Below are 72,089 nucleotides of genomic sequence, written 5' to 3'. Positions count from 1 at the left end.
GAACGTGAGGTAGCTGCAAGTGACCATCAGCACTCGACTGCGGCCAAAGCACCTCCATCTTGCCTACCTCATTCAAATCCATTCGTACCCCTACAGTGTCTCTCTTTCCTAAAATGTGGTCCCATAGTAAGTTGCCCTTGTTCTTGAAAATATGCATGGGATCCAACAATTGGTTGATCTGTAAGTGGGTCCAATATGGCAACTCGGAGAAATATGAGAACCGTCGCATTCCGTTTGGATGTGACTCCGTGTGGACCATTTTCAACTCGTACCAGCTTTGGGCATTCATACGTGCTGGAAGTCATCCAAAAAAACCTTCCCTGAGTTCATGACCCTCTGGCAAGAAAGCGGTGTGTCCTTGATATACCATCTTCTTCATGGTTCGTGACCTTTGGGAGTCTAACTGTGGCCCACACAATGGACATGTATAATAACTTGAGGTAACTAGACCTGTCCCAACACCTCTTTCCAGTGAATACAAACTTGAACAAGCTATGGTAGATATTACCAACAAGAACGAAAGCCTACTTACCTGAGCACTCTCCAAATCCCGGAAAGTCATGTATAGTCCACATGAGAATGGCTCAAATATTGGCAGACCGTTGACCATCACACTTGCTCATATCTTCCATGGTGACCCCCTTCTCCCACAAAATCTTAAGCTCATCAACTAATGGACGAAGATACATGTCCATATTTTTGACTTTGTAGCGGCCAGGAACAAGCAAGCTAAGGATGAGATATCATTTCTTCATAGAAAGCCATGAAGGGATGTTGTAGTTGACAAGGACTATAGGCCACACACTGTAAGAAGTTGAGTGCAGAGACTGAATGGGTTTACGCCATCCATAACAAGACCGAGCTGAAGATTCCTTGGCTCTCGAAAAAATCCTCGAAAGGTAGAGTCAATGTGGCTCCATGCACGTTGTCATGCCGCTACGCGCACATCATGTAAAAAAAATCTAGAGTGTGGCTTCCTTTTAGATTTAGAGAGCCAATGCCATTTTAGACATTAGTGTTAGTATCCATGGTTCAAAAATATTAGATTTTAGTCAATTTTTGATATTCTAAATATTATTTCTTGTAAAAAAATCCATAAAACTATAGACAACTTCTAGATTAGGATGACATGTAAAAGAAATCATGTAGCTTTCAGCTAATTTGAGACGATTTTATGTAAAAAGAGAGATTAGCGAAATCGCGCGACGCGCGATCACTGTTTTCAAGTAGTGAACAGCACTCCGAAAGTGGGAGATGAAGGAGTGATCTGGCATGATTTTGGACAAGTGTCCTGGTATTTAACCCCCCTTTCGGAGCCATTATAAGTATCAGATTGGCGATCTGAGCAGCATAGAGGAATATACTATTTTGTACATGTTTTTGTCTATTAGAGTTATATTTTCTCATAATGCTGAAAGAAACTGACAGGCTTCATCTCTGTTAGTATTCTTCTATATTTTCTAATTCTTTTTGGGAGTATTTTTCTGCATCTTCAATCTCTTTGAACCCCTTCTCTTCCATCTACTCCTCTTCTTGAATCTACCTACACCCTGATGTCTCTTATCTTCAAGAACTTGGCTTGAAACCTTCAACCCTTCTCTTATCTCTACCATCTCCGAAGTCTAAGCTCTTGAACCCCCATACATTCTTCTCTTGCCAAACCCCTATGGTGACCTTCAACCCTACGTGCTGCGACATTGGTGAACCCGACGTGAAGGTCGGTGTAAGAGAACTCCAAGATGGGGGATTCTTCAGGAGATACTCTACAACAATTGGTGTGCATACTACAGTAGACTCAGCAACAACAAATCCAAATGTTCCAACAACAACAACAAATGCAAGATGAAGAGAAGATTGATTCCACTGCTATCAAGGCCCTAGAGGAAGTTGGGTGTGAATTGAAACAATTTAATGGTCAAAATGTCTCTGTTTTTATTCACTTATATGTTGAAAACATGCTCTTCATTGGTGTACCACAGAAGCTTGCTGATCACCTAGAAGGTGCTACCTCCGAATCAGGAGTCAAGACTTCATGGATAGATGTTACTGATGTAGTTAACATGATTGCTCGAAGAGAGCGGATGTGACTAAGATTGGGCTCTACTTCAACTTCAACAACTCCATTTGATGGAGCTTGTTCCACCTTCAAAATCCCCTATTCCTTTGACTAATCAACCAACTCTTTCTTCTCCTGTTCCTTCTAAAAATGATGTAATGGATGAACTCATTAAAAGCATGCATGACCTTCATTTGAATCTTACAAAAATTAGTTCCAAAGTAGAGATGTTGGATGTCAAAGTTGAAGAGTGAGGACGAGCATCAACTCAAAGACCCATGAGAGAAGGCTTCAAGAAGTGCTGTATTTGGTGTGACAGCCAACAACATGACAAGAGAGAGTGTTTTTCCTTCCCTAAGGCTGAAGCACAGAAGCTCTTCTTTTGAAAATCAGAAAAATTCATGCGGCTGAAACTGGTCTTCCACTGGATCCAAATTTTGGCAATGGTGGAATGAAGAAAAGATTGTAAGATTTAGCTGTAAAGAATGCCTATGCAACAATTGATACAACTACCTATGGGCTGAAAATTGAGACAACTAAATCAAGTTTGAAAGCATGTAAAGCTAATGTGCAATCTAAAGTATGGATGCAGGCACTAGATCAAATGGAACGTGGTAAAGCAACCAAAGAAGATTTGGCTAATGCCAGTCAGTATATGGTTGGAAAGAATTGGTAGACCCTTTTTTTGCCTTTGCACATTTGGCTGACGTCAATCATAAAGAAGTCTTGATTGAAGAAAAGAGAAGATGAGAAGATGAACCATGGCCTTCCACTTCTGGCCCTCCAAAACGGGTAACTAGAAGAATACTTGAACAACCAAAGCTTGCTGAAAATATAACCCCAGATCAAGAGATGGAAGATGCGCCACAAACAAAGAAGACCGAAGAAAAGAAGAAAGGCAAGCAGCCAGGCTACAAATTGCAGTATGACATAGAATCTGCAACCGATCTCAAACCAGTCCTAGAAGAACGAATTCTAGGAAGCAAAATTGATTTCACCTAAGGTGAAATTCTTGGAATTGCCAAACGTGAATCCCATGATGTAATTATTAATGTAATCAAAAGGAAAAGACAATATGTTGGTGATGAAGAAACAATGCATGTTTTTTTGCAAGTTCTTTGAGTTTTTGTGCAGGATGAAGAGAAGCTGACTTCACAAGAAATTCAACTTGAAGCAGTTAAAGAATTAATTGCAGCAATTGAAGCTGAAGATAAAGAAAAAATGAATGCAAAAATTAAAGAAGTGAAAGCTGAAAATGTAATGGCCGGTTGGTCCAAACTAGTTGGGCAGCCCACCTCTCAAAAAGAAGGCCGTCTACAACACATGCATGAGGAAGAAGAGGCTCAGTTCATTCCAAGCAGTCACTACGCCCGTACGCATTGGGCAAGAGCAACAACAGAGACAGTCATCAAAATTGGAGAAAAAGAAACACCACGTATTGCACCCTTAGACCATGGCTCGGAGATAAACGTCATGGCAAGGAGTCTCTATGAAAGTGGCGGATGGCCCATAAATGTTGATCCAGGTTGGCGAATGAGAGCTACAAACAACTCTTTTGGAGAGTTATATGCTGCATGTCCTAATGTGCAGGTAACTATTGGAGACATAAAAGACAATTTTCACTTTTTTGTTCAAGACTCTTGTAGTTACCCTATCATTCTTGGGCAACCTTACATTTCTGAAGCCCGCTTGAAAACAAAAGCTCTTGATGATGGTTCTTCCTATGCTCGAATCCGAAGCAAGGATAATGAACGAGCTGTCAAATTTCTTACTGTGTGTGTTAACCATCATCGAAACAGAGATCGACTGTGTGATTATCCTGTGCCTCCTAATGCCCAAGAATTCAAGGGTTTTCGGGTTGCATTACTATAAAGGGAGGCTATGGTAGTGCGTCATGTAAAAAGATTGAACCTCCTCATGCAACAGAAACTGTGTCTCTAGCAAATTTATATGTATGTACGGCCAATAGTGTTATAAGTCTCTTTCGGCCATGACTAAGGCTGAAAGAAAATATTTATGTCATGTAAAAAGGGAGCTAAAAACTTATGACGTGATTGGCTGAAAATGAAGATATTTCGGGTATTTTTTTTTGATCGATTACTACTGACACATTGGCTGAAATATATGCAGCTGCTCATGCAAAAAATCAGGCAGAAAATCAGTCCATAAAAGTATGTACATTGGATTTTTATCAAACAATTCAAGCATTTGTTGAACAAAGAGACAATGGTTTACTCAACAAGGCTGAAGCACAAGTGGAGACAAAATACAAGACAATGGATAAGAAATTCAAACCTGTGGCAGTCCCACTGCCTCCTGAAAGTGAAGGGCTTGTTGATAGGGCAACAAATCAGCCAAATCTTCGTGATCCTTCCAACATTGGTCACAAGTTCACATTTGAAAGTATAAAAGAGCTCAAAATAGGTGAAAATTCTTTCCTTTCGCCGGTTGAAAAACACTCTTTTATACAAATGCTAATGAAGCATGGAAAAGCTTTTGCATTTCAACCAAGTGAAATAGACTATGTGGATCCAAATATTGTGGCTCTTATGGTCATTTTTACGGTCCCACATGTGCCTTGGAACCTCAAGCCCATTCCCATTCCAAGGGCGCATCTGCCCAAATTATTGGAACTTCTAAATGAGAAGATTGGAATGAAGATTTTAGAACCTTCTTCAGCACCTTACTCAAACCGATGGTTTACTATGCTTAAGAAAAATGGATCTTTATGATTCATTCAAGATCTACATCCTGTCAACCATGTCACAATCCGAAATGTTGGTTCGGGTCCAATTGTTAATGAGTTTGCTGAAGCTTTTGTAGGTAGAGCAATTTATTCTATGGGCGACCTATATTCAGGATATGACCAATTTCAACTTTCATTAGAAAGCCGAGACATTACCACAATGAAGACACCTCTTGAATTGGTCCGTATGTGCACTCTACCACAAGGTGCAACAAACTCTGTAGCCCATATGATGAATGCCATGCACAAAGTCTTAAGGGACTTTATTCCACAACTTACTCTTCCATTTCTTGATGATGTACCTATCAAGGGATGTAAAATCAATGAAAAGAATGAGGAGCTTGAGAAAGATGGTTGCAGGACGTTTGTAGTTAACCATATTCATGATTGTGACAGGATTTTGACAAGGCTAGAAGAGGTACATCTTACCCTTTCTGGAGCTAAGTCGATTTTTGGAGTAGAAGAAGTCCAAGTGGTCAGTCATCTATGTGGCCCCTATGGACGCAAACCTTCTCCAATCAGGATAGATGCCATCAGCAGAATGCAAGAAAAATGCACAAATGTTTCAGAGGTGAGAAGATTTCTTGGCGCATGTGTATTCTATCTCATATGGATACCACATACTTTATACCACTTTATATTAGCCAATATTTGAGCACAATGAAGAAGAAGGAGACTTGGACTGATGAGGAGTTCAAACATATCAAGAGGAAAGCTTATGGCTTTTTTCTTAAAGAAGGACATCTATGGAAGCACGCAAAGAAGAAGAAAGGAGCGCCTGCCCAAGTTTTAGGTAACAAAAGATTGCAACTACAGGTAATGAAGGAATTTCATGAAAGCCTGTGGGCTGGCCATAGAGGCATATGGGGAACCTTTAGTAAAGTCAAAGAAAAATATTGGTGGCAAAACATGTATCTAGACATAGCACATTTTGTTGAAACTTGTTATGTGTGTCAAATGTATTCTATGGTCAAGCATCAAGATGGGTTACAACCAACTTATCCTTTGTCTATACATTATAGATGGGTTATTGATCTTATAACCATGCCTACAGGAATATGGAATATGTGGTATTTAGTGCTTGCAAGAGAGGATCTAACCAATCAAGTTGAAGGAAAAGCCTTAACAACCAAATGCACTCAAGCTGTTTGTCGTTTTTTGCTTGAAGAAGTGTTTTGTAGATATGGTTATGTGGATAAAGTAACTGCAGATAGAGGAGAGTTGGATGCTGATGAGGCACGTAACTTCTTTGCTCAATTGGGTATTAAGTTGGCTTTAACATCATCCTACAACCTTGAAGGCAATGGAAAGAGTGAGAGAGGTCATCATTGTTGGACAAGGATGAAGCTAACAGGTTGCGATTACAAGGAAAGAAGCATGTAGACTTATGGATGGATGGAAATATTTATTCTCCGGACCCTTTTATAGGTAAGCATCCAACACCATATTGGGGAATATGGGAATTTCCAACAAGTTTGGGACACATGGTCAAATCTTTGGATTTGTCATAACTTGAACACTATAACTCCAAATCAAGCGCTCTATAGCTCAATAGATTCCATTTTGCAAGCCCTTTCCAATGATAGGTCACATCATATGGTTTTGAGAAACTTATGGGCATGTTATCCGGGAGCCACCTTTTTAGTATTCAAAAAATGGGAATTGGGAGATTCCCAAACTCACTAATATTGTGTTATCCTCCTTTTTACAACATTCGCAACTTCATAAGGTATGTTGGAGATGGTTGTGATGGGATGCTTGGCTATTGCATGAGATTATATTCTACATCTTTTACATTTACAGAACAAATGCACGAAATAAAGGAAGCATTAACATTGGCACAAAAAACTATTTCTGAGCTAACGGACAAGGTTGATAATCTAGAAAACTCTAATCAGTCATTGCAAGAAAAATTACTACACTTGAAAGAAACTCCAATAGGGTTTAGAAAGAGAAAAAGACAACTTCAAAATATTATGGACTTGTGTAGTTGGGTGAAGAAAAGGAGACTAGATCTTGCAAAGAGATGTGTATCTAATATTTCAGGTATTAATATTCAAGAGAACGATGAGAGGATTAAGCTTATTAAAGAAACCATGACAAAGAAGGACATTATAAGGATTCTTAAATCACTTGAAAATGTAGACTTGAGAAGCCAAACTCTATAAGAGTTAGTGAAAGATTTAAAAGGAACAGTTAAACCAGATGCAATAGTGGATACATGTGACAATATGGGTATCAATCGTAGAGGTTATCGTGCTCTCTCTAAATTGTGGTTTACAAATCTTAAATGTCATAGAATAAGTGCATTTGGTTTGTATCAACCTCTTGCAGTTTCAATTGCTAGGATAGCTATGAATCGTAGGATTCGAGATGTTTTTGGGGAGTATATTCATATAGAAGGATCCATGCCCTATGAAAAACATAAAACAAAGGTCTTTTTTGAATACAACACATTTAATAATATTTGGATTGATCTTAAAAGAGTCCAGATTGCAATGGTCCATATGTATAAATTTATTGTCCAAGAATGTTGTGGTATTTTGAAGTTTGCACTAAAATTGGATGAAGCACAGATTCAAAAGGGACAAAAGATGGAAAGAGTTAGCATCTGTATCATGAACATGGCATTGGATTACAGTACGGCAAGGAGCCAAAACAACAATTTAAGATACAATCCGAGATGGAGCTTTGGTGGATTGGTGCGGCCCAAGTACCAACACTGAAAGTCATGAAATCTTAAAATGGTTATTCTCTCATACAGGTATTCATGATATTATAAAGTCTCAAAGTGAAGGTGAAATGTTGATAGTCGATGGTGTTGGTAGTTTTAATGTGGAATGGCATATGAGTGCTGACTTAAAAACTATCAAATGTATGCTTGGAGTAAGTAATGGGGCCAATGCAAAATATCCTTGTATTTATTGCATGGAGAGTTTGGGATCCAAAGAATGGAGTACTTTGCAGCCAGCAACAAGAAGAGCTCCGACTCGAAACTCTATAGATTTGAGTAAGTTAAAAAACGTGGATGGCTTATGGGATCCTATTCTCTCAATCTCTCTAAGGAACATTCATATTTGTACATTACATGCATAGATTGGAATAATTATTAAGTTGCTTAGATTGCATCTTGACTATGTATATTCAATAAAACCAGTATCTTTGTCAGATGAGTGTATTGATAAATGTGAGGCTTTACTGCCAAAAATGGGTTTTCATGGAGGTCAAGTTCACCTGAGAAAGGATCCAAAAGCCTAAGGGAAAACAAGAGAGGTCTTAGCAGATGTCTCTATGGGGGGTGCAAAAGCTAGATGATTTCTAAGAAATCCTACCAATAAACTAATGAACGTGTTGTGGGAGTGTTGGAGAGAGTTGTGTGCAATCACAACAAATGTGGCTAGCACACCACGAATTGCATTCCTATGAATGGAGGTTTGGAGACACCTTGATATATTTTTAAAAATGCTCAGGGAACAAAAGATAACATCTAACTATTCGGAAGAGTACAAACATTCAATTGCAAATCTTGTTCAAGCAATCAAGGAAGCTTGGGGAGAAAAGGATATTACTTTCTACTTGGTAAGATGGACACAAATCTGAACCTATCTATTTTGAAAACAAGGTTTAATGATTTAAACTAATTTTTTCTTGTTGGGTTGTCAAAGTATATTCTTCTTATTCATGGGCCTTATTTTGTGGAAGAGCAAGGGCCCCTAGCAACTTACAGTAGCTAAGGTATGGAGAAATCTCACTACCAAGCACGCATGTGTTTCTGTTGGAGCACTAGACATGGAGGAGGAGCAACAAAAACCAATGCCCTTCAAGAGTTATTCAATTGGTTTTCTCGAAGACAACTTCAAAGAATACAATAAATATGGTGGAATCTAAAATACTGATACTATTTTCAGAATGTTATATACATGGCTAGCTTTTAAGAGCCTTTACATCCTCTTTCTCCTTGGGAATTTGTCCTCTATAATGTAAAAACTTTCTTCTCTTGTATCCATCTATGGATTTGATATCTATTTTGTTTGCTGCTAAAAAAGATGCTAAGAGAGAGTTACTAGCTGCTGCTGACAAAGAGTTTGGCCAATTTCAAGAGAAGCTTAGAATCTCGAATTTTGGAAGGGAGGAGTTAGAATATGTAAAGGAGCTTAAGGATATCAAGGAGACATCAATTAGCTTATAGAATCCAAGCAAACTTGAGAGTGATGAAAATCAAATGGTAATGCATTATTTTATTTCTGTGGAATCACATACATTTTTTCATTTTTTTCATGATGACTATTGCTTTTACAGTTGGAGATTGTAGATGAGGAAAATTTCTTGGGAAGAGCCAAAGGATCGAGTGTTGGTGGTAGTTCCCTAAAAGATGTTGCACTTGGGCATTACATATCGAGGATTGATCCCAATATTCTGTTGGTTTTGCATAGCACTTTCTCAGAGGAGGCCTCATGACCAATTGTCTGTGTTAAAGCACTTACAAGGCTTCTTGGATACTCAGGTTTGCAATACAATGTGCACAAATATATGTTTTTGGAAAAGACAACAGCCATCCGAATATTTGGTTATGGTCCCAGCTTCTCTACCTCCAGGGGTGGATACTTCTTTGCATACTCATCTTTCTTTATGCTTTTCATCAGATTTTAGAGGGTATTTCACAAGGGAAAATACAATGAATGTAGTAGACTTAAGCATAAGCCTGCATTTTTTTGGGTGTAAAGAGCATAACTCACCTGCATAAAATCTATCAAGAGAATGATAACCACATTTCTTGGTAAACAAGGACTTCTCAATGCCTGACCTTCCAACAGGGGTGTGAACATACTCCTTGGAATCCAACTGAACAACAGAATATGCCAACTCTTTAAACTCTGGAAAATCTTCATTGCAAAATTCCTTTGAGAAATTAAGAACTTGATCAAGGTCCCACTCTGGATTGAAAATCTACCTAGCTGTTGGTAATGTCAATATTGTTTTCTATGAGAGAATCCAAGAGCTTCTCAGAGGCTATAACATCTATAATTTGAGAAAGCCATGGGACCCTCGCAGGAGACTTTGAAGCCTTTCCCTTCTTTGAAGCCTTTCTTGAACCTTCACCTATCACTGACATAGAGATGCTATTGAAACAATTGAAGCAACTGATTCTTTTGTCATTGTGGGCTCAAGGACTCTTTTTCCCTTTATAGATGTGGAGGCAGATATGTGTGACATTTCTGTTCCTGATATCTTGAATCAATAGCTTTGAAGGCTACTTGCCTATACAACATGAATATAAACGTATAGAGCTCTTGAAGTGCAACCCTCACTCCATGTTGGAAGATCAATTTTTACGACGTGAATAAAAGCATTTACGAACCTCAAAATTCCACCATCACACCATTCTAGTTCAAAAGTCGGTTGGAATTCTGCACGCACAACGCAAAAGAAAGACGCATGTGTGAGAAAACCTTACGCAAGGTCTGGCTAATACGATGCGAGTAGAGAAAAATGAAAACCTTGTTATTCACCCTATCACGTTGTTTTGGTGGAGGATGAATACGATGTGATAAAGGGAAAATCAAAACGACATGAGTAGAGAAAAATGAAAACCTTGTTATTCACCTTATCGCGTTGTTTTGGAAATTGCGAAAGAATTTTTCTTTCTGAAAGTGCGGTGGAGGATGAGATGCGAATATGGTGTGGTAAAGGGAAAATCAAAACAACGCGAGTAGAGAAAGATGAAAACCTTGTTATTCACCTTATCGTGTTGTTTTGGAAATTGCGAAAGAACTTTGCCTTCCTGAACTCATGCTATTTTTTTGGACGTTGCCTTGGGGATGGACTTTGGGAATTTGCTCATGCATGCATGGAAGATGACTTTGATAGGGGCGGAGGACGAGGAAGTTCTACGGTGGATTGCGTACAAAATGACGTGCGGGTTGGAAACGATATTGGACGTCAATTATGGATGGAGTACAGAATGTTGGGGCAACAGAGTGGGTGACGTCGAGGGAATGGGATTATGGACGGACGGGCATCTATGATTAAGCCTTAAGGGGATGGAGATGGAGATGGGCATCTATGATTAGGAAGGGAAAGGAGCCGAGGGGAAAGGAAGACGTTGTGTCGAGCAGGGCAGAGAGGAAGGCATTTGGCGCAGGAGGAAATCGGGAGGAAAAAGGTGTGAAATTTTTTGAGTGTGCTTAAATAGGCATGAGGGGGGAGGAAGGAATGTTCCAAAAACCCTAATATTATGGCAAATGAGAACCTGACACATGGACATCGGCAATCCAACGTCGAGGGAATGGAATTATGGGCGGACGGGCATATGTGATTAGGCCTTAAGGGGATGGAGATGGAGATGGGCATCTATGATTAGGAAGGGAAAGGAGCCGAGGGGAAAGGAAAGGAGCCGAGGGGAAGGAAAGACATTGTGTCGAGCAGGGCGGAGAGGAAGACATTTGGCACAGAAGGAAATCGGGAGGAAAAAGGTGCAAATTTTTTTGAGTGGGCTTAAATAGGCGTGAGGGGGGAGGAAGGAACGTTCCAAAAAACCTAATATTATGGCAAATGAGAACGTGACACGTGGACATCGGCAACCCAAGTATATAAGAACTTCTCATTTGGCGGGAGCGCGAATTCAAAACTTACATCATCACTGCCATTCGTTCGATAAAACCTTATGTCACAACTGTCGTACGACCGATGGTACTGACGTATCGATCGACAAAGGTGCCATATGTTCGCACTACTCATTCACTCCCGTTTCGTTGGAAGCCCCAATACAAAGTGATTAGAAGAAAGAAGGAAATCAAATTCGCCAAATTGTGTTGTATTGGGCAATTTTTTGCGAAGGAAGGAAGACAGGTCCAAGGCCTTATACGAAGCGACAACATCAATGTAGGGTGTCAAATCTACTTAATCACGTTATATTGGAAATCCAAAGCAAGGAGAAGGGGTTCAAGGGAAAGCATCCTTGCGGCTTCCATACGAAGCGATAAGGTCAAAGGATAGACCTCAAATTAGTGCTATCGCATTGTATTGGGCCAAACATTATTTGGCCTTTCATATCGCACGAGAGCAGTAAGTCGCCTTTGTATTCAACTTCTTGATCACACCTGTTGGTTTCAATGGCCAAGACAAAACAAACTGCAAGGAAGATATTTGTGAATAAATCTTCTGAAGAAGGTGCTGAAATAACTGTTGAGGAGACAGTTGAAGAAATTTTTGTCCCTGTTACACGAGTTGGTAGTTCAAGTGAATTTCCCTCAGAGAACAAGTCATTTGGTGAGTTTGAGCCCTCAGCTTCTCCTCATTCTCAGCCTGCCAAGGAAGCCCCTATGAGGAAAAAGAGAAAGTCAAGATGGTTTTACATGTAGAGGTGCTTTGCAGAGATCAGGAAAGCTCAAAAGTCAACTAGGCACCTCATTCCTAAGGCTGCATTTTTTAGATTGGTCAAGGAGATATTTGATAGGTTGTCCCTTGTTGCTTCTGTGGATGGCCTCAACAAGAGATGGCAACTGTCTACCCTCTTATGCTTGCAAAAGGCAGCATAGGATTTTTTGATAGATTTTATGACTGATGTTTATATTGCAGCTGCTCATGCACATCGAATTACATTAATGAATAAAGGCTTTAGTATGGTTAGTAGACTTAGATATAGGTTTGACAAAGTTTTGAAGCCTCTTCCATTGACTGATGAAAAGGCATTTGAAATCCTCAATGTTCCACCCAGGAGAAAGCAGAAAGAGCCACCAGCACCCAAGATTGAAGAGGTTACCCATTTGTATCCTACAAGGGTTGCAAGTGAGCAGGAATTCATCATGGAGGAGAAAAGGAAAGAGGTAACAGAAAATGAGGATCTGATCTGCCAGAGAAAGATTTTGACTCTTGGCCCAGTGAACTACGAGAGGATGGGGAAAGTGTACGGACAAATGGTTGTAAATGTTTTTGTTAGTCCTGAGAAAGAAGACTACCTTAGCATTTCTCCAGAGGATAAGATCCTATTTGAGAAAAAGGATACTCAACTTACAGATACAATAGTTTATTGTTGTTTGAGGTAAGGTCTTTCGCTTCTCTTTATTTATAATGAATTTTTCCCAAGGATCCTTATATTGTACTCATTTTCTTATTCATTCTTTACTTTGTATACATGGTATATGTTGTTTCTCTTAGCATTAATATTGCTAAGAGTATATTTCTTATTGATCCACTTCTCTTAGTGGATTTGTTTTCAAAATCTGATTCAAATATTGCAAGGTTTTTTAAGGACTTCGATAGTGTCACAAACCATCATATTTTTTTTCCATATATTGAAAGGTACTTTCTTCAACATTCTATCTCTTGATGATTTGTCTTTAGGGTTATTATTGCTCATTGGTATTTTGGTTTGCAGAGGTCATTGGAGCCTAATCTATATCAACATTCTTGCAAGAGAGGTCATTTTTATGAATTCTCTTTCAGGAATCCATGGCCAATCAAAGATGTATTGTCAATAAACACTCTTTCTTTTATCTTTGTAAGTCTCCTGTGCTTTATCCTTTTTATAGTGAAAGTCTCTTGCTACTTCAAATAACTTGTGTGCTTTGTTATAGTGTAGAGACTACCCTGAGGCATACATGTGGTGGATACGGGAGAGGTGTATTGAACTAGTTTTAGATAGGGCAATTACACTGGTGGACCCAGATTCCCCTCTCCGAGCAGTTAAAAATTCCAAAGGACAGGGAACAACGAAGGGCAAAGGCAAGAAAAGGGAAACCACTAAGAAAAATAAGTCTCCAAGGTCCAAACAAAAGGGGCAGAAAATGAAGGGCATGCCTAAGATTTCCCCATTGAAATTCAGTCCATCTCCTCTAAAGCCTAGTAAGGAGAAAAGAGTGCATGAGGTAATTAAGTTCTTCGAGAAACGAAAGAAAACACCTAAGAGGAAACTAGTGATGACGGATGAAAGTATGAAAGATGAAGCAACTTTTCCAAAGAAGGAGAGCAGTCTTAAGGATGGAGAAGCTATAGATCAAGGATAAGCTAAAGATCAAAGAGAAGCTAAAGAATAGCCTTATAATTATCAATTTGTCTATTTGTACTGAAGTAACATTCCCCTTGTATATACATCTGTAGTGCAATATTCTGACCCAAAATATAACGATATGTCATATTGATCTTACCCATGAAAGACAATTTTTTGTTTAAAGAATCATAGATAATTATAAAGCTTGTACCTAGTCTTTCCTATTAAATTGTACTGCAATTTTATAACTCATGATATAATGAAATCATTTTGGTCCACAAACGACGATTTGTTATTCATACAATCATTGCAAAGCTTAAACTAAGATTTTTTAATAGTACTTCTCAATGTGTATAATTCCATGTTTCTGGCAGCAATATTTATGAGCAAAAGAAAGATTCAAAATTATTTGTACATGCATATTTATGGTTCGAAACTCACAACATTAGGAGGCAAACAACTCATACATGATACAGAGCTCTTAGCTCTTTTTCCAGTTACAACACCATTTACTTTGAACTTATATCTAGGAGAAACATTGTCTAGAAACTCCAAGGTGTCTCTTACACCCTTAAGACTCTACTTTGAAGTAATGTTCACCTCTTTTACTTCTTGTGAGGTAACTTGTAGTGTAAATTTCAATGTCTTACAATCAATATCTAAATCTAAAGGAACCCAGGCACCCAATCTACGTTTGTATCTTCTATAATCAAAACCTATGATAAGAGATTGTCAAGATATACTATAGGATAAACCCAATGATTGAGGGCACACATTGCACCTTATAAAGTCACCTTTGTGGTCAGATTTCTTGACTTTCCAACATAGACCTAAAATTTTGTCCAAATCTTCCTCTGAAAATTTTTTGTTTAGCCATGAAACCTTCGTCCATTGTAAATATGCTATTTTAAAGCAAGCTACAAAAACATGCAAGGGTAAAAACCACGATAAGCGTACTCTTTTGGAGATCATTTCAAGAGTCATAGCCTTTTGAATATCTTGAGCAATTTTGAGTTTAAAACTCTCCATTATTGCTTCATCAGGCACCTCCCAATCCAAAGATGAGAGGCTTGGTAACTATAGATCTTCAAGGTATCCATACGCAGCTGCTCTTGAAGGAACCACATATTGTGTATAATATACAAAAATTCCACTTTCATGAAAAAAACTCGTGGTCTGATTAGCATAAATAATATCTGCAAATTCTTTATGAATAGCATGGAATGTTCCACTGAGGCTCTCCACAGGTTGCCACAAAACTTATTGATGGAAAGATATCTACAACCAATAATCCATTATTTAGCATATCCTTCAAACAAAACCATATACTCATGTATATTTTACAATTCAAACTTACAGTGTACTTGTTGGGAATTCAAACTTACCATATACTCACATCCCTTCCAATGATATTTGATATCCCTTTTTTCTTTCCCCACTCTGTGAGAACCCCTACAAGATGGTAGCATTGTAACCCAATCATTTATAGTAAATGTTTTGGGCTTCCATTCTGCATTTGCACTCTTGCTATACATGGTACAAGAGTTTATAGAATGAGAAGGACATCTTGTGGATGCCATGTAAAAGACAACGAGTATGCAGACAATGTGCAAAGAAAGAAACCTAAAGAGAGGGGTCAAGGAGATAGATTAAAAACACTATGAGTGCCAAGAACTTTGAAAATTCTCTCAAGAAGGACGTCTTGTGGATGCCATGTAAAAGACAACGAGTATGCAGACAATGTGTAGAGAAAGAAATCTAAAGAGAGAGGCCAATGAGATAGATTAAAAATACTACGAGTGCCAAGAACTTTGAAAATTCTCCCGATTCTCAAAATGGTCTTGATTAACTTAACTTTGTCATGTATTTGTGAGAGGTTTTGTTAGCTTTTATTAGTTAATAATGGCTGTTGGGACTACCAAAACTTGTCAGGGTTTGAAGATTTTGGCTAAATAGGAGGGGAGAACCACAAAATGAACTCTACTATCCCTCAAAAGAAGATTTTTATCCATGTGGCAAAATCTCTTTGGCCCTTTCCTTAATCCACGGATTAACAAAAGTGCAATTTTTAACGTTTTTCAGCCCAAATGGGATCACGATCGCAGGATGCCTTACTCCAAAAATATATGAGGTGATTTACAGGTTGTCAACTTTAGTGTAATGGATCTCACAGAAGGAGATTAAGATGTTCTCGATTGAATTCTCAAGGCGGGGAGCAGAGACAGTCTGTCTCTTTAAGAAATACCTACCTACCAGCATGCTCATGATACAAATCCACCTTCTTGTGCATCTTGTAGATGAAGTGGAGATTGCTGGACCTGTCCATATGCGATAGATGTTCTTCTTGGAGCGCTTCACGAAAACCCTGAAAGGCTTTGTGCGACAATGAGCTCAGCCAGAAGGTAGCATGATTGAAGGTTGGTTGATGTTTGAGGCGTTAGTGCATATTTCACAATGATTATCAAAGGTGGATTCAAACAACAATATGCTATGGTTGCTAAAGGACGATTATAGACTGACCGGAGATGTGGTGGTTGGAAATACGGTAGAAAAAAGAATGGATGCTGCAATGGAGGAGAAAGTGAATCGCTTTTGTATGTTGCACCATGTCTCCATCATTGATCGACCGATTGTATGGATGCGGCAGCCTTGTAAGTCACTCATCTTTCTTGTCCGTAATTACTAATTTTAATTAAAATGCATTATTGTATGGTGGACTGATGTGTAGTTGTTTCTTTTTTTACAGAGTCCGTTCGATGCTCCTTTGTGGCGGGACGAGGTTTCAGATGGCAAGGATCTATAGCTCGCCCTTGGATCCGTGGAGCTCACATACTCTTCTTTTTTGGTCACGTGATTTATGTAGGCATTTTCTATGTAGTAGTAGTATCTTGCGATGATTGTACCATCGCTTTCATTACACGATCTTGTATTTATTTCATGTATCCGTGTTATGATTCAAGTACACTTTGCCTTCATTTACACGAGCATTGTACACAAAACTGAAACTCTTTTGTATGGCCCAAATAAAGCACATAGTGCTATTTGTGGCAGGGCAGCTTGCTACCCTGCCACAAAATTTTTTCCCCTGTTACCATCGATATTAGCTTTGCAAATTTACTACACGCATCGCTATTAGCATCACAATATGTGTCACAAAGTGTCTCTATCATCGTCGCTATTTGAATCGGTATCAGCTAACGATGCAAATAGCGATGATGATAGCGACTGTTCTATGGTGTTGCTAATACCGACGTTTTTTGCGACGATGGGGGCAAATTTCTTTATGAACATTTTAGTTACTTTGAACATCAGCATAAGATCTCTATCTTGTAGTTAGTTTTTCTAGTTTAGGAACTTTAGTTCTCACTTGGTTGATGCTATTGATAGAAGAGGGGTTCCTTTATCCAAAATAGGTTTTTTATGTTTATGATGGCTCAACTTGTGTATTATTTCCATGCAATTAAAATTTAATTGGTTAGTTTAAAAGTTAGTTAGTTAATTAATAAGTTAGTAAGCTTACTAACTAAAGACTAACTAAAGTAAAAATTAACTAACATTAATAACTAAATATTTTTATTTAATTAAAAATATATTTAAAAGAGAAATCGAGAGTCGTAACCTGGCATTTTTCTTAAATTGATAAGGACCGTAGCCACCCTTCATGGAAGTTACAACGTGAACGAGAGTTATGAGCCATATTAATTACTAGTATTAATGTGTATAGTATGGATGGCCCAAAAATATTAGATTTTTGGGCAAAAACTAGCATATTTTAGATATTATCCTAACAAGATATGGAGATTTCTAGAATTGGATGTCATCTTTTAAAAAAAGACAAGTGATGTTTTAGTTAGTTTTGGAGATTTCATTAAAAAATAAAAAAGAAAGAGAGAGAGAGAGATTGACGAAATCGCACGCGCCGTGATCACAGTTTGCAAGCAATAGATAGCACTTTGAACAGGGAGAAAAAGAAGCAGTGATTTGAAAGATTTCTAAGCAAGTGACAAGTGTCTTGGAGTTTTATCCCCCTTTTGGAGCCAATGGAACCATGAGATTTATGATTTGAGCATCAAATCACTAATTTTTCTAAGATCCCCTCCACCAAGAGCTCTTTTTCTTAGCCATAGGTCCTCTTCTCTAATTCACTATAAATATGAGGCATGGAAAGGCACAATGAAGGACAAGGAGACCCCAAGGGGTTGAGAGAGAGAGAGAGAGAGAGAGAGAGAGAGAGAGAGAGAGAGAGAGAGGAGTTACCCCGAGAGGCTGCAAGGGAGAGAGTTAGCTCAATTCCCCCTATCTCAGTCTTCAACTAAGCCACCTTCTCTTACGCTCTTCCACCTCAAAATCCATTCCTTCTTCTTATCTCTCGAATCTACTTGCAGACAATGGCCCCCAAGTGAAGAATGTCGCATGCGGATGTCAATCCTAAAACCAATAATGAAGCTTCGAGGGAAGGCATCACTATCAATCCAACTGTGGTACCAGTTGTAAGTAATATATTTCCAAATTGATAGATGCTTACTTTGATTCTCGTATGAGATATCTTAGACCCCATACTATGATGCACGAGTATAGGTCATTGAAAATGATAAATTTCATATCACATATTTGAAAGATGGAGCTTGCAAAGTGCATGTATCAAGGGAAGTTAATTGCACCTAGTTGTATATGGCTTATTCATTGATAGAGCAATTACAAGGAAGAATTGGTCAAGGGTTATGAATGGCATAATCTAAAAAGAATGACATAAAAAATTATGTATACAAGTGTTAAGTAAATTTTACATAGAATCGCTCTTTGATCCCAAGGGGGAGAGTGAATATGCAATGGAATTGTTATCGTGTCTATTCTTGTATTGTTTGGGAAAAATATAATCAGTTTTTGTTGCTTGATCGAACAATTCCCTAAATGCTTGTACATTCAACTAATTGTTAGATTATGGATTGGATGATTACTCCAAGTGCTTGTGATTGATGGTAAAATTTATGGTGGGGGTTTGTGATGACAAATTACCATGGGGAATAAATGAATGTTTTCTTGGAAGATGCTATTAGGTTGATTGCCTTGATTATGATTGTTTCTTAATTGGATTTATTAAGGAAGGATATTTTGCATGGGTGGACCATCTCCAAGGTCACGCCGCGTTTCGACCCGAGGGGACACTGCTCGATTCATGGGCCAAAGGTCGAGTGGTGAAAATATGAAAGTTGTGTCTTACTCCTAGGTCACTTGGGGTCAGTGGAGCTTTGGACATTGCTTGCCTAGACTGGAACGAAGTTATACACTGCCGTGAGCCCAACGTCTAGGCTGTTGGAAGATCCTATTCTAGATAAAGGATATAAATTATGGTGCCATGTGATTTGGATCGGGGACTTCTGTTGGACAGAAGGGATACATAATTTCTTCTATATGGGCAGGAGACAAAGATTAACGTGAAGATAAGTTAAGGAATTTGTTTGAACTTGTTTGTAAAAGGTTATTTCTTGTAAAATATTAGGGCAAAAAAACATTAAAAATGGTACTTTTGTTAATCCGTGGATTAAGGAAAGGGCCAAAGATATTTTGCCACGTGGACAAAAATATGGTATTCTTGTCTCCGCTGCTTTTGAGATAGTAGAGTACATTTTGTGGTTCTCCCCTCCTATTTAGCCAAAATCTTCAAACCTTGACAAGTTTTGGTAGTCTCAACGGCCCCTATTAACTAATAAAAGCTGACAAAACCTCTAACAAAGACATGACAAAGTTAAGTTAATCAAGACCATTTTGAGAATTGGGAGAATTTTCAAAGTTCTTGGCGCTCGTAGTATTTTTAATTTGTCTCCTTGACCTCTCTCTTAGGTTTCTTTCTCTACACATTGTCTGCATACTCATTGTCTTTTACATGGCATCCACAAGACGTCCTTCTCAAGAGAATTTTCAAAGTTCTTAGCGCTTTTAGTATTTTTAGTCTGTCTCCTTGACCTCTCTCTTTAGGTTTCTTTCTCTGCACATTGTCTGCTTACTCGTTGTCTTTTACATGGCATCCACAAGATGTCCTTCTCGGGAGAATTTTCAAAGTTCTTAGCGCTCGTAGTATTTTTAATTTGTCTCATTGACCTCTCTCTTTAGGTTTCTTTCTCTGCACATTGTCTGCATACTCGTTGTCTTTTACATGGCGTCCACAAGATGTCCTTCTCATTCTATAAAATCTTGCACCATGTATAGCAAGAGCGCAAATGGAGAATGGGAGCCCAAAATATTTACTATAAATTATTGGGTTACAATGCTACCATCTTGCAGGGGTTCTCATAGAGTGAAAAAAACAAAACAAGGGGATATCAAATATCATTGGAAGGGACGTATCATTGCCTTCAAAACCACGCCTCAAGGCTGGTTTGCTTTGGTGCAACATGTTTAAATGGATAGAGATATGCACTTGGCTCCACAGGAATTTTTTTTCCAACAAGTACACTGTAAGTACTATAAGTTTGAGTTGTAAAATATACGTGAGTATATGGTTTTGTTTGAAGGATATGATAAATAATGGATTATTGGTTGTAGATATCTTTCTATCAACAAGTTTCGAGTGGCAACCTGTGGAGAGCCTCAGTGAAAAATTCCATGCCATTCATAAAGAATTCGCAGACATTATTTATGCTAATCAGACCACGAGTTTTTTTTCATGAAAGTGGAATTTTTGTGTATTATGCACAATATGTGGTTCCTTCAAGAGCAGCTGTGTATGGATACCTTGAAGATCTGCAGTTACCAAGCCTCTCATATTTGGATTGGGAGATGACTGATGAAGCAACAATGGAGAGTTTTAAACTCAAAATTGCTCAAGATATTCAAATGGCTATGACTCCTGGAAGGATCTCCAGAAGAGTACGCTTATCATGGTTTTTACCCTTGCATGTTTTTGTAGCTTGCTTTAAAATAGTATGTTTACAACGGACGAAGGTTTCATGGCTAAACATAAATTTTTCAGAGGAAGATTTGGAAAAATTTTAGGTCTATGTTGGAAAGTCAAGGAATCTGACCACAAAGGTGACTTTATAAGGTGCAATGTGTGCCCTCAATCAATTGGTTTATCCTATAATATATCTCGACAATCTCTTATGATAGGTTTTGATTATAGAAGATACAAACTAAGATTGGGTGCTTGGGTTCCTCTAGATTTAGATATTGATTGTAAGACATTGAAATTTACACTGCAAGTTATCGCACAAGAAGTAAAAGAGGTGAACATTACTTCAAAGTGGAGTCTTAAGGATGTAAGAGACACCTTAGAGTTTCTAGACAATGTTACTCGTGGATATAAGTTCAAGGTAAATGGTGTTGTAATTGGAAAAAGAGTTGAGAGCTCTGTATCATGTATGAGTTGTTTGCCTCCTAGTGTTGTGAGTTTCGAACCATAAATATGCATGTATAAATAATTTTGAATATTTCTTTTGCTCATAAATATTGCTACCAGAAACATGGAATCATACACATTGAGAAGTACTATTAAAAAAAATCTTAGTATAAGCTTTGCAATGATTCTATGAATAACAAATCTTCATTTGTGGACCAAAATGATTTCATTATATCATGAGTTACAAAATTGCATTACAATTTAATAGAAAAGACTTGGTACAAGCTTTATAATTCTCTATGATTCTATGAACAAAACATTTTCTTTCATGGGTAGATCAATATGACATATCATTATATTTTGGGTCAAAATATTGCACTACAAATGTATATACAAGGGGAATGTTACTTCAGTACAAATAGAAAAATTGATAATTATAAGGCTATTCTTTAGCTTCTCCATCATTAAGACTTTTCTCCTTCATCTGTCAATCACTAGTTTCCTCTTAGGTGTTTTCTTTCGTTGCTCGAAGAACTTAATTACCTCAGGCACTCTTTTCTCCTTAGGCTTTAGAGGAGATGGACTAAATTTCAATGGGGAAATGTTAGACATGCCCTTCATTTTGTGCCCCTTTTGTTTGCACCTTGGAGACTTCTTTTTCTTGGTGGTTGCCATTTTCTTGCCTTTGCCCTTTGTTATTGCTTGTCCTTTGGAATTTTTAGCTGCTGGGAGAGGGGAATCTGGATCCACTGGTGTAATTACCCTATCTAAAACTAGTTCAATACACCTCTCCTGTATCCACCACATGTATGCCTCAGGGTAGTCTCTACACTGTAACAAAGCACACAAGTTATTTGAAGTAGCAAGAGACTTTACCTATAAAAAGGATAAAGCACAGGAGACTTACATTCACCCCCTCTACATTCAATAGCTTTGAATCTATTATCGTCGAAGCATTTGAAACCACTCTCCAGCCACAACTATGTACGTCATTTTGCAGTGGGACCTCTTGAAGTAGAAACTTGAAAGGTCTTTGAGGATCAGCAATGCTTTCAAAGCTAGTGTCCAAGTGGGTAGTAACAAGTCTAGCAACATTGCACATATTAACTTATTAGCGAATATCATAAATTTTATCCAATAAAGATAAAATAAAGAGTATTTATTGACAATACATCTTTGATTGGCCATGGATTCCTGAAAGAGAATTCATAAAAATGACCTCTCTTACAAAAATGTCGATATAGAATAGTCTCCAGTGACCTCTGCAAACCAAAACACAAGCAAGAAATAATAACCCTAAAGACAAATCATCAAGAGATAGAATGTTGAAGAAAGTATATTTCAATAAATGGAAAAAAAAATGATGGTTTGTGACACTATTGAAGTCCTTTAAAAACCTTGCAATATTTGAATCAGATTTTGAAAACAAATCCATTGAGGGAAGTGGATCAATAATAAATATACTCTTAGCAATATTAATGCTAAGAGAAGCAACATATGCCCTGTATACAAAGTAAAGACTGAATAAGAAAATGAGTACAATATAAGGACCCTTGGAAAATTTCTTTATAAATAAAGAGAAGCGAAAGACTTTACCTCTAACAACAATAAACTACTGAATCTGTAAGTTGAGTATCCTTTTTCTCAAATAGAATCTTATCCTCTGGAGAAATGCTGAGCTAGTCTTCTTTCTCAGGACTAATAGAAACATTCACTACCATTTGGTCTTCTCACTTGAAACCCTTGTAGGATACAAATGGGTAACCTCTTCAATCTTGGGTGCTGGTGGCTCTTTCTGCTTTCTCCTGGGTGGAACATTGAGGATTTCAAATGCCTTTTGAGATCAGTTGTTGATGGAAGAGGCTTCAAAACTTTGTCAAACCTATATCTAAGTCTGCTAACCATACTAAAGTCTTTATTCATTAATGTAATTCGATGTGCATGGACAACTACAATATAAGCATCATTCATAAAATCTATCAAAAAATCATTTGCTGCCTCTTGCAAGCATAGGAGGGTAGACAACTGCCATCTCTTGTTGAGACCATCCACAGAAGCAACAAGGGACAACCTATCTAATATCTCCTTGACCAGTCTAAAAAATGCAGCCTTAGGAATGAGGTGCTTAGTTCACTTTTGAGCTTTTCTGATCTCTGTAAAACACCTCTGCATGTAAAACCATCTTGACTTTCTCTTTTTCCTCATAGGGGTTTCCTTGGCAGGCTGAGATTGAGGAGAAGATGAAGGCTCAAACTCACCAAATGACTTGTTCTTTGAGGGAAATTCACCTGAACTACCAGTTGGTGTAACATGGACAACAATTTCTTCAACTGTCTCCTCAACAGTTAGCTCAACACCTTCTTTAGAAGATTTCTTCACCAATACCTTCCTTGCTGTTTGTTTTGTCCTTTCCATTGAAACCAACACGGCGCAATCAGGAAGCTGAATACAAAGGTGACTTGCTCCTCTCACGCGATATGAAATGCGAAATAATGCTTGGCCCAATACAATGAGATAGCGTTGATCTGAGGTCTATCCTTTGACCTTATCACTTCGTATCGAAGCTGCAAGGATGCTATCCCTTGAACCCATTCTCCGTGCTTCTGATTTCCAATATAATGCAATTACGAACACCCTACATTGACGTTATCGCTTCGTATAAGGCCTTGGACCTGTCTTCCTTCCTTCGCAAAAAATTGCCCAATACAATGAGATTTTGTGAATTTGATTTCCTTCTTTCTTCTAATCGCTTCATATTGGGGGCTTCCAACAAACCAGGAGTGAATGAGCAGCACGGACGTAGGGCACCTTTGTCGATGGAATACGTCAGTACTGTCGATCATACGACAGTCGTGACGCAAGGTTTTGTCAGAGGGACGGTAGTGGTGACGTAAGTTTTGAATTCACGCTCCCGCCAAATGAGAAGTTCTTATATACTTGGGTTACTGATGTCCATGTGTCACGTTCTCATTCGCCCCGATATTAAGGTTTTTCTGAAAAGTTCCTTCTTCCCTCTCACGCCTATTTAAGCCCACTCGAAAAATTTTGCACCTTTTTCCTCCCGATTTCCTCCTGCGTCAAATTTCTTCCTCTCTCCTCAGCTCCTTTTCCTTCCTAATCACAGACGCTCCTCTCCATCTCTGTCCCCTTAAGGCTTAATCACAGACACCTGTATGTCCATAATCCCATTCCCCCGACGTCACTGACTCCGTCGTCCCCACATTCTGTACTCCGTCCATAATCCACGTCCAATATCATTCCCAACCTGGACATCATTTCGTACGCAATCCATCGTAGACCTTCCTCATCCCTCACCCCTGTCAAAGTAACCTTCCATGCTTGCATGCTTGAGTAGATTCCCAAAGTCCATCCCCAAGGCAGCATACAGAAACATAGTGCGAGTTCAGAAAGACAAAGTTCTTCCGCAATTTCCAAAATAGCGCGATAAGGTGAATAACAAGGTTTTTATCTTTCTTTTCTCGCATCATTTTGATTTTCCATTTATCACATCGCATTTATCACACCCTTCATTTCTCTCCACTCACGTCGTATTGGAAAGACTTTGCGCAAGGTTTTTATTTCTCTCGCAAGGTTTTCTCACACATGTGTCTTTGTTTTGCGTTGTGTGTGTAGTATCCCAACCGACTTCTAAATCGGAACGGTGCGATGGTGGAGTTTTGAGGCTCATAAATGCTTCTATTCACGTCGTAAAAGTTGATCTTCCAACACGGAGCGAGGGTTGCACTTCAAGAGCTCTATACATATATTTTCTTTGTATAGGCAAGTAGTCTTCAAAGCTATTGATTCAAGATGTCAAGAATAGAAATGTCACACATATCTGCCTCCACATCTATAAAGGGGAAAATAGTCCTTGAGCCCACAATGACAAAGGAGTTAGTTGCTTCAGATGTTTCAATAGCATCTCATATGTCAATGACATGTGAAGGTTCAAGGAAGGCTTCAAAGAAGGGAAAGGCTTCAAAGTCTCCTGTGAGGGTCGAGGGCTTTCTCAAATTATAGATGTTACAGCCTCTGAGAAGCTCTTGGATTTTCTCATAAGAAAAAATATTGACCTTACATTCTATCCAACAGCTAGGGAGATTTTCAATCCAGAGTGTGATCTTGATCAAGTTCTTAATTTCTCAAAGGACTTTTGCAATGAGTATTTTGTAGAGTTTGAAGAGTTGGCATATCCTGTTGTTCAGTTGGATTCCAAGGAGTATGTTCACACCCCTGTTGGAAGGTCAGTAGGCACTGAGAAGTCTTTGTTTACCAAGAAATGTGGTTATCATTCTATTGATAGATTTTATCTAGATGAGTTATGCTCTTTACACCCAAAAAAATGTAGGCTTATGCTTAAATCTATTGCATTCATTGTATTTGCCCTTGTGAAATACCCTCTAAAATCTGATGAAAAGCATAAAGAAACCTCAAAATTATCTAGTTGTTGCCTTCTTAAAGAGATAGTAGATGAAGTTGATGTTGAGGAGTAACTAGACACCTAGATGGAAGCGCTAGTTGCAAATGACCTGGATGTTGCTGAATTCAAAGTAGAGACTGTAATTGAAGAAACCATTATAGAGGTTGATGAACCATCTGACAGTCCTTCAAGCCTTATTGTTCCATCTTTGCCTACTTTCCCAATTAAAGACAAGGAATACATATTATTTTCTGATCTCCAAATTCTTTTCAATTTGAGAGAAGATTATTGCTTGGCAGTTATTGCAGAGGTGTCTGTAGATGCAAAAGGCATAGTGGATGTTGAAAATGAGTCCAAGGAGGACATACTTAAACTAGATACTCAAATGTCTGATGATATGTTTATGGATGCATCAAATGCTTTATCCTTATGTTTAAGCAAGGTTAAAGATGCTGAGAGAGAGTTACTAGTTGCTGACAAAGAGTTTGACCAATTTTAAGAGAGGCTTGGAATCTCCAATTTTGGAAGGGAGGAGTCAGAATATGTAAAGGGGCTCAAGGATATCAAGGAGACATCAATGAACTTATGGAGTTCAAGTAAACTTGAGAGTGTTAGATGAAAATCAAATGGTAATGCTTTTAGAATCACATACATATTTTTATTTTTTTCATTCTGACTATTGCTTTTACAGTTGGAGATTGTAGATGAGGATAATTTCTTGGGAAGAGCCAAAGGATCGAGAGTTGGTGGTAGTTCCCTAATGGATGTTGCACTTGTGCATTATATATCGAGGATTGATTTCAATATTCTGTTGGTTTTGCATAGCACTTTCTCAGAGGAGGCCTCATGGCCAATTGTCTATGTCAAAGCACTTACAAGGCTTCTTGGATACTTAGGTTTGTAATACAATGCGCATAAAGTTATGTTTTTGGAAAAAACAGTAGCCATCCGAATATTTGGTTATGGTCCCAACTTCTTTGCTTCCAGGGCTAGATACTTCCTTGCATACTCATCTTATGTTTTAGCAGCAAACAAAACAAATATCAAATCCATAGCTGGATACAAGAGAAGAAAGTTTTTACATTATAGAGGACAAATGCCCAAGGAGGAAGAGGATGTAAATGCTCTTAGAAGCTAGCCATGTATATAACATTTTGAAAATAGTATAGGTATTTTAGATTTCACTGTATTTATTGTGTTCTTTGAAATTGTCTTCGAAAAAACCAATTGAATAACTCTTGAAGGGCATTGGTTTTTGTTGCTCCTCCTCCATGTCTAGTGCTCCGAAAGAAACACATGCGTGCTTGGTAGTGAGATTTCGCCATATCTTGGCTACTATAAGTTGCTAGAGGGCCTTGCTCTTCCACAAAAAAAGGCCTATTAATAAGAAGAATATGCTGTGACAACCCAACAAGCAATAATTAGTTTAAATTATTAAACCTTGGTTTCAAAACAGAAAGGTTCAAATTTATGTCCATCTTACCAAGTAGAAAGTAATATCCTTTTCTCCCCAAGCTTCCTTGATTGCTTGAACAAGATTCACAATTGAATGTTTGTACTCTTCCAACTAGTTAGATGTTATCTTTTGTTCCTTGAGCATTTTTAAAAATATTTCAAGGTGTCTCCAAACCTCCATTCGTAGAAATGCAATTCGTGGTGTGCTAGCCACATTTGTTGTGATTGCACACAACTCTCTTCAACACTCCCACAATGCCTTCACTTGTTTACCAGTATGATTTCTTAGAAATCGTCTAGCTTTTTCACCCCCCATAGAGACATCTGTTAAGACCTCTCTTGTTTTCCCTGAGGCTTTTGGATCCTTTCTCAGGTGAACTTGACCTCCATGAAAACCCATTTTTGATAGTAAAGCCTCACATTTATCAATACAGTCATCTGACAAAGATACTGGTTTTATTGAATATACATAGTCAAGATGCAATCTAAGCAACTTATCAATTATTCTAGTCTTTGCATGTAATGTACAAATATGAATGTCCCTTAGAGAGATTGAGAGAATAGGATCCCATAAGCCATCCACGTTTTTGAACTTACTCAAATCTATAGAGTTCCAAGTCGGGGCTCTTCTTGCTGACCGCAAAGTACTTCATTCTTTGGATCCCAAACTCTCCATGCAATAAATATAAGGATATTTTGCATTGGCCCCATTACTTACTCCAAGCATACATTTGATAGTTTTTAAGCTAGAACTCATATGTCATTCAATATTAAAACTACCAACACCATCGACTATCAACATTTCACTTTCACTTTGAGACTTTATAATATCATGAATACCTGTATGAGACAATCACCATGTCAAGATTTCATGGTTTTTAGGTTGTACTTGGGCCACACCAATCCACCAAATCTCCATCTCGGATTGTATCTTAAATTGTTGTTCTGGTTCCCTGTGGTACTGTAATCCAATGCCCTGTTCATGATACAGATGCTGACTCTTTCCATCTTTTGTTCCTTTTGAATCTGTGCTTCATCCAATTTTAGTGCAAACTTCAAAATGCCACAACATTCTTGGACAGTAAATTTATACATATGGACCATTGCAATCTGGACTCTTTTAAGATCAATCCAAATATTATTAAACGTGTTGTATTCAAAAAAGGCCTTTGTTTTATGTTTTTCATAGGGCATGGATCCTTCTATATGAATATACTCCCCAAAAACATATGGAATCCTACAATTCATAGCTGTCATAGCAATTGAAAGTGTAAGAGGCGGAGACAAACCAAATGCACTTATTCTATGACATTTAAGATTTGTAAACCACAATTTAGAGAGAGCACGATAACCTCTACGATTGATACCCATAATGTCACATGTCTCCACTATTTCATCTGGTTTAACTATTCCTTTTAAATCTTTCACTAACTCTTTCAGAGTTTGGCTTCTCAAGTCTACATTTTCAGGTGATTTAAGAATCCTTATAATGTCCTTCTTTGTCATGGTTTCTTTAATAAGCTTAATCATCTCATCATTCTCTCAAATATTAATATCTAAAATATTAGAGACATCATCTCTTTGCAAGATTTAGTCTCCTTTTCTTCACCCGACTACACAAGTCCATTATATTTTTAAGTGGTCTTTTTCTCTATCTAAACCCTATTGGAGTTTTTTTCAAGTGCAGTAATTTTTCTTACAATGATTGATTAGAGTTTTCTAGATTATCAACCTTGTCCGTTAGCTCAAAAATAGTTTTTTGTGCCAATGTTAATGCTTTCTTCATTTCGTGCATTTGTTCTGTAAATATAAAAGATGCAGAATATAACCTCATGCAATAGCAAAGCATCGCTACAAGGGTACACACATATATCGACGCTAAATAGCGACGTTTTTTTTTCGGCGTCGCTATTTACGTCGCTAATCCTAGAAATATTTTAAGTCAAAAAATGTGTCGGTATTAGCGTCGCTAAAAATGTTGCTATTAATAGCAACGCTAATAGCAACGACTTACTCTGGTAACATTTCGCAGAAACCCAAATGTTTCTTTCAAACACGTGCGTGAACTGCAGAAGCAAGGCGAAGGCGGAGAGAAAGAGAAATGGAGGTGAGCAAGAGAGGGAGGTAAGCAAGGAAGCAAGCCGCGAGCCGCACGCAAGGAGAGGAGCGTCGCCTACACAAAGAGGTCGTGGAAGAAGAAGAGAGCACGGCGGTATGCCCTGTTTTGGTTTCTTTACAATCTTTGTTTTGCTTTGCAATGTAGGTTAGAAATTTTTGGTTTCTCTTCGATCTTTGTGTTGCTTTGTGTTGCTTTGCAATGTTGGTTAGGAAGTGTTGAAAGAGAGAGAAATGGAAGTGAGTGTTTTCAAATTTTTTCTTGTGTTGGTTTTTATTCTTTGCAATGTAGGTTAGAAAGTGTTGGTTTTTCTTCAATCTTTGTGTTACTTTAATTTGCAATGTAGATTAGAAAGTGTTGAAAGAGAGAAATGGAAGAGAGTGTTTTTATATTTTTTCTTGTGTTAGTTCTCTTCAATCTTTGCAATGTATATAGGGTAGAAAGTGTTGAAAGAAAGAGAAATGGAAAGGAGTGTGAAGGGGGATGCTTGTTTTGCTTGATTATAACTTTAGAGAGAGAGCGAGAGAGATAGAGATGTAGAGAAAGAGAAATGAGATGCTTGTTTTGTTTGGATTGTATCTTTTGCAAGATCTTTCTAAACTACATATTCATCCACAACGATATTTCTAGATGTAGAAATACTTCTTTTTCTAGGATCATAAAAGTAAAATTCTTTGGTGATGTTACTATTACTCATGAGAATACATTTGAGAGATTTAGAGTCTAATTTCTTTCTATGAGCATAAGTAATGCTTCCAAAAACTTTCAAACAACTCACTACTAGCATTTGACCAATAAAGGCTTCAAAAGGAGTTGTGCCTTTCAAGGCATAGTGGAAGATCTATTAACTGTTATAAAAATGTATGTGTGTGAGCATAGTTTAGAGCCGACCTCAAAGATAGATAAGTTTAGAGCCGAACTCAAAGAGATAGGTACGAATTTTTTTTAAAAAAGACTTGAAATATATATAGTGGAGTGGTCTCAATATACAATATAGAATCGTTATTAAATTATCATTCCATTACATCGCAGTCAAGATGTCTAGCACTCACGAGCAACATGGTGGGGATCGTGAGGCTTGGCTCAATCAACGTGTCTCTTGTCCATGCACGCAATGCAAATTGGCCATTCGTCGGAAACGTCGTTTGTCCATAGAGCATGTGCAACGGTATGGAGAGTTTTGAGTTGAGATAATCGACCAAGCAGTCTTGAATTACGAGATTACGGTAAGTTCTCTCTCATTACTATATGACATGTAATTGATTTAAGTATAACAGTTTGGGATTATCTTAGAAGTTAGCTCCTTAACGTCCTTTACAGGGTCAGGGCCATGTCGATGCATTGCAGTCCACAGATCTCTTGCATCCAGTAAGACGGGTTCATCCGTGCTCTATACAAATGTCGTCTAAGATAACTAACTGTCTCATAGAAGGTGATAACTCTCAACCCCCTTCTATGGGTGAGAATGCTGGAGACATGGACTATCCTCCTGCTTTTTTGGAGCCCGAGTTAGAGTACATGATCGAATCATTGCTTCCGATGGACTCGGAATCCCAAGATCCTTTAATTGCGGAGGCTGCCATTCCATTGTATGATGGGAGTCGGGTATCCCGTTTGAAGACACTTATTGCATTGTTGAGCATACAAACAAAGTATGGATGGAGCGATGCGAGTGTGACAGAGCTATTAAGGTATATTATGATGTGTATGATTCTTTATTGAAAACCATTAAAATGTGCAATGTAGTACTCTAATAAAGTGCTTCATTGCAATTTGTAGAATGTTGAAATCTTACATTTTGCCTATCCAAAACACGATGCCTGAGTCTCGTGATGATGCAAGACACGTGCTGTGAAAGCTAGGCATGGATTATAATTGCATTCATGCTTGCCCCAAAGATTGTGTTCAATTCGGGGGAGAGTTTGAATTGTTGGCCACATGTCCCAAGTGCGGTGCGGACAGGTATCGAAATGACTTGCAAGGACAGACTGTTCTGCAGAAGGTTTTGAGGCACTTTCTGCTGATACCGTGTATTCGTCACATTTTTCAGACCAAGAGTTTTGCAAAGTTGACTACATGGCATGCGGAAAATCGATCCACTGAAGGTGTACATCGTACACCAGTTGACTCAGAAGCATGGCATCACATTGACGAGACTTTCCCTGACTTTGCAAAGAAGGCGAGGAATCTACGATTCGGTCTTGCCATGGATGGGGTAAATCCTTTTGGTTTATGTTCCACCTCCTATAGTGTATGGCTCGTGGTCCTTGTTAACTACAATATACCGCCATGGCTTTCCACCAAGAAAGGACACCTTTTGCTCAGCTTGCTTGTTCCTGGACGATACAAAGTCAAGAATATGGATGCCTACCTCTCTCCACTGATTGATGAGCTAAAGGAGTTGTGGGAGGGAATTGTAGTGGAGAACATGAGAAAACATATTGGTAGGCGATCCACAACTATAAGGGCAATTCTTATGTGGACCATGCATGACTTTCCAGGTTATGGAGAATGCTCTGGTAAAGCGTATTTTCTTATTTTGCTAGTTTTCTTTGAGCAATGTTGGTGTTATGGCACGCCTCATTGTACATGTGTGTTCTGCAAGGCTAGTCACATCAGGTTACCATGCATGTCCTCTGCGTGGACCAAGGTTGGATTCTCGTATGTCAAAATCTATGAAGAAGATGGTATTTGAGGGATATTGGGCTTTTTTGCCAGAGGGTCATGTCATGAGAGAAGGATTTCTTGGTCGTCCTCCTGCGAGAATGAACGCACTGAGCTGGTTTGATCGCAGGATGGTGGACCAAGACTCGCTTCCCAGTGGAATGCGACGCTTCTCAATTTTCTATGAGCTGACTTATTGGAAAAAAACTGAAAATTAACCACCTTTTAGATCCCATGCACATTTTTAAGAATGTGGGTAGCTTGCTATGGGACCACCTCACTGGGCAGCGAGACACACTAGGAGCGAGGATGGATTTGAAAGCAGTGGGAAAGATGGAACCATATTGGCCTGTAAGTGGCGTCGACGGTCGAGTGCAATTGCCGCACGCTCCTTGGGTTTTGTCTGGCAATGAAGTGCGACGAGTAAAGGAAAACATCAAGTCCTTTCGCACGCCGACTGGCCTAATGCATTCTCTCAAGACGGCATTCACAAAGGATGACCAACTGGCATGACTCAAATCCCATGATTGGCATAAGATGTGTTAGGTACGTATGGTATGAGGCTGCGTATGGCATGATTCTGCATATTAGATTTCAGAATCTCTGTTTGTTTATACACAATATTAATTACATGGTTTTCACAGTTCGTATTGCCGATCGCAATTGCGGGGTCTCTGACATCGGAGGTACGGACAGTCATTTACAAATTGTCCGAGTTGGTTCAGTTTGTCTCCCAAAAAGAGATTCACACATCATCGATTGAATTCGCAAAATGCATGGTAGTAGAGACTGCTTGTCTTTTGGAGAAGTATCTTCCCACTAGCATGCTCACGATACAAACCCATCTTCTAGTGCATATTGTAGATGAATTGCAGGTTGCAGGTCCAGTCCATAGTCGATGGATGTTTTTCCTTGAATGGTTCATGAAGACCTGAAAAGGATTTGTGCGACAACGGGCTCGTCCTGAGGGTAGCATGGCTGAAGGTTGGTTAGTGTCGGAGGCCTTGGTGTACATTTTTTAGTGGTTGTCCACTGTGGACCGGGACAAAGGCTTTATATGGTCACTTAAGGAGGATGATCATCTGAATGGAGATGTCCTAGTGGGAAACAAAATAGAGAAGAAGATGGATGCATCCATGGAGTCCAAGGTGAACCGATTTTGTATGCTGCATAGCACTATGATGGAGAAGTGGCTGCAACAGTATGAGGATGCTCAAGCTGAGTGAGAGTCTGCAAGATCTGACTTTCAACGGAGTACGCGGCAACGGCCCATTCGATATCTGAAGGGCTTAGAGGAGATGCCTCTACTCATGTCCACTAGATGGCTACATGAGGCCCTAACCAAAGCATCTCAAGATGGAGAAACAGTTACTGAAGAAGAGTGGGGCTTCTCACGTGGATGCAATCCCAAGGTATGGAATCCCAAGAAATTACAATCTATACTGCAAATCGCAACTAATATACTTGTTCTTCTCCCAGTATAAGGTCCATAGTGCAGCGTGGTCACGTGGATGACATTTCAGAGTAGAGCACATCGACAAGTTACGCTCGACAATGGACTGTGGAGTGATGGCAATGTTTAAGCAGGAAAGCCGACGACGTGCCACAGATCCAAATCGTGTAGTTGCAGAGATGGAGTATTTCGGATGTTTACAGAGTATCCTTGCAGTGGATTATCGAAGTTTCTCGGTGACCATATTTGATGTGCAATGGTTCAAGGTTACTCTCGAAGGAGCAGGTGCAACTGTTCGGCGAGGGCCAAGTGGCTTTGTTGAGATTGACTCAACGAAGAAGTGGACCGATTTGAGTGATACATTTGTTTTGCCAAATCACTGTGAGCAGGTAAGAGTCCCTAATACTTGACGCACTTTAGCAATCTCAAAGTGGACTTTTATACTAATCGTAATATGGATCAGGTTATCTTTTTCCCTAATCCGCAACAACCTCAATGGTGGTATGTCATTCCCATGACATCTAGGAGTATCCCCGTGTTTGCCAGAACCCCCATACCGATCGTAGAAGAGACACCTTTAATAGCGGCAATGACAGAAGGCATACAAGAAACTAGGATGAACTGCCTGGAGGACCAAGACATCTCACCTATAGAGATAGAGGAGATAGAGGATGGGTTTTTTGAAAATGAAGCAGAGTCCTCATTTTGTGGAGAAATTTGTATAGATCTCCCGGTGTATACTGAGCTATGTCAAGATGAGATTGTGGAACCCTAAACAAAAGTGACTCGATCAAAACGTTCCTCCGACTACAGCAATGCCACTTTTTGCAAATCGGTTAGGACAGTTTGTATGTTTTTGGAGTATGGTGCTTTGTATTATCTTTTTTTTTTAATTTTAAAATGAAGTCTTGCAAATTAAGTCTTAATTTTATTATGTCTTGCAATTCATTATCTAATATTATTATTTTTCCTTGTATGTGCAAGTTTAGGATTTGGGCCACGGACGGCAGGATGAGTCGCGATTTTACAGATGACGACATTGACGCGACGCTAGCGCGTTTCTCACTGGAGCAGCTAGCACGGGTCAGAGATAGAGCCGATGCACAGCTTTCCCGTTCCACCTCAGCACGATCGGCAGACTCTGGACAGTCCGATGCTTCGGTCTCCAGTAGAAGCAGTCGCAGGTCTCCCTTTGCTTCAGAGTCACGTAGTCGAGGAGGAGGTAGCTCCTGTTGTGGGGATACAGATGCAGTCTCTCCCACTCGCACTGCTACCAGGGTGTTGACACCGTCTTTCACTGGTGGTGGCGGGCAGACGTCTACTGCTCCCACTCCTTCACGCACCCCACCGATCACTCATAGGGCCGACAAGAAGTACACAAAACCTACTCCTCCAGGTATGTATTTTCGCATCCTTTTTCACAATGGCACTTATCAATTCAAGTTGTGTTTGACACATTTATATTAATGTCATGAAAGTACCCGTTTGCAAAATCTTGCAGGTTACTCGTATCTCATAGATAAGGCCACTAGCCATTTATACATGAATGATGAGGAAAAAACTGTCATCTCTAGGATGCATGAGTTGTGCCAACAAGTATTTCGACACAACGTTACAGACAAGTGGAAGCAGATCCAAGATGCCAGCAAGGAGTACATAATCGATACATTGTATCGAGAGTTCCCTCAGCCCTCTAGCAATTATAGATTTTCAAGAGGGTGGATGATGATGCATGTGCGTGACTATTAGTCACATAGGCGGTCTAATGCACGCGAAGCAGTCAAGCAGGGCAAATCGAAGCCGCAGTGGCTGGATACAGAGGACTGGAGTAATCTCCAGGATGAGGCGACATCCACTCCAGACAAGTGGAAGCAGCAGAAGGACGCAGCAAAGGCGTACTTGGACGCAGGATCGGTGCATCACCTTGGTAGCAGCGGCTACACAACATTCCTGGCAGATTTCGTAAGTATTAATAGAGTAGAGTACTCTAATTTAATAACATCCATGTTGATGTATGTATTTCGAACATGAATCTCAAGTACGTTGTTTTTCAATGTTTGTGTGCCACAGCAAGGTTTTACGAATCGCGACTCGACTGCACTAGAGGTGACGTACGGGGAGAAGCATGGCTTGAGTGCCCTGATCGAGAAGCTCTATGCTCGCGGAGGACCGGTAAGTAGTAATATATATCATTTCTAATTTGAGAAATCTGTCATTATATGTCAATTTGTATCTGGTACTCACAATTATATATGTATTTGTTGTTGCAGGCTCCCTTCGATATGCCACTATAGCGAGAGGAGTTGTTTGATGCGGATGAGTCGTAGAGAGCAGATTAGGCTACATAGGATTACTCCCCATCTTGTATTATGTAAGGCCTTATGGCCTCTATCCGCCATATGTAATAGCTAAGTGTATATGATTCGGACTTCTATGTTGTAGCATGACTCCATATACACATCTCCATGTTATATATGTATTTATTGTTGCAGGCTCCCTTCGATATGCCACTATAGCGAGAGGAGTTGTTTGATGCGGATGAGTCGTAGAGAGCAGATTAGGCTACATAGGATTACTCCCCATCTTGTATTATGTAAGGCCTTATGGCCTCTATCCGCCATATGTAATAGCTAAGTGTATATGATTCGGACTTCTATGTTGTAGCATGACTCCATATACACATCTCCATGTTATTCACTACATATTGATGTACAGGTGTATACATATTTGCTTTGTCACAGTAGCACTTCTCAATTTAAGTTCTGTTATTTTCTTTATCAATGCAGTGCACATTTGTGTTAATTAATGTCATGAAAGTACTTGTTTGCAAAGTCTTGTCATTATTTGGGATCGATTGTCTAACTTCTTTGACAGCAGGAATTGTCTCTTAGCCCTGTGTGGCTCTAACTGTGGCAGGGCTGTATCTCAGCGCTGCCACAAATTTTTTTTCTGCAACCGTCGGTATTAGCGTCGCAAAATAATTATGTAATCGTCAGTATTAGCGTCGGAAATTCCTATGTAACCGTCGCTATTTTCGTCGGTATTAGCGACGAAAATAGCGAGGCAAATAGCGACGGTTTTGTAGCGACGCTAATAGTGACGACGGGGATATTTTTCATATATAAAGAAAACGTCGTTATAGCATGTATATGTTGTAGTGCATCCCATCACAACCATCTCCAACATACCTTATGAAGTTGTGAATATTGTAAAAAGGAGGATGCTTACCTGTAGAAGGGTCAGGAGGATAAATATTTCCATCCATCCATAAGTCTACATGCTTCTTTCCTTGTAATCGCAACCTGTTAGCTTCATCCTTGTCCAACAATGCTCAATGGTGTATACTCCTCCAAGATGAATAGACAGGATCTAACTAAATAGTAACTTTATACTTGCGTGGTGGGGCTGCGCTTGTATTGCTAAAAGAGGTACTAGTAAACACTTTGGTAGGGAACCCTAAATGGGACAACAATATCACAGAGAAGGAAATAAAAACCACAGGAAAGAGAGGTGTAGAAAATGAACGTTGAGGAACACAAACGAGCGACATCTTTTGGTGTGAAAATTCAAAAATACAAGATTTTGCCATTTTCAAGAGAATAAGACTGAAAAGGTGACACTTATCGTCCATTAAAGATTGAAGATATTTGATACTCGACCTCTTAAATGAATCATATATTCTCTCATTAATCACGTCGAGGCAGCCAAATTTGGAGGGTTTTTCTTTTCTAAACCTCTTCTAATTAGCAACTTAATCATTTTCTTACGAGTGCCGTTTTGAAACGTTTTTTACCCTAATGGACACAAAGTCCAGCTTTCTTTTCCTAATTAGTGTATAATACACCTTCTTGCATCTCTAAAAACCTAACCCTCTTACATTCTCGGGGAGCTCACTCATGAATATATGTGTGCATCACGTGGATTCAAAATAAGGTATTTTAAAAATACCAATTGTATTTATTTTTTTACATACAGAAGGGTGTAATATAAAGGGATTATTTACAAACTGAATAGAAAATGGTTATGTTTTATTTCGAAAAAATTCATAGATAAACACAGGTGATGTAGAAACCCCTCGAGCTTACATTCCACAAAATTGCACAGCATTTTACTAAGCTAGCGGCATGTTAGTATAGATCATAGAAATCATCTCCCGTTTCTTCATTCTTCTCCAAAGTAGCATAGCAATTATGATCCACCCACTAATTATACGAGCTAGTTTCTTGAGAGAGATTAATTTCCTTTCTTTCCTACTCCCATTCTATCCTCCTGTGCCTCTATGGCTAAAGTGCTTCTTGGGAGGTATATTCTCTTTGTTGTCTTGCCTCTCGTTTGGTGCTAGCTGTCTGCCTGGCTATGTATTTCTTTTCTCCATACTTGGTGCCTTCCCCACTTCCACGGATTGCTTCTCCTTGCCTTTGACTTCTCTTTGGGAACCAGGGGGTGCCGGAATGGGAAGTGGAGTCGTGAGTCTACCACAAGCTGTAGGTTTCTTTGGCACTTTGGGCTGTCAAAAGGAAAAACTTCATAACATTTATTTGAAATTCTATTACTATTTTGTGCTCGCTCCATTGCCCTTCTATGCCCCCCTTTAAGCCATATATGCGGCACATGGATGTTGATAAACCTTGCCATGACAAGAGAGAGAGAGAGAGAGAGAGAGAGAGAGAGAGAGAGAGAGCACATGACATTATGTTTGCAAGAGAAGAGAGAAGGGTGGTGTGTCGTTTATATATTGCAAGAAGCAAGTTCATGGTTTTGGTATGGTTGATGGGGAAGGTGTAAAGAGAGAGAGACACCCAGAGTTAAGGGGGAGAGTGCAACACCATGTACTCCCCCCCCCACTAACCCTGGGTCACACCCTATGCTTCCAGGGGGGAGTGGAGTTTCATTAACCCTCACTTTGCCTTGCTAGCACTCGCTCAACAGCAGGTGCTAACTTGGGGCTAGCAAGGTGAATGGTATCGCTCGTTACCGATTGACTGTGCATCGGTACTTTGGCAAGTGAGCTTGCAAAACCGGAGCCAATGGGAATGATTTCTTTTCGATTTTTAATTTAAACGCTTCCTTTTCTTACGCTGGTGCGACCTCCATATTTGCTGCTGCCCTTTTACCCCCTACTCGCCGTGGTGCGACCAAGGCTCTTAGTACTTGCAACCCATGCTTGTTCGAGTCCTGGTGTGAAGCGCTAGTACGAACATGACCAAGGTGCACGTGCGGTCAAAAAAAGTCCAACCAGGAAGTTAACAAGCTGCCAGCAATCGACACGTGGCAAGGACTCAGGAGGCTCTAGGCAGTACGGTCGGTCTTTGGCGAACGATGAATCTAAAGAAAAAAGGAAGGGTGCGAAGAAAGGGCGCGGTGGTGGGCCGATGCAACCGAGGGCCCCCAGACCGCCACCCTTTATAAACCACTCCTTCTCTCTCCATCCCCCCCCCCCCCCCACCACGCGTTCTTCGTCTCGCGAGATCCAGAGAGAAAGAGCAGCTTCTCACCAATTATTTCTGCACGTTCTTTGCCGATCAGACTTGATTCGTCATCAATCAGACATCTCCAGCCCCTGCCACTTGTCTACTACACCCACTGAAGTTCAGTCAACTCTTCTTCTCATCATCATCATCATCGTCATCATCCTCAGTCATACCTGCCTGTCCCTGGACCCTGCCTCAAACCTCCTCCTATCAAGGTTTGTCTCACGCAACTCTGTGCCTGCATTTTCATTTATTTGTTTATTCTTTTTCTTTGTTTCCTTGTTTTCCCTGTCGCCAATCGCCAATATTCATCTCTTCTATCTTTCTTTTCTCTTTTCTCTTTCCTGTTGATAATGTATTGGATGCGTTTTCCTGTTATCGTTATTCTTGGATGCCTCTGCTCGATATGTTTCTGCCGACACTCCGAGCATCCCCGCTCTGTGGAAACCTACGTCGCATGATTTTGTGATCCCGACATACACACCAGAAGTTTTGTACGTTGCCCATGATGTCGGAAAAGGGACTTTTGTCCCTTATTTTTCCATAGTGTTCAACGTCATGAGCTTCTGCTCCAGAGGCACTGCACCGGCCGGGCTGGCCACCTCCCACCCCAACCGCACCTAGCTAGATAATGCAGTCACGTCGCAGAAGCTCATGATGTTGTCGTGATTATCAATCTGTGACTTTGTCCAATTTAGCAGACACCGTCAGTCTCACTGTCTCACCAGTACAGCTTCTGCAATACCTGGGTGGTACAGCATCGTACATAGTGTCCTTTATTAAAGTAAACTCTCCATTCAAGAACAGAAACGCAGAGTGTTCACTTCTGTTACCATTTGTACAGCCCATGCCAGGTGCAGCGGGCCGAATGACCCCGCAGACTCTGTCTGTTGCATGCAGTTTGCTCATCTGGGTAGATCAATGTCTCTCACTATAAGGACATTCTTCGTCTTCCCTCCTACCTATCTGTTCGATACCTCATTAATCTATTTAGCGTTTGACCCTTCTATCCATCCGTAATCTGATGCAGGGAGGCAAGTAATTCACACCTCTTCTGCACTTTGTCGCTCTTTGTGGCAAGAAGTGAGAACCTCACTGCGCTGCAAAGTTCTCTTGGTTTGACAGTCGAGCTCTTTTGTACACTGGTGATGAATTTCTGTGAGATAAAGTTAGATCTCACCATCTATTTTGGTTGAGCATTTCACACGGTGGCAATACTCATGGCAGAGAGTTATTTGCAAGGGCAACCTGTCTAGGAGAGTCCCAGTTTGCAGTGAACCAAATTCAAGATTGTGCAAACGTGATGATTCCTAGTCATGAACTGGACTGTAGGCCTATGAAATTTACAGGGATATTCTGGATCACACTTAAGCTCTAGCAAGTTTCCAGTATGGAGAGGTTTTGCATGTCAAGGACTGTTGATAGCTTTTGTTGTACTGAGGCTCAACTGGACTAGCAAGTCTCTTTTAGTAGCCATAGCTTTCAGGAATAGCAAGGATTGCAACTCCTGTGTATTGTAGATTTCTTTGATCTGCCAATGAATTCAAAACTCACGATCTATGATCTAATGTATGCTTTCCTTTAGATTCATGAACTAGAAAGTGAGGCGCAAACCATGAACTGATAGTTATTTACTATTCTTACACATTATCATCCAATATGTGATGGTTTGCTTTGGATTCATGAACTACAGAGTGATGTGCAAAACATGAAATCATGATGGCTTTTTGGTTCAGGCTAATCAGAGAAATCATGCTTTCATTCATTTGAGCACAAAACCAAAGTAGGCACCAATTCAGGTATCTCACAGTTTATTATTAGATTAGGTGTGCATCTGACCCATCACGAGGAGATACGACTATCTCCCTTCTTATTTGCAACTTTTGGCAAAGGGTCTCTTTAGGTTAATATCCACACAGATGCTTTTAAGAATAATGTATGGTGTAACAACTACCACAACTATTTCTTTGCCACAGTCCAGCAAATTGGTCGTAGGAACTTTTTGTAACACTCCTTGCAAGGCTGAGTATTTTTCCTTGTCAAGCTGTGTCTTACATGGACCATGGCCACTTTCATCAAACTTTGGAATGGAAAATGACTGCTTTTATCATACTTATTAGCAATTGTTAACTTCTGGGGTTAAAAGAAGTTAGCAGATCTATTGGAAACTAGCTATTAAGGTCCCTCAAAAAAATGTTTGAATATCCAATCAGATATTGTAGCTGTATTTAGATTAAAAATTTGGGAGCGCAGACTCACTTGGACATTAACCTGGTATGCACAAACAAAATGCCAACAGATGTATTGGAAACTGTTAAGATCCCTCAAAGAAACTTTTGAATTTTATACAACCAGTTATGGTAGCCGTAATTAGATTGAAATTCAGGAGCCAAGACTGACTTGGATATTAGCAAAGTATTCCCAAGTGCAAAGCCAATACGCTTGGTATGCTTTGCCCTGCACATTTGTCCATCAACCTCCAGGGTGCATATATTCTCCCCCTCAGCAGTACATGGTGGCATGCTTAGCCTTAAACTGTTGTCCAATCAATCTTCAGGATACTTAATACCATCTTGAACAATACCACATTGCTTCAAAATTCGTGTGTGATAATCAGGCAATTTAGATGCAGCAGCACACACTCGACACAATGGTAAATCCTGTGGACCCACAGCAGCATGGAAGGTGCTGACTAGAAGGAAGCATAAAACAATAGTATCCGAGCAGCATCACTTTGCTTCAAAAATTTTATTTGATAATTTTTAATTTAGATGCAGCATGCACCTGAAACAACAGTAAACTATGTGGACAACAGTAGCATGGAATGTGATGACTACAAGGAAGCATAAGACGAACCATTTATTCATGCAATTCAGGAACTTTATGCTGCAAGTCTGTGAAACATTGCCAGCCAAATGTGCCTGATTGAGCACAGGATGAAGTGTGGATGTATCATTGAAATCTAGTATTTATAAACACCCATGAGCTGTGATCCTTTAGGCTTAGTAGGAAACAAGAAGAAAATTCCACAAACACTTACTGCAGGTCATTCAACAGCATGTCTGGCATAGACACTTCAATCTAAGCTTCATATTAAGCTGACTACCTTGTAAAGCGAGGGACCAAATTTGCAGGGTAAACATGTCTCGATAGTTTTCTAATTGAAAACATTGTACTGCAAGGCACACATGCTGGGACCCTTTTAGTGTCTTACACGTTCATTATTTCTAGCATGTCCTGGCCAATCGTGATATATTTCAGTGCATTTACTGATCTTTAAGTTATTACTTCAGCTTCATGGGCTAAACCAGAAAATCTCACAAACAAGACCATTATTATTCATTGACTGCACAATATTTAAGCCATGGATGCTTAAAAAGCACTGAAATAATATAATTAATATCCATGTGGTGTTTAGTGGAATTTGTTGAGCTGTTACGCTACATCAATAATGCAGATAAACATCCTATGAGCTTGCCCCCTACAAAGTTTTGGCATAGCTTGAGTGCAGGTTTCCATGTTCCCGACTTGACAACCAATTATGCATGCTTATAGAGTCATGCACAGACATATGTTAATTTACAAAAAAAGCTTTACCAAGGGTTCTTTCAACTATACAGAGTTGAGTTATAGGATCTTCACAGCCTGTGGCTCCTTTGAAAGAAACATCTGAAGATACTATCAAGAAATGTTTGCCCAAATGCTTGTCTTTTCCATTCAGAATTCAGCAAGACCTCCAATTTAATGCTTATTTTAGTCAGCAGGTGCATACATTAGAGAAAGCTGCCAACTTAATAAGAAATGTTTGCCCAAATGCTTGTCTTTTCCATTCAGAATTCAGCAAGACCTCCAATTGAATGCTTCTTTTAGTCAGCAGGTGCTTACATTAGAGAAAGCTGCCAACTTAATTTGTCATCAAGCAAATACAAACAGGTGTATCTTATCTTGCTCAATGGTGTCTGCTCGGTGCAATTCCCGTTCAAGACAAAATCAGCAGAGAAAAAGTAGCAATAAGAATGTAAGGAAAAGTCAGCTGTCACCAGCCAGTGTTCCATCTAAATTTCCTCCTTCACGTGATGTACGTAGTCAGAGGACAGCAGAAGTTGCAAACAGACAGAGCTTTTATCCATCTGAAACAGATTCAGAGGATTCTTGCAGTCTAAGACATAAACCTTCTGTTTGGGATCGTAAGACTGCCAGGAATGATTTACATTGTAACACGGTACGTTTTAGTCTTGATAATCCAACTTCAGAGGCTGAGAGAAAGGAGGTAAGGAAGCAATTGAAGTCCCAGCTGCAACAAGTTAGAAACTTGTTGTCAAGAGTTGAAGCTCGAGAGAAGGAACTGAAGTCACTTTTGCAAATGGCAGAACACGAGAACAATGAATCATCTTTTAAGTCCATTGAACCTTTTTCCAGTTCGAGAGAATTTTCTCAAAGAAAAGGTGGTGTAATTTGTCAACCCAAATTTGCTAACTCAGACTTGTATCCTCAAGGTGGTGTCAAAGGAAAGGGGACCTCTAAGGCCAGTTGGTCCTATGCAAATGCAGGTGATTTGCTAGGTAAGACAGAGAAGTCTAAAGGTGGTTCAAAAAGAGACTCGCAGCTACTTTTCAACCTTCCAGATATGAAGCGGCAGAAATTAGACCTTTATGCCAAAAAAACAGCAGATATTATGAAACAGTGCAATACAATCTTACAGAGGCTTAAGATGCACAAGCATGGATGGGTTTTCAATGAACCGGTTGACATAGTCAGATCCCAAGCACCTGACTATTTTAGCATTATTGAGAAACCAATGGATCTGGGCACCATTGAAAAAAAGCTTCATCAAAACATGTACAATTCTCCCTTGGAGTTTGCAGAAGATGTGAGACTGACATTCTTCAATGCAAAAAAATACAATCCAGAGGGCCATGATGTACATTCAATGGCTGATGTTCTACTGAAACTGTTCGAGTCCAGATGGAAGACAATAGAAACAAAAATAAGACAACTGAATCTTGATGGTTACATCAGTCAAGACACCCAAAGAGGGGTGAATGCAGAGGGGAATCATACGGTTCAGCCTATTTTGTGGTCCACTGAAGTTGTACATGGTAAATTGCGCAAACAGACAAACCCATGCGTGAATAATTTACAGGATAATACGACTTCTGAACAAAAACAGACAAAACCATGCATAAATAATTTACAGGGTAATATGACTCGTGAACAAAAACAGATTCTCAGTCAGATTATGGAATTTTTACCACAGAATAAGGTGGTTGAAGTTATGCAGATTCTTGAGAGAGAATATACTGGCTTGAAACGTGAGAATGGGGAAGTTACCATAGATATTGATTCTGTACCTTGTGAGGTGTTGTGGGAGCTTTATAATCTACTCATACAGCCTAATGCTTTGAAGCAGACTCATATTGGTGAAATAACACAGGTTCAGGCTTGTAATCTTTATTTGCTTCTTGCTTTCTGTTTGTCTAACCTACATATTGTTTTTAAATTAGTTTTTCACATTTTTTTTCGTGTCAGCAGCCACCAAATGGAGTCGCTGAGGACTCAAGAGAGGGTCCTGCAGGTAGCAAAGATGAACCAAGCAACTATGTTAAAAGGGCTCAAGAGAACTCCTTAAACCTGACTGTCTAATGACTGCAGGTGGTGCCACTGGAGAGGAGGATGTTGATATCGGGGTTGATATGCCTACAACAAGCTTTCCACCTATGGAAATTGAGATGGACAAAGCTGCTGACAGTAAGTGCAGTAGCTCGAGCACTAGCTCAAGCAGTAGCTCCAGCAGTAGCTCCAGCAGCGACTCTGGATCACGCTCTAGTGGTATGTTTGTTTTTCAATATCAGCTCTCTCTCTCTCTCTCTCTCTCTCTTTTTAGTAACTCTCTCTCTCTCTCTCTCTCTCTCTCTCTCTCTCTCTCTCTCTCATAAATATAAAATAATATTGTTTGCTGATGGGTAAGCATGGATAACAGGTTCTGACTCTGGAAGCTGATCAGAAAGTGATTCGGAAGCAGATGATGCTCAATCTTGTGGCATTGAATAACAAGTCTCTGCTGGAAAGGTGCAGTTTTTAAACATTCTATTAAGAGTTTTGGTTTTGAACCTCCAATGGCCTAGTTACCTATAGAGCCTGTAAGTTTTTCGAGGAGGCTTTAAAAGGTGCCCTTCCTGTGCGTGCCGACACCTGCAGGAACCAATGGATTTATATAAAATAATATTGTTTGCTGATGGGTAAGCATGGATAACAGGTTCTGACTCTGGAAGCTCATCAGAAAGTGATTCGGAAGCAGATGATGCTCAATCTTGTGGCATTGAATAACAAGTCTCTGCTGGAAAGGTGCAGTTTTTAAACATTCTATTAAGAGTTTTGGTTTTGAACCTCCAATGGCCTAGTTACCTATAGAGCCTGTAAGTTTTTCGAGGAGGCTTTAAAAGGTGCCCTTCCTGTGCGTGCCGACACCTGCAGGAACCAATGGATTTATCATCAGGGACTGCTATCAATAGCAAGCAACGGGGCAGCCCCATTGACCAGATGATGATGACAACAACGAATAATGATGTCAAAAGTGTGTACCCAGCACCCACAAGATGCACTATACTTCTCACCATTCTTTCTCTAAATGAGGACTTTTTTAATGTAATATTTTAGTGGTCTTTGTATCTGACAGCGTTTGGTTTGCACTACATTGCCTTGTGCAGGAACTTTATCAAGGCAGAAGCAACCAAATGCACCCTTGCAGCATCAGTTGTCCCCTAAGAAGCAAAGTCTTCGAACTGCTCTTCTGAAAAGCCGCTTTGCTGACACAATCTTGAAGGCTCATGAGAAGACAATGCCTAGTATCAAGGTAGCTAGAATGTCTGATGCTCGTAAAATCAAAGGATATATTTGGATTTCCTAGATGCTTGTTGTTGGAACTGTTCTCATTACCTTTTCTGTTTGTGAAGCAGTGTGATACTACTGATCCTGAGAAGCTCAGAAGAGACAGAGAAGAACTAGAAAAGGCACATTAAAGAACGTTTGTACCTGTTGTGCGTAAATTTTGTATCTAGATTCTAAACTTTTAAACTAGGAGCAAATCAGAAGAACCTTATTAAAAATTCAAATGATGTCATGCAGAGAAATCTAAGCCGCGAGCTGAAGCAAAAGCTGCAGAAAGTGCCCAGAAGAAAGCAGAAATTGCAGCTGCAGCAAAAGCCAGACAGCAGAGGGAGGCTGAAAGGCAGGCTGCTCGTTTACGTCTGCAGCAGGTATTGTGACATCTGATTTCATAAATCAATCTGACCGGCATTTAGCAAGAGATTCTAACCAGACTTTTTTGGACAGATGAAGAAAACTGTGGACTTTGATGAGAGTTGGGACATACTCAAGGATTTAGAAATGCTCACCAGCTCTACATACATGGAAAAAGGGAGCAGTTCTGTTTCACAAGAGGGGAAAACGGTGTCTGGTCATCCATGCAATAATGCCTTAGAGCAATTGGGTCTTTTCATGAAGGTCAATGATGAAGAAGAAGGCGATGATGATCAACGCCTTCAACAAACAAAAGTCAGAAGATATCCCTGATCAAAGTGGGAGATGGTCTGTACGCACAAGTTGTGTGTAATTAGAAGAGTTTTTGACATGACACACGGTTACTTGTGTTCTGAATGTCTGGAAAATGGACTTGCGCAGACCTCATCCTTTTGGTATTGGGTAAAAGTTTTGCACTGACAAGATGAGTTGTACAATAGCCATTGCGGGAATAGCAATCATGGAAGTCGATTGAAGAAACTGTATGTGAGATAAAGAAGTCCTGATTAACTGAGATAAGTTGAATGAACTCTGTCATCAAGCTTCAATGTGTGAAATTAAGCTGTCTAAGTAAGCAAATATATTGTGTGATGTTACAGAATGTTCAGCATGTTCAGAACATATTCAGAAAAGCATAAAATTCAGATCAACAGTACACTAACAGTTGTTTTCTTGAAGACTCGATGTAGGAAGACGAAGGTACTCTATTCCACTTGACGTGGTTTGGTTGACACGCATCAGAGTTGGCAATGCTGAGATCTTCATGGAGCATCATTAAAAGGCTTGGTATGTATCGCAATTGCGATGGATCGCACCAAGCAGTTTGAAGGCTTCTTTAATCGACGTGTATTAAGGGGCTCCTAAGACGTGCTAATGTGGTAAAGTGGGCGGCCATGTTGATACATTGATCCTGCTGGGGGACTTCTACCTCTAAAAACGTTAGAGCATAGATGGGATGGCCCTATTGAAAGAGATGAACGGGAGGCTTGCAATCGCACCTTGCATTAGTCCAATGATGGTCAGCTTGAGAAATGTTATGAGCCTTAGCATAGATATAGGAAAGACTGGTCGAGTAAATTTTGCAACAAGAACCCACATGCATGCAATAGATACGCTTGGACTAGTGTAACTACAGGTTGTTGTTGTTGCTATTGCTATATGTTAGACTAGTTCAACTACATTGGAACCCTATACTGTACAATCAAACAATCAGTAAAAGGATTCAAGGAGAAAAACATTAAGCTATGTTCACTTACCTAGCAACTAGTTAGGAAAGCAACACCTTAAACCTCTTCTACCATTTACTTAAGGCTAAACTATTTTACTTCTTTTGGTGTGATAGTTGTAGTCAATAGGTAATAGCCCTTGAGTGCAGGACACATATCCCCTGCCTTGCCATTGTATGCATTGTAGTGTGTTTCATATGTGCACTAATTACCTTACACATGGTATTAGAGGTCGTGGAATCTTAAAGCTCATTTGCCAATCAGAGATTGGATACAAGGACTCGATTTAGTACACCTACTTGAAAATTTGGTATCAAAGTTTTTAAGTTAAGTAACAACATCCACAAGTTGAGACTAATATCCAAGTTTTTGAAGCCCATCTTAATCAATTCTATGGAAAATTTCGATTTAGTATGCAAATTAAAAATGATTATAATAGGAGCTTTTCAAAATATTTAAAATGCAGGTCTAGAAGTTTGCTTTGTTTTGATTTATTGTGAAATGGAAGAGTTTGTTTTAATCTTGGTAAGAAACTCCTCAAAAATTAAGGATACATGCATAGAGGGTTTCTTTGTTTTGATTTGCTAAGAAATGTAAGAGTTTGTCTATAGATAAAAGGCACAATTGATGCATTATGGTAGAATTTGCATAAGAAGAAGCCATAGTGGGCAATCCCTGAAAGTTTTTTTGCATCGTTCGCATGCAATAATGTGCCCATGCCATAATGTTCTCAGCTTTAGGCTTATAACCTAAAATTCCATAATCAAGACAAACATGGATCTTGAGGTTGCAATCACCATAGTCATAAAGCCCCACTATGTTTGCATGTTCGTGCAAGAGAAGTCTTTGATAGTTTCCATGTGGGAAAAATGGCTTTTTTCCTTTGTTTTTCCTTATGTAGAGTTTAACATCATGAGTTTCTCCTAGGGAAGTACTACATACCTAACTAGGTGTGGCTAGGCTTGAGGGCTATCCTAGGTTTAGCAACCTGCTAATGTGTGATTTCTCCCTTACATAAGCACATGAGAGAATATATAAGTAAACCCATGTGTGTTGCAAGTTGGAATCCCATGTGACAAATCACCTATGATATAAGTAAGAGCAACTTGTCTATGCTTGTAAAAGAGACTACATCCCACATTGTAGAATCTCTCAATCATTCTCTACCATTGTGAAGATCATTCTACTTTACATCTTACGTGTATCTTGCTCTTTTTTTTCTACACATGTTAGGGGTAAAGGCACCTATATCTATGCTACCTTGTATTGAATAAGGGAATTGCTTGAGATCTTGAAAATCTTGATATTTAGTATCAAGCTCGATGAACCACTCCAGTAATCCACAGTATTTGCTGCTTTCTTATTATTCTAGCATGTGAAACCATTTGATTCTAGCCACTATGATAGTCCATTAAGAATAGCCAAGCTATGTGCATTGCCCAATGCTAGTAGATGTGTTCCATATTATGTCAACTCTTTATCTTTGACTAATATGAGTAACCCCACTTCATCCAATGCAAGCTCTCAAAACATCTCAATACTTGTGTGATAGAAATCGATAGGTATGTGTGTATTGTATACAAGTAAATGTAGGAAACTAGGCACAAATAGCCTTAAATCCCCAACATTGTTGCTAGGTTTGGAGCAAAATAGCTTGGCTTTGGATGCTCGAAAGAGATCTTCCTACATGGTTTTGATGCATGCAACCATAGAGGTTACTTAAGCATAGGTTTAACTTTTTAGAGAGGTTGTTGGAGAACAAGTAGATAAAGCTTTTTCAAGATCTCAACTGACAAGAATCCTATAGATTTGGTTAGTAAAACATCCCAGTGGAATGTTATGCCTTCCTTAGGAAGATGATGGACATAGGATAAGATGACACCTATTCCTCATCTTGTCGTACTTCTATGTATAATTTGTACTTTGTCACTACTTGTCTTTTTATCATACTTAGGCACATTCACATTTAAATAAATATTGTTAGGAAGGTTGGTCACACATTGTGACTATTGGAATTCTCACATATGATGTCTCTCTCTTTTGCTTCTTGCTCCATCAACCATAGCTCTTGCTTTGCCTTTACTTTCAATTGTGTGCTTCCACTCAAGATCTACCTTTCAAACGGTATTAAAGTAGGCATTTGAGAAGCTTCTTCATCCTTTGCGTTAGCTTGAATTCAATGCTTCAACTCAAGGTTTCATGGTAGCCATTGTTTCTTTCTCCCAAGGTACATTAAGTTTTCCCTTCTCTCTGCTTATTACAACTTGATCTTGGCTTGTCGATGAGCTTCCTAAGTCTTAGTTGAGCCTTGTTGAGTGCTTATTAAGATGAGGAGTCATTCTATCCATTTTGAGTGTTCTATAGCTAGAAACAAAGAGTTTGATAAGATCTTTAACTTTTGTATATGATATCGGATTCAAGTGTTCTATAGCTTTAAAAAAAAGGATCCAATGAGAGCTATAGATTTGAGCACTCAAAGAGTTGATTTAGTATAGTATTTGGTGAATCTCTATTTTACAGAAAATAGAAGAGTTCTTGTCAAGGAGAGGGTTGGGGAGAGAGAAAGAGGAGAGAGAAGACTGGAGAAGAGAGAGAAGAAGAAAAGCAGAAGAGAGAGAAAGAGAATGATGAGGAGAGAGAAATACTAGAAATGGAGAGAGAAAGATAAAAAGAGAGAGAAGACAGCCATGAAAGCTAGAGAGAGTGAGAAGATGAGGGAGACTTGTTACTATAATCTGATGGTCCAAATGTCAAGTCCCTTACATCTTTTATACCCACCAGTGTAGCATGTATTTTCCTCCATTGTTTTATTCATGTATTCCCCCCATATTCCCCATCTCTTACATTCCATCCCCATCCAAAGGTTTTTTTCCTAAAAACCAAAATGGGCACTTATCATAAAATAGGGCAGGGCAGGGCGACAGGGCAGTCCAGAGTATTAATCTGTTGCATGATTACAAGGGGTTATTCAATAAATCATGTGAGGGTTATGTATGTATGCTGGGTCATGGATAAAATATGGTGTATTGACATGATTGGGGAATAAGAAAAATCTAATTTTGACCCATATTCAGATAGTGGATAGGATGGTGTTTACTACAAAACTTTGATATAGTAAACCTATAATAACTTTTGACAGGTAACTCCAATCAGGGTGTTTGTCACATAGAAACGGAGCTTACTTCGAGTACTTTCATCCCATGCATGGCATTAAATGCTCTCCATAATTTAGAATCAAATTTGGTTGAAAACAGAGAGTTGTTTGCAATCTTTCCTGCACTAAAATATAGCCATAGATAACCAAACTTTAGCCAAAAGAGCCTACCAAAAAGAAAAAATTACTTGCAAGATGGATGCTGGTCTGAATGAGATCCCAAGAAATTCAGTAACCTCCTGGATCAAAAGGTATTCCGTCATAATGATTGTCCAAGAGAAGAGAATGGCTATCAACCACATACTCCAATCCACCCGGATCGAAATGATACAAGGAAGTATCTGCATAATCAAGTCCATAATCATACCCATAATCTCTCGGATCATAGGGAAGCACAATGTCATCTTCATCTTCATGTATGCCCAAATCATGTATTGCATCATCATCAGATATATACCAATTATCGTAACCATGATCAAAGTACTCATTATCAAATGCATTCAATGGCTGTTGTAAACATTGATTAAGTGTAAACTGATGCTCAAGAAGGTCATCATGAGGTTTCTCCAAGACTCTGAAACCTTCAGCATAACCATCTACATCTATGAGTGTCTCATGTGGTTCTTCAGCTAATATGTCATGAGCTTGTACATCTTGCTCTTCATTATTCCCTTCTTGTACATCTTCTTAGTCTTCTTGCTCTTTTCCCTTCAATTGAATCTCCAACCACTTAGAGAAATTGGCATTAAGTGTGTCCATGGTGGCTCTCATTTGACACATTTCCTTCATCATCTTAGCATGATTTTTCTTCATCATCTCAGCATGATTTTATTTAGTGTGTACATCTTCTTGTTGATCATGTTGCTCATTATCTCCTTCTTTTTGTTCAAGTTGCTCATTGCTCTCTTCATCATCATCAGCACCTTAAAAAGAACTCATCATTACATTTGGGTGATCATGAGGTATGAACTGATTGGGATATAGGATACCATGGTAGTTATGAACTTGTTGCTCATCAAAGCTATAACCATTATTGTCATGTCCATAAGAATTGGGCTACTGAACTAAGGAAGGTTCACATGTATAATCATGACTATGTTGCTAAAAAGGTGGATGCTCATAAGCATAAGCATGTTGCCCATAATAGTGTAATATTTTCACACAATAAAAGTTAGTTGGTTAGTTCAAAAGTTAGTTAGTCAAATAATAAGTTAGTAAGATTACTTTTAAAGACTAACTAAGGTAAAAACTAACTAACATTAATAACTAATATTTTTATTTAATTAAAAATATTTTATTTAGAAAAATCGAGAGTCGTAAATCCGATATTTTTCTCGGATTGACAAGGACCGTAGCCACCCTCCACGTAAGTTACAACGTGAACAGACTTATGAGCTATATTAATCACTAATATTAATGTGTATAGTCTGGGTATAGTCTGGGTGGTCCAAAAATATTAGATTTTGGGCAAAACTAGTATACTTTAGATATTTTAAATATTATCCTAAAAAAGATATAGAGATTTCTAGAAGTGGATGTCATTTAAAAGAAAAGACAAGTGATGTTTTAGTTAGTTTTGGAGATTTTATAAAAAGAAAAGTAAAGAAAAGTGACTGGTAAAATCGCGCATGCCACGATCGTAGTCCACATACAGAAAACAACACTTCGAACAGAGAAAAGAAAAAGCAGTGAACTAAGAGCATTCTAATCAAGTGTCTCGTGGTTTTATCCCCCTTTCGGAGTCAATGGAACCATCAGATTTATGATTTGAGCATCAGATCACTTATCTTTCCAAGATCCCCCTCCACAAAGAGCTCCCCTTCTCAACCACAAGCCTATTCTCTAATTCACTATAAATATGAGACATGGGGAGGCACAAGAGAGCAGAAGGAAACCTCGAGAGGCTGCGAGAGAGAGGTAGAGAGAAGGATACCCTCTAAGAGATTGTGAGAGAGAGCTTGAGAGAGAGAGAGAGAGAGGAGTTACCCCTAGAGACTGCACAATTCCCTCTATCTCGATCCTCAACTTTGTCATCTTCTCTTACACTCTCCCATCTCGAATCTATTCTGCCTTCTTAATCTCTTGATTCTACTTGGGAATGATGGCCCCCAAGCGAAGAATGTCACGTACGGATGGAAATCCCATAACCAACAACGAAGCTTCCGACGAAGGCATCACTGTCAATCCAACTGCGGTTCTAGTCAAAAGTAATGTATTTCCAAATTGATAGATGCTTATTTTGATTCTCGTACGAGATACGTTAGGCCCCATACTATGATGCACGAGTATAGGTCATTGGAAGGGATAAATTTTATCTCACGTATTCAAAAGATTGAGCTTGCAAAGTGTATATATTACGGAAAGTTAGTTGCACCTAGTTGCATATGGTTTATTCGTTGATAGAGTAGCTACAAGGAGGAATCGGTCAAGGGTTATGAATGGCATAATCATGATATTAAAAATTATGCATACAAGTGTTAAGTAAATTTTACATAGAATTGCTCTTTGATCCCAAGGGGAAGAGCAGATATGTGATGGAAATATTATCACAACTATTCTTGCATTGTTTGGAAAGAATACAATTGGTTTTTTTGTTGGATGATCTAACAAAATCCTAAATGCTTTTACATTCAACTGGTTGTTAGTTGTTGTTTGGATGATATCCCAAGTGCTTGTGATTTATGGTAAATGCATGGCAAGGTCTGTGATGACAAGTTGCCATGGGAATAAAGTAATGTTTTCCTAGAAAATGATATTAGGACTGAATGCCTTAAAGTGTTGGATTCTTAAAGGATTTAATTAAGGAATGATATATTGCACATGTGGATCACCTCCATGATCGCACCGCGGATTAACCCAAAGAGGGCACTGCTCGATTCATGGGCCGAAGGTCGAGTGGTGAAAAGGTCAACCACAGGAATGATGTTTCGCTCCTAGATAACTTGCGGGTCAGTTGGAGCTCTCGACACCCCTTGCTAGGTCTAGAATGAAGTTGAAGACCTCTGTGGCTCCCAACATCTGGGCATGTTGGGAGATCCTATTCTAGATAAAGGATTGAATTTGTGGTGCCATGTGATATGGACCAGTTACTTCTGCAAGGCAGAAGAGATACTTCTGTTGGACAGAAGGGATACATAATTTCTCGTGTATGGGTGGGAGACAAAGATTAACTTGAAGATAAGTTAAGGAACTTGTTTGAACTTGTTTTTTAATAAATTACTTTGCTCTGTTTTCGTGTCTGTGCTATAAGTTATGCGAACGAACCATGTTCCCTAAAAGGCTTAATTAATGAAGCTGACTTTAAGTGTCACACATAAATGTGGTAGGACCTAATTAGAAAACTAAAGCTATTAAGGGAAGCGGGTTGGCAGAACACTCGTCCGGTCCATCCTATGGCAGGGTGGTCCCAGAGAACTGGGAGGCTTCTCACAAGATTTTATCGTCGTTTGACCTTTAGGTATTGTTAGGTTAGAACCTAATTCATGCCGTTTTAGGGGATTGGAATGGGACTATGCCCTACCGGCAGAGAGGTTGAGCGGCGAATCCCTCTCGTTTCCTATTCTCTTTGAACCAAGTGTGGCATAAGTCTTCTTCGGCTTGGGTATCTCTACGTAAAGTAGGATGTCCAGGATTCGAAGTTAGAATGTCGTTAAGAGACCTTGGCCACTAGAAGCCCAAATTTCAGGTCGATCCTAGTGGGTTCGGCATGAACATTTTGTTGCGAGGCAAATTCGGGAAACCCTAGGCGACAAAACTCGGAACATTCCATGGGAGTGCTGGGCAGTGATGCTTAGATTCATTTCTCGATAGACCGCTAAAAGTGTGTCTGGATAGCCAATGGACGGGCACCTTACAAATAGCCATCCTACTACCAAGGTTCGAATGATACTCTGCATTATCACATGGTACATCATATCTATAAGCATTAACATGCTATCCAGATGTACTTGCATAATGCTTATGTTCATTTTCATGTTGCTACTGTCCATATTCATAAGATGCATGCAGATCATAGTGTGTACCATCAGCATATAGATGTTGGCTAAAATCAAGCTTCAATTTTCCCAATTCCTTCAAGTTGTGCTAGGATTTTGTGGTAGCTAAATGCTTAGGGCGTGTCCATGATTCTAATTACATTTTCTCATATGTCTACTCATTATCATTTGGTGAGGAGTATCACTCACTTATGTAACACGTGTTGAAGTGAGGGGCTACATGGCATATGAAGGATGCATTGTATTTTGAGGTTGTTATATTGATGATGATGTTGATGATTGTCTATCTAATACCATACTTACTAGAGTGATATTTCAATTGTGATTGGATCTCGCGAAGTAGTCTTCACTATGATGGCATATAATTATAGAATTTGGGTAGCTTTGTCTATGTATATGTGCATATTTTTTTGGTAGTATGTGCTTTATCTATGTGTATGTGCATATGTTTTTGGTAGTATTGCTTCGTTTATGTATATGTGCTTATGTTTCTACTAGTATGTGCATATGTTTTTGGTAGTATGTGATTTGTCTATGTGTATGTGCATATGCTTTTGCATATGTGTATGTGCTAGTAAAGCATGCTAGTGCGGTTAGTAGACATGCATGGAATTGTTGTGTTTATGTAAACATTTTGGTTCATAGTGCATGTGTGTGTGGAGACACAAGGTTTTTTGGCTACTTAAATGTTTATTTTTTCATGTGTATCCATAAAAGAGAAGGTGCATCTTTGCTTATATGTGTATGTCTATATGGCCACATGCCTACACATGCATAAGATTGAAAATAGTTATGTGGGTGTGCACACTTTGTGACTAAACCAAAGGAGGATTTTAACAATCTTAAGCAATAAATAAGGGCCTCATGATTTTTCATTTTTTTGTGCTTTATTCTTGGGTTGCATATTATGGCACCAAAAATAGTTCTTGGCAAGAGAAAGAAATGTGTCTCACCTCATAGTAGTCATTAAGTTAGCATGAAGCTATGATTGGGATGTGTTTCTAGGTGGATCATAGAGTAGGAATCATTATTGTGTGTGAGACTTTTGCACACTCCTCCAACAAAGAAAGAACATGGTCCAAAAAGATGTATCTTCATTTGAGGATGAAGCACACGTAGATGGGGACTTGAATAAAATTAACAAGGCTTTTATGAACACACAAGTAGTCCCTAATATATCAATTTCATTTATATATCATTGTTCTTTATAGTATTCATTGTTTTTTATAATTTTATACATGAGTACTTTGATGCTAAAAAATTTTATTGTTGTTTATTAACATTTGTCTTTACAAAGATTAATGTGCACCATGAGGGTCCTAGGCAAGCAAGTCTATCTAGGCTTGATGAAGGATATGTTGAGTTAGTTTTATGTCAAGAAGAGGATGTTGCCTCCTACTGTGCCTCTTTCTAGATTGGTGGCTCACGAGGTAGTCAGATTTTCCATAGATGATGCTGAGTTTGAGAGAGCTCTTGGAAGAGAGTGGCAAGACCTTAAGGGCAAGAAGTTCTTGGTTTGGGATGGGAATCACATGCTAAATATATGGTGGAGATGCATCAAAGAATTTATACTTCATCCTTTATACATATACACATTGAATGTTTGTATCCCATTCTTATGTTAGTTGATTTTCAATTATAGAGTACTCTAACAATGCTTAATACCATATTTGTGTATGGTGTCAATTCGTTGAGGTGCCAAAGGCAAAGAAAGCATAGCTACTACTTAAATTGGACACCATTGATGTATAAGTCTTCTTCCTTCAACTATGCTCCTCATTGTAAGATGTTATGCTTATGTTTGTTTCCAATAGTATTTCTAGAGCACATGCTACTCCAAATATTGCACATGAGGTGTACATGTTCCAAAATTTTGGTACTGCAAACAAAGAATCTGTTCTAGATAGATTGAGTCTAGACATGAGGAAGTGGGCTAAGTTAGAGATGAATATAGAGGGAAGGTATTATCATGGTGCCACTCCATGGTATAACTCACCTTGTGGTTTAATATGCTAGCTTGTATGGAAAGTGCTTTTCTATCTCTAGCTCTCTGGTATGGAATGTGCTTTTCTATCACTGGTTATAAATTTATTTTTGTTTTGGCATGATAGGATGAGTTACATGCCTTCATCTCAAAAGAAACTACGAAGGTTGAGGCTCTTGGTCTAGATGAGGTAGAAAGGAAGAAACATTTAGATAAGGCTATTAGAGTGGAAAAGGAGCACCTCAAAGATAGGGGTTACAAGTACCTACTCATTGCCAATCTCTAAAATGGGAATGATTTCTTCAAGTTGTTATTTGGCCTAGGGTGGGATGATGTAAGCATGCTCAAGATCACAAGAGACAAGTTGTATTGTCATACAAGCTCAAAAATTTCTCTGGAGAGGTAATTTGTATTAATAAAGCAAGTTGTATATGTATGTGTTACTTTTTTGTTCAATGCTTCCTATTTGTTTATATTGTTGTGCATTGCAAGAGAAAAATATTTCTTCATCTTAAGAGTTATAAGTTCTAAAGACCCCCAAGACCCTCATTTTAGTGATTACAAGCTCTTTGGGATTCATATGAAGAAAGAGACATACTATGCTCATTTGCATTTAGAGGTAGTGTACAAATTCAAAGGATACAAGTAGAAGGTCCTCAACTATTGAACTCATTTGAGGAGTTCTTCAAGCTTAACTTGAAGAATCATGTCATGCAAGTTGACACAACACAATACATTCATATTACTTTCTTGAGTGTTTTCTTAATGCATGTGCCAATTTTAAGAATGTATATAGGCTTTTGTACATCTCTTGGATGGGGTGAAGTCTTCAAATGTTGTAGTGAAGATGCTAGAGCTTGTATTTTCAACCAAACGCATGGTTTATAGGTTTGTATCTAGACTACTTTATTTTGAACATTAAAACACCAATTTTGATGAGAGACCTACATTAGTTCTAAACTATTCATCTTAAATTTCAAGTGGAAGCCAAAGTGAGTGTGGTCAATTTATTATGATGGTTATGCATGAGGAGTACTCATTTGCTCTCTTATGGTAAGTGCTTTAGTCATTATGAGCCTTCTCTACCTTCAATTCCACATGCATAACCATTATGAGCCTTCTTCATGTAAAGACATGGATCCCTATCACTATGAGAGTAATCATGTGAATACATAAAAGTATCAAACTTATGGTCCCATTCCATAGGTGCCTCCATAAGTCCATAAAGACTCTTCCTCAACTTGTACACTAGGTGTTCCTTGCCCTTTTCCTCAAAGCCCTTAGACTACTGCATGTAGATAGCCTCATGCAAATCCCCATGAATAAAAGTTATTTTCATATCCATCTAGTACACGTATAGATCCATTTGTACAACCAAGGCCAATACCAACTACATAAGGTACTCATCTTGACTAGAGGAGAGGAAATCTCATCAAAATCAACTTCCTTCTCTTACTTAAAATCCTTAGCAACCAATTTGGTCTTTTATGCTAACTTAGGGTGGCCAAAGATACTCTTAAACTTGTACATCTACTTGTATGGCAATGTAGGTCTCCTTGCAAGCCTAAGTGGTTGTAGTGTCCTTAGTAGTAGACAAGGTTGTGCATTTCTATACCCTAGAAATCTAGGAAAAAAAATCTCTAGCAAAAGTAAAGACATAGCCAGAGATGAACTTCCTACTATCAACATGTCTTGCATAATCAGAGTCTGTGTAGTCCATGACTCCAATATATTAGCCATCATAACAAATGCACATATATGTAGTTCCCTTAAGGTATCTCACGATATCCTTCACGATGTCTCAGCATCATCTACCATGTGCCATTGTATATCAAGCCACAACTTTCACGACAAATGGTATGTGAGGTCTAGTGGGCTATTATGGTATACATTAAGTTACCCAAATGTGTATGCATATAGGATCTTGGCTATTTGGCCCTATCATCATATGATTGGGAATAATATACCTGATTGAATTCACAAAAGAAGGTAGTAGGAAACTATTAGGCTTACCATCTCGCATATGAAACTACTCAAAGACTTTATAAATGTACTCCTTATATGATAGGTAGAGGATTTTTTTAGAGAGATTCCATGTAATAGGCATAGCACGTATGTGAGAGGAATATCCCATGTCCTTCATCTCAAAGCTCTTCTTGAGTTGAGTTTTGAAAGCATCCAACACATCATGAGCACTCCCAACAATAACAATGTCATCATCATCAATGTATAACATTAAAATGATAAGGCTACCATCACATGCTTTCTTGGTGTAAAGACACAAAACCATATCCCTATGGGACTATTGAGAGTGGAAAAAGATTGAATTTTTTACCTATTTTTGTTGTTTTTGAGGTCTGAATGATTGATTTTTGATGGATTTAGAGAGATGTATGGTTGTTAAAGGAAGTGTTTGAGAGTGTTTTGGATGATATTGATTATTTTTTGAAAGTTCATGATGATTTTCAGTGGAGATATGAAGCTCTATGATGTTCTGATAGGGTCTGATTGGTTCTGTATACCTTCCGTATAGCTTCTGTTTTGTTCTAATTGTCTTCTGTATGAAGCATGGATTGATGATTGATGAAGATTGAGATCTTTTGGAAGCTTATTGAATAGTTTTTTATAGTTTGGAATGGTTTGAGTATGAGTTATGAGGTTCTGTAACCCTCTATAGACCTTCTGTAGAGCCTCTGTCTATGCTCTGTCTCTGTACTGTAACTGTACTATAGCTGCTCTGGTGCTGTATTGTAACTGTTCTGTAGAACTTTTGTAAGTGTTCTGTAGAATTTATGTGTGACTTTGGGAAATTTTTCTACATTTTGGAAACGATGAATCTAAGTTCAAAAGAGTTAAAACCAGTGAAAGAAGCAGCTACTGAAGACTGAAGAGAAGACTAAGTGACAGTGACAGTAGTGAGTTGTGAAAAGACACTGTAGTGGCTCTGGTGACTCTTCGCATCAGACATATATCTTGGGAGGTGAATCCATGACCTGAGAAGGATTCTTGAGAGTTATTATGAGAGTATTGTAGTGAGGAGATGATGTACTATTGATAGAGAGAGAGAGAGAGAGAGCCAGAGATAGTCAATTCTATCAAAATAGTGTAACTGTATATGAGAGATTGAGAGAGAGAACTATGAAGACATTGAAGATGAATACTATGTGATTGATTTCCATTTAAAGATGGTGTATTCTTCTATGTTATTTGTTATATTGATGAATTCTATGAATAAGTTGAAGATTATGGTTGATTGTATCAAATCCATGGGAGATATCTACTATAATGCTGCATGAAGATTTGCTGTTTTCTTTGTTTTGATGATCAAAAGAATGAAATAAAAGCTTGTTGATGTGACAAGATAGATTTTCTTGCAAGAGAATTCCCTTTTCCTTGGTGTTCCTCTTGGGGCTCCATGTTTTTGGTGCACAGCCGAGGAAACTTGCCATCAACAAGCATCAGAAGAGGCTGAAAATGAAGGAAATGGCATTGCCAAGAAAAGGAGAATTCAATGGAAGTTTGCAAAGTTCCTTGTTCCACTGAAGAGTTGTAATTTATCATTATCAAAGCCACTTTCCACAAGAAGTTCATCCCACAATGGCAGAAACATATCACCATCATGATGCATGCTCTATGCGGTGGACTGTTTCCTCTTCCTCTTGAAGCAGCAAAAACTTGCATCTTGGTGGCAAACTGTTTGGGAATAAACTGAAGAGTAGAAACAGAGAGAATGACCATTCATGGAAGATTTGGCATTCATTGAGAAGTTTCCAGACATCGTCAAGTGAGAGATCGTGAAGAAGCTTCAGGAGTCGTGGTCTGTGGAGGTTCATGAAGACAAGGAAAAGAGTTGGAACTTGTTCGTGGATGCTCAACAGCAAGATACGTGGGATGCTTGGTGCACTGATAATGTTCTGTTTGTCCAATTAGCAACCTACTAGAAGTTGGTAGATAGAGTGTTTTTCACAACATACACTGTTGAAACCCTCAATAGATGGCATTATTATAATGACACAACAACGATCCTAAGAAGAATGAGTTTTGATACTTTCATAACAGAATATCTTCCCCTCTGTAGTGGTTTGAAAGCCGAATTCAAAGATGTTGAAAAGAAGGAAGTAGAAGAGATGTAGGCCAGAGAATCCCTCAGAGACTGAAGCCCCTCTCTGATTCTATCCTGTTAAGTATAGAACAACTGGTTGGAGCCAACCCCCTGATGAATGATGCAATAAAGAGGCAAGCATTAGAACGAGTCCAGAGGTACGTGAGAAGAGAGAAGGCAAAAATCAAAGCTGAGAATGAGCTTGCAGTAGAAGCCTCCTTTGACACCTTGAAAGCACTCTTTACAGAAGTCCCTATGGCGACTCAAGGTACCCTTCCTAGTCAGATTCATCCTGGAAATATTGATGACAGGCCAGCAAATGTAGTCCCATTGCCAGTTTTTAAGGGAGAGTACAATGAAGACCCTGATCTTCATGTAGCAGAGTTCATGGTAGCATGTGTGGCTAACAATGCCAGAACCCCTGAGCATTGGTTAGCAATATTCCCCATCACTTTCAAGGGTGCGGCATTTCAATAGTATGAGAGACAAGCAGCAGGAACTTTTGTCACATGGGACAACTTGAAGTTGGCCTTCCTCACTAAATTTAGGCGTGAAGGTTTCGAAGAGCGGATGTGAGAGGAGTTCATGAACCTAAGTCAGTCCTCTGGAGAAAGAGTAGAAGCTTATGTTTCGCGAATGTAATCCATCCTGAAGAGATGGACTAACCATCATTTGGACGAAGGTATCCAGAAAGGAGTGTTTCTTAGGGGCCTACAACCAAAAGTTTGCAAGTTCGTGGAATTGAGAAGACCAATCAATCTCCAAGCTGCAGTGGAAGGTGCAAGATTGTATGACGAAGTTGAAGAAAGGCTGTCAATGACTCCAGGAAGAGGAGTCTTACCTCCTCCCATGCCAGGAATGGTATACCCACCAAATGCAATCCCACGGACAGTTCCCTATCCCTATCCCCAGATGCAAACAGTGCCGCAGTATAATGCACCTAATCCACTATGGTCACCGCAAATGACAGTGCCTCAAATGATGGTTCAACCACAACAATAGTGGCCTCAAACAGTTCCTCCAATGGCGATTCAACAACAGTGGAACCCTACCAACTGGAATCAACAACCCTAAGTCTCAACAGGAGCTCTGAATCAGAGCCAGAACAGAGGACCCTCTGGATCGACCCAACCAGTGTATGCAGTAATACCAGAAGCTTCCCAAAACCCTACCACAAGTACTTCAGGAGGTGAAAATCTAAAGGACTACTTATCCAACTCAGTTGCAAGTATCAAGAAAGAGCTTCTGGATGTGATTACAGAGTAGCTACAAACGCTGAAGGTGAATACGGCCAATATATCCACTCCTGTGGGAGCTGGAAGAGATGTGATGTGCTCTAATATATGGTGCGAAAAGTGTCATCAAATGAGACATTTAGCCACTGAATGTACCCGAAAACCAACCATTCCTGGAGCCTTCTATTCCTATTGTTTGCATGTAACGTGTCCACTAGTATCATCTAGGACACGTCTTTAGCAGTCCATCCGAAAGGATGTCTAGAAAACTCTGCTCGGCACTCCCATGGAATGTTACGGGGTTTGCGATCTAGGGCTTTCCGCGTCTGCCACGTAGCGGAAGTATTTCGGCAGTTCCCACTTAGGATCAACCTGTTTAGGGTTTTCCTGATTGGTCATTTCCTAACAGCAACTAGCGTCGGACCCAAGCGAACTACTTGACGCAGAAACGCCAGGTCCGAAGCGGATTCGTACTGCACTTGGTTCAAGGAGAATGGGAAATAAGAGGGATGCAAAGCTCAACCTCTCTGCCATAGGGCATAGTCCCATTCCGTTCCCCTAAAACAACGTAAATCGGATTAAGTCATAACTTTAAGTCAACGCTTTTGTTGTTCATGTCCTTTGACGCTCATCCTGTTGTTCCTCGTGTTTTGAGAAAAGTTCCCGGCCAACCGGGACCACCCATCCGTAGGACGGACCTATGGCCACGTCCATCGCACTTTCCTTAGGTTTGTTTTAGTTATTTAATTACCTAACACATTTAGTTGGACATGTATCAATCAGCTTCCTTAATTAACCTGTTAGGCACAGGTTTCTTCACGTAATCATATCACTTGACATAGAAAAGCAATGTCAAACAAGTTCCTTTTTAACAAGTTATCATATTTATCTTTGAAACACATAAAGTCTAGCCCGTAGGCTTATCCACAATCCGCCCAAAGGCTATCCAGCAATCCACAGGGATCACTAATCCAAGATTCCGCCCGTAGACTAGTATGCGGGTCTCGAGATCTAATCCCGAGTCACGTTAGCCTCTTGTGCATGACCTGGAAGGCAAGGGATTTATGGCCAGAGCCCCCTGGCACCCAAGCGTCCTCCTGCTCCAAGTAGCGCTCAACGGAGAGATCTCTCGCAGCGGGTTCGGTCCACGTTCCTGGCGCGGTCAACAACCCCCTTGGTTAGGGTCAGGCAGGCAGTCCGGGGTAACTGAAGCTATCTTTCCCTTCAGGACTTCAACCTGAAGCATTAAATATCTTTTCATCCTTTAGTTCCTTGAGCAAACAATGCAAACAGTTACAAGCACAATCAATTCCAGTGGTCGTTTATTTGGCCAACTGCTAAGGAGTGAATCCTTCTCTCCGAATGCATCCAGTACTCGATCTGGGATCAATTGCGACTTGGCAAGATCCCCAAGGGTTTGTTTGTTAACGCTTATGTCCTTGGGTTAGGGTCGTACCCTATTAACCCAACTTAACCAATACCTTAAGTTCTATTAGCGGTAAATATATTATTCCAAATTACTGATTGGTCTTTTGCTTCCAAGCAATTATCTAATCCACTTATCTTGGTCACCTTTCCCAAGAAAGGTGCTATATTAGGATGACCACTCATCCTCTTGCAAGATAAACTTGTGCAAGAATCTGCCAAACTCATTTCGAGGAATTGGTCATTCCCTTGTGGTCAACCCACAAGACCATGAAACTCTCCAACTTGTTGCACAAGTGTCGTATCAATCCATGGGACTATTTTACCCATCGAATGGGGTCTTCTAATCACGAAATCATGATTAATAGGAATTAGGGTTAGGGTGTCTTCATATCCAATCCATTCCTGATTGCACTAGGCCGACATTGTCGGTCCTAGGGTTCCAATTCAAACTGAGTTTCATCCTTTTAGCGAGTGATCCTTAGGGTAAAAACCCTAGATCGTTTCTCGCAAGTATGTCCTATTGTCGCTACATTCCGTGAATGTGGGCAGGTCTTTAGGGTATGAGAGTTTCAGCTTGGCAATAAGAGCGACTAGGTCACATCCTCAATGTGCTAAATCCTAGTTAGCACTTGGGATATATTGCATTGATCTAACCATACCTAAGTGAGTCCCTCGCGGTTTAGGTGTTTAGGGTAAACCAATTTACTTGTCTATTCTTAAATATATATACGATACCATTCTCATAATCACATGATTCATTGTCTACGTATGATTAGATTTACCAACCCTAACTTTCCTGGTTAAGATCAAAGCGTAGGTTAAGTTATGGCATAATTTTCATTGATCCTTCTAAAACATGCATTCACGATTCGTGCTGCTAGGCTTTTGGGGATTATGTTAAAATGAACCATGCAGCCTTTTCCTAATTTCATTTCTGAATGTATTATTCGTATGCTAAATGAGCATTACACAAACTTTCATAACTACTTATGTAGTTGATTGAGATTTATGCCAACTGACTAGATTTTTAATCTACTTCATGCAGCCCTAGAATCATTTCCATGCCTCGCAAATTCCTACGGTTGTTAGCAATCTTCTTTAATGAATCCTTGCAAAGAAAGAGATGTCTAATAATGCAGCATGCGATTTTATCTTTCCATGAATAATCGAAGTATACTACAATAATTTTGACTTTGAGATAATGGTCATTAGTTGATCTAAAATCGTTACTTTGTAATGCAGAAAAACAATTTGTTAAGAATATATAGACGTCTTATGTCCTTCTTTCATTTGTTTCATTGAGAAATACAAATGACCGATTCATCAATTGTGAGTTATTTCCCCTAAGATAGCCAATGTTTTTCAATCGTAAAAGTGCATCTTACTTTCGTGAATTAACCATGCATAATTACAATATTACGACATAAATCAAAAATAGGAAGAAAACCCTGACGTGTGGTGAAACGTCCACATGGATGTTAGGAGATGATCCTCCTGCGGTTGCACCTTGTGCCTTTTTAGGGGCCATCGCGAATTCGACCTTCTTGCCTTGGCCGCAGACTTATGATCTTGGCTCATCTCCCTCGCACATGCAATTCCTTTTGAGATTCGGTTTCCTTGACCGATGCCTCATCTTGTAGAATTGGGCTTTGGAACCTTTAGGTTCTCAGGGAGTTGCAGTCTATAAGCATTAGGTCCTAGGCACTTGAGGATCTTGTATGGTCCACAATACCTTGGACTTAGCTTCTTGCAATTTCCTAAGGATAGAGAACTCTTCTTTGGGCGTACATGAATGAAGACCATGTCTCCTTCCTCGAAGATTCTATCTTGATGCTTCAAATCCGCGTATACCTTCTGTCTATCCTTGGCGGCTTGGATGTCCTAACTTATTGACTTTATTTGGTCATCCATCTCTTCCAACATCTGCCTTGAAGCTTCAACCCTCAAGGTTGGATCTGAGAAGTTTAGGGGACTTCGACAGTCATGACCATACAATGCTTGAAAAGGGGTCATCTGAATGCTTTGTTGGTAAGAAGCATTGTAGGAAAATTCAACCAAAGGCAAGCGTGCTAGCATCAGTTACTACCTCGAACTCCTTACTGAGGTTTGGAAGTTTTTGGATAGGTGCTGATATCAAAATTTGATTCAATCTATCAAAACTAGATTGTTCGGCAGTTGACCATGCAATGGGTGTTTGCTTCTTCAGTAGATCCATCAGAGAGGTGCTGCAATCAAGGCATAATTTTTTATGAGTACCCTATACCATCCTGTCAATCCAAGAAAACCGCGTATTTCTTTGACAGTTGTTGGTATTGGCCACTCTAGAACATCTCTGACTTGGATCTATTGAGATTCTTACCGCTGATACGATGAATCCCGGATATTCAATCTGACGATTGAAGAATGCACACTTCTTCATCTTAGCATACAGCTTATGTGCCCTCATTGTCTCAAGGACAATCCGAAGTTGGGGTTCATGATCTTCCTCCTATTTGGAATAGACTAAAGTATCTTCGAAGAAGATGAGCACGAAGTCATCAAGATATGGCCTAAAGATATCCTGCATTAACCTGTTGAAGGTAGCAGGCGCATTCGTAAGCCTGAATGACATAACTAGGAACTCAAAGTGCCCATATCTTGTATTGAAGGCCGTCTTTGGGATATCTTCTTCCTTGCTTATCTGATAGTAACCTGACTTGAGATCAATCTTGGAGAAGATCTTTGCACCCTGAAGACGATCAAGAAGCTCATCTATTCTAGGAATAGGATACTTGTTCTTGACAGTTGATTGATTCAACCCTGTGTAATCAATACATAGTCAAAGTGTTCCATCTTTCTTGTTCTGGAATAGTACTTGAGCTCCCCATGGTGAACTGCTAGGACGGATGTAGCCTTGATCTAGCAGTTGCTTGAGATGTTCCTTCAGCTCAATTGCTTCCGGTATAGACATTCTATAGGGTCTCTTCGCAATTGGCTCAGCTCCTATTACTAGCTTGATCTCATGATCTACTTCTTTTTGAAGCAGGGGTTCTGTTAACTCTTTAGGAAATACGTCCGTGTATTCCTTTAGCCAAGAAGGTCCTTCACTAGACTCCCACTTCTGATCTAACTTATTGAGCTTAATCAAGTAGACATGTAGTCCCTTTCTAACTCCCTTTATAATCTGAGATGCTTTGGCCAATTGAATTTTTTTCAGCTTTCCAGCCTCTCCTTGAGTTGTGACCAATTTCCCTTGGCCCTTTCCACAATGAATGTGGGCGTCATTAGGTTTAAGCCAATCCATTCCGAGTAGACACTCATGGATATCTAAGTTCATGACTCTGAATTTGACCGAAGTCATCTTTCCTCCCAAAAATAATTTCACATTACATTACATATTTACTTCAACCTTTAGCCAAGTGACCAAATCACTTTACTTCTTTATCAATATTCATAGTCAAGACAATCGTTGATTTTTTTTTTAAAAGTCTTATTCCATTCATATGGGCATAGCCCTTTCGAGGTACAATTATTTCTTGGGGCGATGGAACAAGCTGATACATTAATTCGAGGAGAATAAGACATTGTTGCATTCAGCTACAGGAACTAAGTAGTAGTACGGATTGGGGTCATTGATTTTCAGGAATCGATAGGTCATTGGAAGATTAGGGTATATTTTCCTTTGATATCCATTCTTCTCATGACATCCCAACACCTTGATTCAGTCGCAAGGATTCTTCGAATCACTTCCCCGTACACATACTTATTATGGTTAACCCTTCGACCTCCAACATGTAGGGTCGCGTTTGTGTGAGCCTCAATAAAGACGAACAGCTTCACGATCTTTAAATCCTCCATCCACTTGATTCTCTTCAAGTTAATTTGAAGATACGCAGGTCAATGGGCAGCTATGTAATAGATCCCTGAAATACCCATCCATCTCCGTTCCACGTACACAGGCGATGGATTGTAAATGCGGTCTAGGATGTTCATCATCTCAACCCTTTGTCGATAATCCGGGGAATGCATCGCGGTCATAAACATGACTCGAAACACTAAGAACCTGTTCCATCCTTCATAATTCTGCAAGACAGCATTGAAATTAAGGAAATGTTCGGAACATTAACATTTGCTTTACTTCTTCTTATTAAAATTACTTAAAAGAAAATCCTTTGTTGGTTGGCTCTGATACCAACTGTAACGTGTCCACTAGTATCATCCAGGACACGTCTTTAGCAGTCCATCGAAAAGGATGTCTAGAAAGCTCCGCCCAGCACTCCCATGGAATGTTATTTGCGATCTAGGGGTTTTCGCGTCTACCACGTAGCGGAAGTATTCCGGCCGTTCCCACTTAGGATCAACCTAAATTAGGGTTTTCCTGATTGGTCATTTCCTAACAACAACTAGCGTCGAACCCAAGCGAACTACTTTACGCAAAAATGCCAGGCCCGAAGCGGATTCGGCTGCACTTGGTTCAAGGAGAATGGGAAACGAGAGGGATGCAAAGCTCAACCTCTCTGCCATAAGGCATCGTCCCATTCTGTTCCCCTAAAACAACGTAAATCGGGTTAAGTCATAACTTTAAGTCAACGCTTTTGTTGTTCATGTCTTTTGACGCTCATCCTGTTGTTCCTCGTGTTTTGAGAAAAGTTCCCGGCCAACCAAGACCACCCATCCGTAGGACGGACCTATGGCCACATCCACCACACTTTCCTCAAGTTTGTTTTAGTTATTTAATTACCTAACACATTTAGTTGGACATGTATCAATCAGCTTCCTTAATTAACATGTTAGGCATAGGTTCCTTCACGTAATCATATCACTTGACATAGAAAAGCAATGTCAAACAAGTTCCTTTTTAACAGGTTATAATATTTATCTTTGAAATACATAAAGTCCAGCCCGTAGGCTTATCCACAATCCGCCCAAAGGCTATCCAACAATCCACAGGGATCACTAATCCAAGATTCCGCCCGTAGACTAGTATGCAGGTCTCGAGATCCAATCCCGAGTCACATTAGCCTCTTGTGCAGGACCTGGAAGGCAAGGGATTTACAGCCAGAGCCCCCCTGGTACCCAAGCGTCCTCTTGCTCCAAGTAGCGCTCAATGGAGAGACCTCTCACGGCGGGTTCGGTTCATGTTCCCGGCGCGGTCAACAACCCCCTTGGTTAGGGTTAGGCAGGCAGTCGGGGGTAACTGAAGCTGTCTCTCCCTTCAGGCCTTCAACCTGAAGCATTAAATATCTTTTCATCCTTTAGTTCCTTGAGCAAACAATGCAAACAGTTACAAGCATAATCAATTCTAGTGGTCATTTATTTGGCCAACTGCTAAGGAGTGAATCCTTCTCTCCGAATGCATCCAGCACTCGATCCGGGATCAATTGCGACTTGGCAAGATCCCCAAGGGTTTTTTTGTTAACCCTTATGTCCTTGGGTTAGGGCTGTACCCTATTAACCCAACTTAACCAATACCTTAAGTTCTATTAGCAGTGAATATGTTATTCCAAATTACTGATTGGTCTTTTGCTTCCAAGCAATTATCTAATCCACTTATCTTGGTCACCTTCTCCAAGAAAGGTGCTATATCAGGATGACCACTCATCCTCTTACAAGATAAACTTGTGCAAGAATCTGCCAATCTCATTTCGAGGAATTGGCCATTCCCTTGTGGTCAACCCACAAGACCATGCAACTCTGCAACTTGTTGCACAAGTGTCGCATCAATCCATGGGACTATTTTACCCATTGAATGGCGTCTTCTAATCACAAAATCATGATTAATAGGAATTAGGGTTAAGGTGTCTTCATATCCAATCCATTCCTGATTGCACTAGGCCGACATTGTCGGTCCTAGGGTTCCAATTCAAACCGAGTTTCATCCTTTTAGCGAGCGATCCTTAGGGTAAAAACCCTAGATCGTTTCTCGCAAGTATGTCCTATTGTCGCTACATTCCGTGAATGTGGGCAGGTCTTTAGGGTATGAGAGTTTCAGCTTGGCAATAAGAGTGACTAGGTCACGTCCTCAATATGCTAAATCCTAATTAGCACTTGGGATATGTTGCATTGATTTAACCATTCCTAAGCGAGCCCCTCGCGGTTTAGGTGTTTAGGGTAAACCAATTTACTTGTCTATTCTTGAAGATATTTACGATACCATTCTCATAATCACATGATTCATTATCTACGTATGATTAGATTTACCAACCCTAACTTTCCTGGTTAAGATCAAAGCATAGGTTAAGTTACGGCATAATTTTCATTGATCCTTCTAAAACATGCATTCACGATTCATGCTACTAGGCTTTTGGGGATTATGTTAAAATGAACCATGCAGCCTTTTCCTAATTTCATTTCTGAATGTATTATTCGTATGCTAAATGAGCATTATACAAACTTTCGTAACTACTTACGTAATTGATTGAGATTTATGCCAACTGACTAGATTTTTAATCTACTTCATGCAGCCCTAGAATCATTTCCATACCTCGCAAATTCCTACGGTTGTTAGCAATCTTCTTTAATGAATCCTTGCAAAGAAAGAGATGTCTAATAATGCAACATGCGATTTTATCTTTCCATGAATAATCGAAGTGTACTACAATAATTTCGACTTTGAGATAATGGTCATTAGTTGATCTAAAATCGTTACTTTGTAATGCAGAAAAACAATTTGTTAAGAATATATAGACGTCTTATGTCCTTCTTTCGTTTGTTTCATTGAGAAATACAAATGACCGATTCATCAATTGTGAGTTATTTCCCCTAAGATACCCAATGTTTTTCAATCGTAAAAGTGCATCTTACTTTCGTGAATTAACCATGCATAATTACAATATTATGACGTAAATCAAAAATAGGAAGAAAACCTGGACTTGTGGTGAAACGTCCACATGGATGTTAGGAGATTATCCTCCTACGGTTGCACCTTGTGCTTTTTTAGGGGCCCCTAATGAGGGTGGGGCATTGATCATATCTAACACCCCCCCTCAATGTCCACCCATAGGTGAACTATCTCCTCGGCCCAATGACCAGTCTCTGAAGATGAACTTGAAGCAGATCCTTCATAAGTGCTTTGGTGAAGATATCTACTCCATTCTCCTCTGTTGGACAGTAGACCAGTTCCACTATCCCATCCTCTATCAAATCATGCACATAGTGATACTGGATCTCTATATGTTTGGTGCGTGCATGAAACACTGGATTTTTGGCAATGGCGATGCAACTCTGATTGTCACATCTCAGCACAGTTGGTTCTTCATCCTGCACTCCCATATGCCATAGAATCCTTCACAACCATACTGCTTCACATGCAGCAAAACAAGCTGCCTTGTACTCTGCTTCGGTAGAAGACAATGCCACTGTTGGCTGCTTCTTACTAATCCAAGAGAAAATTCTTGAACCCAAAGAGAAACAATAACTAGAAACTGACTTCCTGGAATCACTGTCTCCTACCCAATCCGAGTCATAGTTCCCCACAAGAGAAGTTTTGAAACTATATGTGATACCATAGTCAATAGTTTTCTTCAAGTATCTAAGCGGGTACCCGTATCCCAGCCTTCCAATGACTCTCATGAGGTTTGTTTGAGAACTTGCTCAAAACACCAACAGCAAAACTGATATCTGGTCTGGTGTTACACAAGTAGAACAGACTACTGACCAACCTTCTATACCTCCCAATGTCTGCTAGTGCTGATGTATCCTCGAGGGATAACTTTGCATTCACCTCCATAGGTGTAGCTATCTCCTTACACTCGGTCATGCCAAATGCCTTTAAGATCTCCCATGCATACTTCTTCTAAGAGATGAAGATCTGTCCTGGCTCTTGCCAGACTTCAATCCCCAAACAATAGTGCAGCAAGCCCAAGTCTGTCATTTCAAACTCAGAACTCAAATCCTTTCGAGTTTGGTTGATCGTATCTTCATAGTCACCTGTAATAAGAACGTCATCCACATATAGGACAATCACTACAGACTTTTTACCATCCCTATAAACATACAAGTTAGCATCTGAGGCACATCTTTTGAAGTTTAGGTTTAAAAAGAACTTATCTATCCACTGGTACCATGCTCTAGGGGCTTGTTTCAACCCATACAATGCCTTCTTCAGCTTACACACTTTGTTCTCTGAATGGGGGGCCTCAAACCCTGGTGGCTAAGCCACGTGCACCTCCTCCTTGAAGTCACCATTTAAGAACATTGACTTAACATCCATTTGGTACACTGGCCACTTCTTGTGGGCAGCCACTGCAAGTACCACGCGAATAGTGGTCATTTTGGCAGTTGGGGCAAATGACTCTTGAAAATCAAACCCTTCAACTTGTGAAAATCCTTGGAAAACCAATCTAGCTTTGTACTTTTCGAAGGTACCATCAGCCTTATACTTTACCTTCCAGATCCACTTGGTGCCAATAACCTTCCGCTTTGCTGGTCAATCCACTAGCTCCCAAGTGTCATTCTTCATTATGCTATCATAATCCACTTGCATAGCAGCCTTCCATGATGGATCTGCAAGTGCTTCTTCTAAGTCAGTTGGCTCCTTTACTTCTCTCATAATCTCAACCATCAAGGCCATATTGACTATGTGAGCAAAAGCCCTCCTTTGCTCCTCTATTCTCTGAGACCTCCTTGGTCCATCTGCCTTCTCCTCAATAGATGCAGGCATAGGATTATTGTGGTCATAGAGCTGCTTCACCCAGTGCGGCAATGGCTTTTCCAGTGGGGTGATGTTAGGTTGGTAAACTTTTTCCTCATCATCTAAAGATGATGCTTCCTCCTCCTTAAGGATAGGGACAGCTCTTGGGATAGGTTCATAGTGGACTACTTCTTCGCTTGATGATAAAGTGGAAGAACTTGCCTTCTCCTCCTCCACTATATGCGGCTCCTCCTTGAACACCACATCATGGCTCGCGATGATCTTCTTTGCCTCTTGGTCATATAATTTGTAAGCCTTCTACTCATCACTATAACCCAAGAAGATACAT

General features: G+C 39.5%; 1 protein-coding gene across 1 annotated transcript; it reads left to right on the top strand.

Moving 5' to 3' along the window:
• The first annotated feature begins 42,658 nt into the window (after positions 1 to 42,658).
• Positions 42,659 to 46,278, top strand: LOC148008915 (transcription factor GTE9-like). The gene is made up of 9 exons (XM_087673910.1): positions 42,659 to 44,140; positions 44,236 to 44,281; positions 44,359 to 44,535; positions 45,038 to 45,051; positions 45,181 to 45,280; positions 45,414 to 45,559; positions 45,663 to 45,716; positions 45,834 to 45,962; positions 46,039 to 46,278. The coding sequence occupies exons 1-9, from the start codon at positions 42,659 to 42,661 to the stop codon at positions 46,276 to 46,278; spliced, it is 2,388 nt and encodes a 795-aa protein (XP_087530036.1).
• The last annotated feature ends 25,811 nt before the right edge of the window (positions 46,279 to 72,089 follow it).

The sequence above is a fragment of the Lygodium microphyllum genome, unplaced genomic scaffold (assembly GCF_053477565.2).
Source record: "Lygodium microphyllum isolate KBCC unplaced genomic scaffold, Lygodium_microphyllum_v1.1.10 scaffold_46, whole genome shotgun sequence".
Taxonomy (NCBI): Eukaryota; Viridiplantae; Streptophyta; class Polypodiopsida; order Schizaeales; family Lygodiaceae; genus Lygodium; species Lygodium microphyllum.
This window is presented reverse-complemented; position numbering and strand designations above follow the sequence as displayed.

Bases quoted from the DNA above. Each gene is read 5' to 3' on its own strand.
- LOC148008915 (XM_087673910.1), top strand. From the start codon at position 42,659: ATGGTGTCTGCTCGGTGCAATTCCCGTTCAAGACAAAATCAGCAGAGA. The intron at 44,282-44,358 runs GTAGCAAAGATG...TAATGACTGCAG, and splicing joins CTCAAGAGAGGGTCCTGCAG to GTGGTGCCACTGGAGAGGAG. The intron at 45,963-46,038 runs GTATTGTGACAT...TTTTTTGGACAG, and splicing joins CTCGTTTACGTCTGCAGCAG to ATGAAGAAAACTGTGGACTT.